Raw genomic sequence first — 64,885 nt, forward strand, 5'->3', positions numbered from 1 at the left:
CTTTTGGTTATTGGAACCAACTGGTCAGTTGCCTTACAAGGACAGCTATCAGAGTTCATTTCTCACCCAACATCTGCCTCAGTCTCTGTATGTAATTTGCTAAACGACAGCGCTTCAAAGGCCATGTGTATTGAGCAAGGTCTCCTGGCACACAACCCCAACGTGGTTCACATAACTCCTGCTACGGATGTCTCTCTGAGAAAACTGATACGCTCCAGTAACTTTAGTCTCTAAATCTTTTTTTTAATTTCCCTGGAGAACTGAATCCATGATATAAGGTTTGCAGCCTTCAAACAGGGCATTTGAGGACTGGAACTTTTCCTTCTACTGAAGGTACAGATTATATCAAAACGTTAGTATTAACTGTCAAAACATGACATAAACTATTTTCAATAAGAAAGTATTTGGCATCATATCAAGGAACAGTCTTGCTATTGATTTCACTATATATATATTTTAAAACACAAAGTTTTCTTCTAAAGAAATGACATTTAAATAATTAAATAAAACTACTACTAATTTGGGAATAAGTCTAGTCGTGTCTGACTCTGGGGGTTGGTGCTCATCTCCATTTCTAAGCCGAAGAGCCAGCGTTGTCCTTCAAGATCATGTGGCTGGCATGACTGCATGGAGTGCTGTTACCTTCCCGCCAAAGCAATACCTATTGATCTACTCACATTTGCATGTTTTCAAACTGCTAGATTGGCAGAAGCTCGGACTAACCCCATTCCCTGGATTCGAAACCCTGACCTTTAGGTCAGCAAGTTCAACATCTCAATTTTTGTACATATCCCACTGCGCCACTGGGAGCTCTCCCGATTTTGGATATGAATGCGATATCGAGCATTTAAGTAGTACTCCTATCAAGTCTTTTTAAAAGCCATTTAATTATATCTTCCCAAAGAAATGACGGAAATTTGCTAAAGTGCAACTACTTATATTTGCAAACAACTTTGATTGTGTTCAAAAGTCCTCCTTTAGGATGTCTGAAGAATAACGCCTCAAGTAATTTATTTATTTTTAAACAATTATTATGTTTATATTATACCCCATTTTTTTCTCTTCACAAGGAGGCTCAAAAATTGCAACAGCTAGTTCTTGTGTGCAACTAATTTCCTTGGATGGAGGTATTTATTCCTGTTAGATTCCAATGATGAACACAAAGTACATGCACATTTTATGTTTAGGATATTGCATGTATGAAATACCCACAGCCACTAATCTGTCTCTCTTTTGGAACCAGGGAGATCTGTTTACACATCCACACAGAAGTCTGTTATCTAAGAACTACAATCCAATTCCTCTTCTACAATGTAAAAATAATGGTATGATTCTCTGAATCAGGCATTTTCATGTATTTATTAGCCTACCCAAAACAGTATAATGAGTATAAATACAAACAACCTATTGTACTTTAGGTTAGGAACAATTCCATTAATAAATGTTCCCGTGTGTGGCTTGAGATGTAACAATGTCACAATTCAACCTTGTTTAATGGCGTAAAGCACCTTTAAGCAATGGTGAGACATGGTAAGACATGTAGTAGAGTGAAGGCAGTACTTTGGATAAACTGGGAAAGAGGATAATAAGTGTGGCTGCAGCATATAAAAGCAGATGTAAAAAAAATTCAGTGGCTTGATGGTTGAAGGCTAAAGATACATGGAACAGAAAGATTGCTTATCATATGTAAGTTCTGTTTTTAATCTATCACCAGTTTCTAGTATACCATCCTGATAAATGCTGATATGTAGGTCTTTCCTCTGTGTGTTTGCTCATCTCCTAGATCCAGCTGCTACTTGTGCTTCCTTTGCTTCCTCTGTTCATGTCTCTATGAGATGACATGAGTTTTGTAGCAACGTGATGTGGAACAACTCAGCAGAAGTGTCACTAGGGGGTGCAAAATGCACCAGGTGACCGCATTAGAGTAGGTGGCATCAAAATGATATTTTTTGTGTTGTATTTCAGCAGAAATGTATTTCTCTAGTAATATACAACTACAAAACCATTTCCCATAAGTCCAGGTTACATGTACTCTTATTAATATACCTATAGGACTAAAACTCTATGTAAACTTGCTTTCTGAACCAAATTTACTCTCTGAACCTTTTAATGAACATGTGCACCAGTCAAAGCTGTCATTAGATAAAAGTAAAGGTTTTTCCCTGACATTAAGTCTAGTTGTGTCTGACATTGGGGGTTGGTGCTTATCTCAATTTCTAAGCCAAAGAGCTAGCATTGTCTGTAGACGCCTCCAAGGTTATATGGCCGGCATGACTGCATGAAGCACCGTTACCTTCCCGCCAGAGTGGTACTTATTGATCTACTCACATTCACACGTTTTCAAACTGCTAGATTGAGAGAAACTGGGGCTAACAGCGAGAGCTCATCTCTCCCCGGATTCAAACCACCAACTTTTCGGTCAACAAGTTAAGCAACTCAGCGGTTTAACCCACTGCGCCACCAGGTCAATATACTTTATCAATATACTTACAGGACTATAACTCTATACAAATTTACTTTCTGATCCAAATTTACTCTTTGAATCTTTTAATGCACATGTGCACAAGTCAGAGCTGTCACTGTTACCCAAGCGCAATGATGCTTTGAATCATGTCATTTCAATCTGCACACGCTACAAGCATGTGTTGGTTTTTGGGGGGCTGTTGTGTGGTTTCTAGGCTGTATGGCTGTGTTTTAGCAGTATTTTCTCTAGATGTTTAATTGTCGATCTATCCTGACGTTTTGCCTGCATCTGTGGCTGGCATCTTCAGAGAGGTGCAGGTGAAATATCAGGAGAATAAACAGCTATAACACGGACATACAGCCTGGAAAACACACAACACTTCAGTAATACTGGCCGCGAAAGCCTTCAAGTACAATATCTTGGCTTTTTTGTTGCGTGATATCAACCCTAGCAATGCACTGCAACCCAGCAGGCAAGAGAGCAGATATGGGCAAAAACTCTTAGACTATATGAGAAATAGGCACCAGGACTAAAAAAAAGACTCATACAACTCATATATAATGTATCTGCTTTAAGCTTAAGGAATTTGTCTTCTTGGACCAAAAGCTTTGTGCATCTACGTGTGTCCCTTCTTATGGGATACCTAACCAAAAATGAATGTGAAAATCTGGACCAAACTATGGTTCTTTCACTGCAGAAAGCTCTAAGTAAACACACAAGGACTCAGCTGTTTAATATTATCTTCTGTTAGATTACAGTGGCAGGCATGGCGGCAATGTTTTTTGAAAACTCTTCCACATACATATATACACACACTAACATGGCCTCAAAGAAATATCCTTTCCCAACTTTTCCATCCTTCTTCCAATTTTTAAAAGAGCAATTATGCTGGATTCAGGCAGTTGCATTGTTGGTGTAAGCTGATAACGCTTGTATGTGCGCATACAGGTATTGGCACCTCCAAACAGTTAAGCCTTGGGATAAACCGTGACGGCTTCGTATCCCTCCGGAGGCCTCATGCGAGCCCTTGCGTGGGTTTCACAGTATAGCTGCCCCTCCACAAAGAAGTAGCCTTTCTGCTTCAGGTTCAGGTTGCAATCCGAGCACACGAAACATTCAGGATGCCTGTATTTATCTCGTGCTTTGACAACTGGGCCGCTGCATGTAAAAGAGAGCATCAATAAAAATAAATAAGCTACAATTTAATAAAATATCATAACTTTGATATCGGAATAAAAAAACACAGCTATATTCTTCTGGAACATCAGTATGCAAAGGGTTCTCAAAGCACCTTACAGACTACAAAAACAAAATTGGTAGTATACGCTTTCATAAGCTGAGACACATTTGAAGATGTCGACTATGAAAGCTCATTCTATTAGCTTTGTTCTTTTGACCCCTAATGGGGTCCCCTTAGCTCAATGCTGGGGTCACGAAAAGTTTGCCAATAATAGAAGATTTCTGAACACCACTTAGTAGCTATTTTAGACATTACTTGGATCTGTTAGCAATAATATGCATGGTTGACTGTGGACCTTGCAGCAAATGCTTGTTATCTATACACATAATAAAAGTGAAAATTTAGATTGTGTATGTGGCTGGGGTGCCCACTTTCACAGACAGGCTCCCGCCTCCACGGCTATAGTTCCCACTATGTAGGAGACACCAACGGCCCTCCCTTCAATGACATTGAAGGTTATAGTGAGTGCCACATCCCAGTGTTCATTACTCTCTCCACTGGTGTGGAATTTGCATGACCCTGGCCCCTGCCTCTCCCATAGCCCTTTCCTACCCTTTCCTATGGCGCGCAGCAAACAGGAATTGCATCAAGCCAATGATGGATCTAGACCAAACTTGGCACACAGACCCAACATAGCCAACTGAGAATACTGGCAGGGGTTTGGGGGATGACTGCCCTGGTGATCTGAGAGTTTTAATTCACCCTTAGCCAGAGAGCACTAAACCCAACAAAAGATGGATCTGGACCACACTTGGCCAATTTTGAATTCTGGCAGGGTTTGGGGAGGATTGGCCCATGGTTTTGAGAATTATAGCTTACCCACATCCTTATGCATTTTCTAATGGGGGCATTCATAAAAAACAACAGGAAAGACTGGCTTTTTTCTAAGAAACAGAGCTACAGATTACCAAACTGATATGACCTAACACCCCAAAACAAACAATGCCCTTTTCAAATAACACGGGCACCTCCGGGTCCCCAAGCTAGTACTTAATAAAAAGGAAAATCAGCCTGTTTAACAAGCCTTGGGAATGCTGATTTATTATCATCAGTGTTTGTTGTTATACCTATTTTCTATGCCTATATACCTGGGGTCACATGAAAATTTCTTGGGCGAAAGGAGCTACAAGTAGAAGAAGTTTAAGAAGCCCAGTCTTAGTCCCTACAGTGCTACAGGATCTTTTGCATTTGATCCAAGAAGTCATTTGTTCATTAATTAATGCACAACACTAAGTGAACTTCAGACTTGCTCACTTGATCCCATGCCATATCGCAGCCACTCTGGCACCCCACTGAGGCTAAACTTTAGCGGGAGCCAAGAGGGGAAAGCAAAACCAATAAACTTCACAATGCTACTTAAGAGTAGCACATGATATGCACATATTATTTACACTGCTTTCCCAAACCACCTGCTTCTAAATCTTTTATTTTTTTATGTACTTTTAAATGAAATCACTGGATTAAAATACGTAGTACAAACCAGTAATGTATGGTTTTTAAATGTTTAATTTGTAAAGTATCTCATAAGAATTAGTGCACGACTTTGCTTTCTACTTTTTCCCTCCTATTTTTGTTTTGTTTCTTATTGTAAATATATGGGAAGGAATGGTCTTGTTTTATTGATTGTGTGTTAGCCTTTTTGAAAAAAAGCAAAATAAAATGCATGACCAAAATGCATGACCACCATGCACCCTCCCAAAAATATGCTGCTTAACAAAGAAAGATGACTCTCACTTATTTTTTCACTAGCTTAATATGAGCTATTTTACATATTTAGGCTAAGACTTTATTTAACATAAATAAAATATCTTACACAATTCCATTTCCACACTTGTCACACAAAGGCACTTTGGGTACACTTCCCCCACCAGGAGACATCTTTGTTACTGGTGCTCTGACACTCCTTGTACCAACGGGCCTCCCATCTGAAAGAGAAGAAGAAGATATGCCACTCTTGTTTGCAAGACAATACAGTGTCTTAGAGTTTTAAATACATTCTGAGAAATAAAAGTATAGGAATCTGGCTAATATTTATGAAATCATAAACCGGTGTGGTGTAATGGATTGAGGATTGTGTAGTGCCAACGTGGAATAGTGGTTTGAGTTTTGGGTTCAAGGAGACCAGGGTTCAATTCCTCACTTGCCTATGGAAACCCACTGGATAACCTTCAGCAAGCCACACACTCTCAGGCCTTGAAAACCCTGAGATAGGTTTGCTTGAAGGTCTCCTAAGTCCAAAACAACTTCAATCATAGAGTTGGAAGAGATGGCATAGGCCATCTAATTCAACCCCCTGCCATGCAGGAAAAGCACGATCAAAGCACCTCCAACAGATGGCCATCTAGCCTGTTTAAAAGCCTCCAAAGAAGGAGCTTCCACCACGCTCCAAGGCAGAGAGTTCCACTGTCAAACAACATTAGGTCGTTCTTCCTAATGTTCAGGTAAGATCTCCTTTTCTGCAATTTGAACCCATTGCTATGAGTTATAGTTTCCAGGGCTATAGAAAACAACCCTGCTCCTTCTTCCTTATGACATCTTTTCAAATATTTAAACATGAAGGCATGCAGCTACAACAAGAAGCTGTACTTATGATCCTATTTTTTTTCATTTCAGGAACAACTGCAAGTTGCTTCTGGTGCGAGAGAATTGGCCGCCTGCAAGGACGTTGCCCAGGGGACACCCACATGTTTTGATGTTTTACCATCCTTGTGGGAGGCTTCTCTTATGTCCCCGCACAGGGAGCTAGAGCTGACAGAGGGAGCTCACCTGCTCTCCCCGGATTTGAACCTCCGACCTGTCAGTCAGCAGTCCTGCTGGCACTAAGTTTTAACCCATTGCACCTTTCTCATAACTTATAGGATTAATGTTTATGGTTATTCATGACCAAATATGGCCTCCAAACCTACCTTTTAAGCTAGGCAGCCCCAACCAAAGGATCTGCAGATCAGGAAGCTAGAAACCGACAGTGGCCGTGGTCTTGTGGTTGCAGAGTTCACTGAACCAAGCAGGAGCTATCCACCTTCTGGTGGAAGTTGACCATCAAATCATGTTGGAGGACCAGAGATAACACTTCTCTGGGCATCACTAGGTCCTCCAGCATAATTCCATAACATAAAAATCACTTTGTGTATAGATGAGACTGTTTTCAGCCTCCATAAAAGCAGGTCTACTGTATCTCATGCTTCTGCTGTTATGGATCTCAAGATGGTAGGTATGTAGTTACTGGTGCTCTCCTATCCTGGCCTTACCTAAATGTGTTCCATTTCAGAAAGATGCTCTTCTGGACATGTTATGCTTACAACCTATAGGTAGATAGGTAAGAAAACTGCAACTAACCAGACTCTTCAGAGACCATGTCTTGGAGCACTTTAAAGGAACCAGATTGGCGCGGCTGACTAGCTCCTTGCTGGTCGTCATGGAGCATCCTGTAAACATCAGACTGCGGCACTGCAGCTGGCACTGGGTCACTGCAAAGTCAGTAAAGGAGATGGTTACTCAATGTAAATGGAAAGAAGGGAACAACAAAATGTCAATTATTAATACAGAGCATACATTTATCCAGATGACCTTTATAGGTAAAGGTTTTTCCCTGACATGAAGTCTAGTTGTGACTGCATGGAGCGCCGTTACCTTACCGCTGGAGTGGTACCTATTGATCTGTTCACATCTGCATGTTTTCGAACTGCTAGGTTGGCAGAAGCTGAAGCTAACAGCTGGTGCTCATTCCGCTCCCTGGATTCGAACTGCCGACCTTTTGGTCAGCAAGTTCAGCAGCTCAGCGGTTTATAACCCGCTGCGCCTCCAAGGGCCTCGTATGATCTTTATACACCATAGTATTTTTTTCCCTTTGCAAAATAAGATCCAAAGACATATTGGAATGAATGGTTTGGTCTTTCTCGATGGAATTTCCAACTTCTTTTTGAATGGGGCATGAAAATGACAAGACTCTCCTCCCCGATAATACCTTATCACAAATACCTTTTGAAATGCTCCTTGAGGGGAAGTCATAGGGAGGAGGGAGCAAGCTTGTTTTCTGCTGCCCTGGAGACTAGTATGCAGAACAATGGCTTTAAACTACAGGAAAGGACATTCCACCTGAAGGTTAGGAAGAACTTCCTAACTGTGATGGCTGTTCGGCAGTGGAACTCTCTGCCACTTAGTGTGGTGGAGGCTCCTTCTTTCGAGGCTTTTAAAGCAGAGGCTGGTTGGCCATCTGTTGGGGGTGCTTTGAATACGATTTCCTGCTTCTTAGCAAGGGGTTAGAATGGATGGCCCATGAGGTCTTTTCAAACTCTATGATTCTATTAGTATGGACCAAACTGTGCTCAATTGGAGAAGGGAGCCATTGTTTAAGAAGCAGTAATCCAAATCTGTTTTGGAAAGACATAATTTTGGTGGGCACAGTCACAATGTACTCTGCTGTAGACATTTATAGAGCAAGTTCTGCAGCGACTGAAAACTGGAGTTCCAACTGTGTGAACTTTAGACAGCCTGACTTCCTATTGTCACATGTTTGGCATGTGCTGCGGTCGAGGATTAACCTTTTCCCTAGGATATTTCCTGAGCTGTTGAGACTAAACAGCATTGGAGTGACAACTATGGTCTGCCCAAGCCCCAAGATCATTCCATTAATGCTCTGTCTTTCCTCAGCTTTTGTTCAAACAAAATGTCTAACAAGTTCATTTTTAAGAAAATAAATATTAAACAAAAACAATAAGCACTCCCAAAGTCAAAAGCAGTAGCAGCAGCATATTTATTTATTTGCGGTATTTATATACCGCCTTTCTCAACCCCGAAGGGGACTCAGGGCGGATCACAGTGTTGGCAACAATTCAATGCCCTCAATAAAAAAAAGGATAAAACATCAAATTAAACACATCACATAAAATAACATCATATATCATACAAAGACATAGCTATTGTTTTTAAATGTATCTTACATTCCTTGAGTCAAAGATACTTGGGTTTTAATACTGTATTCCTATATAAGTTTACTCAGATTTAAGTCCCACTGAGTTCTTCAGTAGTAGTATGAGATGAGTCAACCAAGGGTCATTACTAAGGAGAGTATGTTAGAGATGGAGCACCAACCTAGAAGGCTTTGTCGCCAATTGCTATCTCCCTAACAAGGGTGGTTGCATCCAGAGCAGGTATCTCTTTCAAGGTAAATTTAAGTAACCAATAAAATAGCTTGGTTGCTGTGAGTTTTCTGGCCTGTATGGCCCCTTTCCAGAAGCATTCTCTCTGACATTTCACCCACATCTATGGCAGGCATCCTCAGAGGTTGTTGGAAACTAGTAAGTGGGGTTTATATATCTGTGGAATAATGTCCAGGGTGGGAGAAAGAACTCTTATCTGTTTAAGACAAGTGTGAATGCTGCAATTGGCCACCTTGATTAGCACTGAATGACCTTGTAGCTTCAAAGTCTGGCTTTTTCCTTTCTGGGGGGATCCAATTGCAACATTCACACTTGCCTCAAACATACATTTCTCTCTCCCACCCTGGACATTATTCCACAGATAAATAAACCCCACTTGCCTAGTTTCCTCTCAACAGATCTCTCAACCTCTGAGGATGCCTGTCATAGCTGTGGGCGAAAGTCAGGAGAGAATGCTTCTGAACATGACCATACAGCCCGGAAAATTCACAGCAATGCAGTGATTCCAGCCATGAAAGCCTTCAACAACACAAATAAAACAGCTTTTGAAAAGCGATTAGAGAATTTACTGTTGAGGGTCAGTCCCAAAAAGTAACTTTTCCAAGCCTTTTAAAATGTGTTTCATCTATAAATACAAATGGCAGATCTTTTAATTGCTTTCTAAAAAGAAACATGAGAAGCACTTCAGTTTGTATTTAATATAATGAATAGTCATGCTGAAGGCCATTGGGATGTCTCATAAGAGCATTAGGGGTGGTATTAGTTACTAGACACAAAATACTCCAGGGCAGTAAGACATCCAGTCCAAGCTTATGCCTGGTGAAAATGAACTCCATCAAGAGACATCTCAGTCCTCTTTTTTTTTTTTTAATTGGAATGGTTCCTAAAAGCATGTTTGCTCATACTTGTAATTTGATAAATGGGCGTTCATTCCAGGATTCCAGAATTGATTTTTTTTCCATGTTGGGAGCGACTTGAGAAACTTCAAGTCGCTTCTGTTGTGATAGAATTGCCAGTCTACAAGGACTTGCCCAGGGGATGCCCAGATGTTTTGATGTTTTTACCATCCTTGTGGGAGGCTTCTCTCATGTCCCTGCATGGAGCTGGAGCTGATAGAGGGAGCTCCCCGGGTTGGATTCGAATCGGCAACCTTCAGGTCAGCAACCCAACCTCCAAGTCATTTGTCCTGCTGGCACAAGGGTTTAACCCACTGTGCCACTGGGGACACTTACAGACACTTATCTCACAGAATCACATCCACAATTAAGCAAGTTTGTCAATGTACATTTTCTGATTTAAGATCTTAATTTTCCACTAAGTTAGAACAACATTGGCTTATCTACACTTTTGTTCCTAGTTCACATCCAGTGTGAATAATAATATCAGGTGGTTTTACCAGGTCCTTCTTCTGAAATGTAGCCTACAGCAACTGGTATTTGTTGGTGATTTCCCATCAATGGACTAACCCTACATGCTTCTGATATCTCCAGGGTTTAGAGGATGCCAAATGAGATGAGGTTCTTCTAATACAGTGCTTCTCAACCTGTGGGTCCCCAAATGTTTTGGCCTTCAACTCCCAGAAATCCTAACAGCTGTAAAGTGGCTGGGATTTCTGGGAGTTGTAAGCCAAAACACTTTGGAACCCACAGATCGAGAACCACTGTCCTAAAGGGTCTTTAGATGTTCTATTATTCACCATATGCTTTCATCACCTGTTGTGAACTATGTAAGATTTTTTTATACAAATATGAGCAAATGGGTAACTGAATAGAGTCAAGAGAAGTGAAAAATAGAATGCCCATAGCTTGTGTGTTTTTTGGGCTGTACGGCCATGTTCCAGGAGCATTCTCTCCTGATGTTTCGCCCACATCAAACATCAGGAGAGAATGCTTCTGGAACGTGCCATACAGCCCGGAAAACGCACAGCAATCCAGTGATTCGGCCATGAAAGTCTTTGACAACACAGTATGCCCATACTATGTCTTCTATTAAGCATTTGCACTGTAAATCATACTCGGTTGAAATCAACGACATGGACGGCATTGACTACGTTTTCAGGAATATGGTACTACTTAAAAGCCTTAATGACTCACGTCTTAATATTTAAAAGCCTTCATGACGAATGAACAAAGCACAGAGCGAATAACAGCAGCATTATCCATGCAATAGGAAACAGGACAAGCACAGAGAGTGGCCACAATTACCTTTGCGGGGTTCCTTCCCCCAATGCGGTCGAAACCTGCCCTTGCAGTGTTTCCATAATATTGTCATCTGAATACAATTGCATGGGAGTGTTAAACTGAGCATGTACAATCTTGACACCGGGAAGTTCCATTTCTAAGGGAATGTTGGGGGCCATCTTAGCTGCCGCTTTCAACTCAGTAGGACAAATAGTGCTAACAGTGCTAACTGACGAAGGGGTGCTACGTCCGCTGCCGCCATCAAAACCAGAAGGAGTACTGCATACACTGTGCCAAAAACCAGTACAGGAGAAACAGGTGATGCAAACCGGAGAGAAAACCAGAGATGAAGAACAAGAGTTGCAAGAGCAACAAAAGAGGATCAAACAAATGAACAAAATGCAAGAAAATTAAAATCAGAACCAACTATTAGCCTTTGTCAGTGCCTTCTGCATATAATTATGAATTGAATGAAATCATAATTATTGTATCTAACTTCCTATGTTTCCCATTGTGTCAAAATCTGGCACATAATTATTTTGAGGTACAACATATATTGCTGACTTGACTAGACTGAGATTCTCAATCAGCATCAGAAGGAAATTAAGAAGTTAAACTATTGCCATGTAGAAAACAACACAATAATTTGTAATGATATTGACACACTTCCACCCCAGATTATACATTCCACAGTGCCAGTGTATTTTTGATGCCATCATAACACTTTAGTAACTCCAGTGTAATTTGTTTTCTAACAATGCACTGTTTTAATGTTAGATACCAATCCATTTAAAGCACCGGCGAGCCATTAGAGCTGGATGGAAGTTAAGGATGCTTACGATTTTTATAATGCCACACTAACTATTCAGACATGTCTAAATGCATTTTCTTGCATTTCTTTCAAACTGACAAATAAAGCATGCTTTTACAAAGTCCAACTACAGGCTCTCCAAATTTAAATATTTAGTTATGAGAGTTATGAGTTATGAGAAAGACTGCAATATTTATGGTTGATACTGTCATTTTTTTGGTTGGGAACTCCTGGGTGGTATTATCTCATCCTGATGGAAAAACCTATGTCTTCACCTGATCACAAGTCCTTCAATGAATTAAGGTATCATTTAACTTTTATACTAAAAGGCTTATTTTCAGAATCATCAGTATTATCTCTGCTGCTGAATACTTAAAGGGAGAGAGGGCTTCGTTCATTCCTTGGCACAAGTTAGCTGGTTCTCCAGGTGTTTGGGACTCTAGCTCCCAGAAACTCTGGCCAGCTTGTCCAATGGTCTGGGTCTATTTATACAACAGAGATAAGGAGGCCTAGTTCTGCATAACATACTCTAGAATTACTGTGTAAAAATATTTTCTTATTTCTGAACGAGATTGCAATGGAATTGACTTTCGAAGTAAGAAGGAATAGCTGTGCTATTTTTCTACAATCCCACGCATGCTAATAGGTTTCAGTAGGGTTTACTCTTAGGGAAGTGTGCAGAAAATTATAATCTAAGCTAGGCTCTGATTTGTGATTTCTGCTTGCATAACTAGATACAGTAGAGTCTCACTTATCCAAGCTAAACGGGCCAGCAGAAGCTTGGATAAGTGAATATCTTGGATAATAAGGAGGGATTAAGGAAAAGTCTATTAAACATCAAATTAGGTTATGATTTTACAAATTAAGCACCAAAACTTCATGTTATACAACAAATTTGACAGAAAAAGTAGTTCAATACGCAGTAATGTTATGTTGTAATTACTGTATTTACGAATTTAGCACCAAAATATCATGATATATTGAAAACATTGACTACAAAAATGGCTTGGATTATCCAGAGGCTTGGATAAGCAAGGCTTGGATAAGTGAGACTCTACTGTAGTTATACTAGTTACACTAACTTATGTAAGTGCTCCTTACACAGTTCTATCCTCCCTGCACCCACCTGAACACCTTAGTTTCCTTGCAGTCTTATAGAGTTTTATTACCGTAGCATAATGCTATATCCATTCTCAGCAAGACCTTGACCTTTGATGGATGCCAAATTTTTGGACAACGTGAAACCAAATTTCTGTCTTATGGCTTTCAATGACTGCAGGTAATAATAATATCTGAAGTCTCAGACATCCACAAAACATGTCTTGTTATTACTGCAATTTAATGTGGATTTTCAAGTATGAAATTTCAAGTATTTACTACTGCTATATAGCCTAAATATTAGCCAGAAAAAGTTCAACGTAAGCTTTTTCTGGCGTCATATGAAATGTCATCCTCAAAACACAAAGTTACCTTCCCTCAGGGAAGAGACTATTTAAGAAATGCACATTCCTTACCATCAAAGGCAAGTCAAAGAATCCCAGAAGAGTCTCACATGCTCCAACACAACTATGCAGCCTGTTTTATAGTTGCCAGAACACTCAGCCAAATATCCCTACAAGGGGAGAGACATACAACCACACACACAGCAACTTTGGAATAAAACCATCTTCAGAAGCTGGTCAGTAAAGAGCAAAAGCTCAGGCACAAAGTTAAGCTATTTACAGGGATTGGTATGATCAATAGGGCACAATTGGTGTCAGAGAGAAAAGGCGGTGGAGGTGGGAAGTTCAGCTAGAAAGATTATTTCAAATGTCTATCAGCAGCAAATATGAGAAAAATATGAGTTTGTTATATACAGCAAACCATTGCTAATTTGGCCAACTTTCTCTTGAATTTGCAGTGCAGTATCAGTATCAGTCCTCAGGTCGCATATGATATAGAATCATACAAGTAAAGAATCTGAGACGGGCAGAAACAACCCTATCAGATTGCATCCTTTCTGTTTCTTACATTCCCCCAGAATGTTTTCTCTTCTTGTTTTTGTTAACTATTGGGGCAATTAAGTTCCTATCAGATAATGCGACATGTCGAGATGCTCTGCTTCCTGAGGCAGAGGAGAAATGGAGTAGATTGGCAGGTGAACATGTTTCAACAATACTAAAAGCTAAGTGCAGCTGATCCTTTTAGGGTTGGAAAGATAGGCTGGGTGACACACAAAGCTCTGTCCGGAAAATACAGGAACACGCCATATAGCTATTTGGGAAGGGAGCTGCTCCCAAGCTCTAGAGAGGCCAGGATCCATTCTTGTCATCAAGCAAGTATAAACTGGTGGGAGTTGGACTTTTAATGGTGGTGTGATTGGGATTTTAAGGCGGGAATAACTTTTAATACCATTTTAATATTTAATGGTTTAACATTATTATTTAGTATTCCATATTTTAATGTTTTTGGGTTAGGTAAAGGTTTTCCCCTCACATTAAGTCCAGTCATGTCCAACTCTGGAGGTTGGTGCTCATCTCAATTTCTAAGCCAAAGAGCTAGCATTGTCCATAGACACCTCCAAGGTAATGTGGTTGGCATGACTGCATGGAGCACTGTTACCTTCCCACTGGAAGGTACCTATTGATCTACTCACATTTGCATGTTTTTGAACTGCTGCAAGGTTGGCAGAAGCTGGGGCTAACAGTGGGAGCTGATCCTCTCCCTGGATTCGAACCACCGACCTTTCGGTCAGCAAATTCAGTAGCTCAGCGGTTTAACTCAATGTGCCTTAAGTCTCTATATCAGGAGAAGGGTAGGATAAAAGTAAAGTAAATAAATGAATACCCCTCAAGCATCTGCTGCATGCTCTGTTTTCTTCATTCTGCTCAATAGTGGAACCAACGATTCCAGTTAACCTTAAAAAGTCCAGTGTGCTTACTTGCTTCCTTGATTCCACCATTTCAGATCTATCATACGACTCAATATATCACCCATCAGAGGTATTAGCAAATGCTATGTTTGTGGACCAGAACACCCAGAATTTTTCATTAACAGAAGGATTCCAGGAGTTGTAACATTTTTTCCAGACTCTGCTACAAGTCATATGTCACAATATTGTTACACAGCCTTGGTGTAGGACCTTCCGCTTGTTCTGAGCCAAGAGAGGAACAGTGGGTTAATCCGCCAAGCTATTGAAAATTTGTTGACTGGAAAGTCGGCAGTACGAGCCGCGGGTCGGGATGAGCTCCCGCCATCAACCCTAGCTTCTGTTTACCTAGAAGTTCGAAAACCGCAATGTAAGTAGATAAATAGAAACAGCTTCAGCGGGGAGGTAAAAGGCACTCCTGAAAAACATGCCAGTTTACTCAATCAGGAAGGTGTCTATGGACATCAGCTTCCTTGGCGTGGAACATGGAACAACAGCACCTCCCCATGGCTGAGTTGAGCACAGCCTCCAGATGCTGGAGATGAAAAAGCAGGAAGCCTTATCTCTATCTAGTTATTGTCTGTCTGTGTTATTAATTATGATAGCATTGAATGTTTACCTTGTATATATTCTGTAATCCTCTCTGAGTCCCTCCAGGGAGATAGAGCAGAATATAAATAAGGTATATTATTATTATTATTATTATTATTATTATTATTATTATTATTATTATTATTATCATTGACATCTAAACATGTACAAATATAATTCCATTTTTTTAAACCTCCTTGTAAATCTGTCACCTTAATATGTTTTATAGTGTTCTATTTATTAAAATTAACTGGTTTTGGAGAATATTACTACTTGGCAAACTGCTGGGATCAAATCAGTATATTCAATGATGTAAGTACCATGTTTTGGAGATGATATTTCGATTTTAGATTTACATACGTTATGAAGCACACATTTTAGTCATTAGAAGGCTTTACAAGATACTAAAGTAGCCATGTTACTCTTTTGAGTTGAACTGTGAGTAGCCACTGAAAATGCCATGCATCCAGTTACAGAGAGAATTTATAACCTGCTTGGGCCTGAGACTATAAAAGGTTTGGGCCGAATATTATGCTTGTGTTCAAAGTAGCCCATATCCTGTAAAGAAAAGGAAAGGATTACAAAACAACTCTTTAACCTGTAGGTTGGTTCCCAGAAATTAGTTAACAAACAGATAACAAATTATTGAGTTGTAAGTTGTATAGTAGCAGGAGTAAAACAAAAGTTGTTATTGTGGGAAAGAGAGAATAAATAGAATCAAGCCAAACATAAGTACCGATATAGGAGAGAGTAAAAACCTAGTAGGACTTACATCTGAGTAATATACTTAGAATTAAATAAATTGCCCCATGATCCCATCTGTAGTCAGATGTGTGTCAAATTAACTCCAATGGAGCTCACTCCTGTGAGTTTGCACACATATATTTCAGTATGTAGTTTTAGTGGATTGTGCTCAGTAGTACATTAAAATGGGATTCACTGTAGCTAACCCTCTAGTAGAAAAACATTGACAATATCCGTCTTGCCTACAGGAATATGTACATGAAGGTAACTATGTTCCAGAGCATTTCTGAGGTTTTGGACATCAGAAAAAGAGGAAAACAGCAAGAGCTGGACTAGAAGAGCATGAACAGAAGCTATACAGCTGTTGCAACAACAAGTACAGCAAAAATCTTACAACATGGTACTTACCTTTCAGAGGCATTTGGGATTAGACCTCGCAGTTGTCCATGGAGAGCATCGTGTATATTGCCAGAGGAATACAGACCAATTGGAGAGTTATAGGCAGAACTCACCACCTGCCTTTTGTCATCCAGGTTTGCTGCCGCAACAAAAGGCTGCGCTTTCCGGTTGTGAGCTGTGCCAATAGGCTTGAATTCCTGTGCATAACAGGCAGACAAAATACACAAAGCTACAATGCACATTGAAGCCAATAACAAGCATTGCCTCTATTAATAAAATGCTATTTGCGGCAAACTGACAAAGGCTTTGATTTAGTACATCACCAAGCAAGCATCCTATGATTTGCCATGAATGCCATTTTTAATTATCCTAGAAAGACGTAGAGTTCTAGACATAAGAAGGAACCTTGAGAGTTTGGCTGTAACTAGCTGTTATACTTCAGATGTGGCCAATTTCTGAGTAAAGATGCATTGCTGAGTTATGACAGTCACAATAAAATTGTAAAAACAAAGATTACTGACATGAGACAGCAACACAGTTTGTGAAAAATGAAAACTGGTACTTTCACTCTGAGTATCAGTATTCTGATGCATCTCTGTGAAGCATAGCACAGCTATAAATTGCTTAGACCTAAAGCAAGTCATGAATGCATAAGAGACTTGCTAGCTACACATTTTAAGTAGTTTGCAAAAGAAAAACAAACAAACAAAACTAAATTGCAAGATACTCAGCGCATAAGTAACCCAAAGGCATTTTATTACTACATCCTTGCAATGTAAGTGTTGTGTTTAGAAAAGGATTACTGTAAAGAAAAAGATAGATGTAACAAAAACCTGTTATGTGTTCTGAACTCCAACCAACTTAAGATGCATTCATTTTAATTGTCTCTTAAATTGGAGAAAGCCATTTAGAATAAAATCTCTTGCTCATTCTTCTTTTGTTATGTTTGTTTTATAGGCAGAAGCACATACAGAAAAAGCATGAAATGCCATATTGGGTGCATTCTTTTACTTCCTTCAGTTACATTAAAAAAAAAAACCAACTAAGGAGTTACGCTCAGATAAAGTATCCAAAGCCATACAGGGTGTGTGTGTGAGGAAGTGCTCAATACGACTTATTTCTCTTTCTCTGGCAAAGGCAGAATTATCCTATACACTTATGTAAAAGGACCTTATCACACTCCTCCCGTGCTGTTTTGCCAGCAAGCGTGGTGAAACTGCAGGCGTGGGAGCGACTTCCCATGGGAGAAGCATCGCCCAACTGGAGTAGAAGTGTGCTGGCTTCATTGGAGTCTTCCCATGTTGACGAGGAAACATTTTAGGATGCTTCCATGCTGTTTGGGGGCAGGGCCTCTGCCAGAAGTTGAGGGATGTCGTGTGATGGGCTGCGTGCCCACCAGTCTCTCAGCTGACTAACAAGCGTCCTAGGACACTTAAATTGGTAAGTGTGATGAGGTCCTAGATTTAGCTATTTTAGTCAAAAAGGAAGCCCCTAATACTTAGATTGACATATTCACAGGTCAATGTAAATACTGTACTGAAACTCTTACAAAAAAAACGATCCATCGTCTTCTCCAAATAGTGTGAGAAGGGCTAAGAGCTTAGTGTGTCCTGGGGGCCCCTAAAAAAAAAAAGCACCGGTCCACTCTACTTTTTCTGTTGTGGCAACAGTTCTGTCCCTTCTGAATGCCTGGGTAGGGAAATGGTAGTAGCAGCCATGGGGAGGGAGCTGGTAGCCTGAGCCAGCATTGGTGCTTTCATCTCTTTGTGGAATGACTCTCAACTTATTCACAGGTCATATCAAAATCCCTAATTTTAGCCCCCCAACTGCTCCTTGACTAATACATGAAGGCAACTTGTGACCTCATCACACAAGGAAATTTCAGCATCTTAGGATGCTTCTGCCCCAGTTGAGCCACAGAGCCCCATGCTACCTATCACATGACATAGCCTCACTTCTGGTGGAACTCTGTGGTTCAACTGGGGAAGAAGTGTCTTATGACACTGTGCCACCAACATGGAAGCCTCCCCAAGTTCCATTAGGAACAACAGAGCTAGCGCAGGGGGAAGCTGCGTGGTAACACTTCCCCACAAAATAATGGGGCAGGGAATTGCTCTGTTGCCACCCGTTTTGTCACGGAGGCTGGCAAATCAATCCAGAGGACTTCATCAATGTGATGAGGTCCTTATACGTGAGTATACAGACAGTCCCTAAGTTACAAACATCTGACTTACAAATGACTCACAGTGAAGAACAGGGGTGAGGTAATAGGAAGTGAGAGAAATCTATTCCTTGGAAGTGAAATTCACTCCTGAAAGAGTCATCATGGGCAAAAGGTGTCTCCACTGAAGTTTTATCACCAATCCTTGTTTCCACAATAACCTAATTTTTTCAAAATCCAATTATCACAGGGACAGCAAGTGGAGTGAAAACTTCTGAACAGGGGCGTAGACAGCACAACAAACACCACAACAGTGTTAGCCCTTCCCTATGCTATCGAAAGCTATATATTTGGTTGGAGTTACATTTAAAACCTACAATTAATATCTACAGAATCCTGTTCATAACTTGGGGACTATCTGTATATTGTATACAAAATAAGAATAATTATGCATATTTGATTACTTTGCACAACTTCTGAGTATTCAACTCTTCTAGTGCCAGAAACTGGGCAAGATATCTTGGTGTAGGATCTTGACAGACAGGCCAGTCAATGGTTAGGATATGCAAAGCCAGAATTATATTCTGGAAGGTATAGGCTATCTGACAAGAATGGAGAGCCAGAGACCCTTCATAAACTAGCACAGGTAATGATCAAGGATGAAAACAGATGAAGTCCAACAACATTAGAGGAGGACAGGTTCCCTGTTTTTGAACCACATTTTGTGGAATTTGGTTACTATAAGAAGTCTATGGACTGCAAAATATTCACTCAGCTCCTACTCTGTGCAGTTTGTGTTTCAGACAACAGATCTTCATATTGTGAGACTGTCATCCTAGTCACATTGTACTTCAAAATGCAGGTGCGAGGTTACACATTTCAATTTTCTGAATTAAATTTTTACATGTATGTGGAAAATTGGCATGCTTAAGGAACGAAGATATCTCAGTCTTCCCTCTCATATGTTATTTCTTTATTCTGGGAAGGGTGTTTCACATGGGGGAAGTAATTCAGATTTCAGCCCACTACCTTGATTCACAAATTGTGTGTAGGCGGATTCATGTCAGGGAATGCATCATAATCCTACATCATTAGAAACCATGACAAACTTAAATACACTTTGAAAAGTGTACCATTAATAGGTTTTCAACAAGCAACGAACAAATTAATTGCTGAAACAGTGTGCATCGATCTTGGTGTATCCTGAATGTTGTTTCTTGAAATATTACTCAATGTGCAAACTCAAAATGGCCAAGCAAACAGCATTAGCGTAATTAAATTATACAGTCCAGCTCTTGTGTTTATGTTTATTACATGCAATAAAACTCTGAAATTTGGCTGATTTTCTGACAATTTAGAAAACCCAAGACTGATTTGAAACAGCATATTATTTAGGAAGGTGGGCTTAACTGTTAGGGGCAGAATCCGAGAGGTAGCTACATTTCCCCAATGTTCAGTATTAAAAAGCATGTTCTGAAAAGATTTTACACAAAATAACATGCAAAATGAATTCAACATTTTGAAGGCAAGTAACTCAGTTTGTTTAGAAACACTGCTAATTCTATTATGTGAATCTTAAGTTTAACTTTGTTGTTGTTAATTGTAACTTTGACTCAAAATGAGAGATTTCCAAGTCAGCCTATGTTAATTGGCTTTGCACAAAGTCTTGTAAATTTGCAAAGGTGATTTTTTAGGAACTCGGTACAATGAATCTGAAGAATAATAATTTGAATTCATTGAATCTGGTCCCTGAAAAATATAACCCCTGTTCCGGATTAATTAATTGAAAATATCTTCCACTTAGACCAGTGGTTCCCAAACTTTTTTTGACCAGGGACTACTTCGGCCAGGGACCATTCTCCAAAATTAGTACCAAAACGGTTACGAATCAGTTTTTGGTCAACTTTAGATTTGGTTTGGTTATTTAGGGTGCTGATTCAGAAAATTGCATTGCATAGACCACCATCAGCTCTAGTTTCTGATACAGAACATATGCCATCCAGTAGTCACCATCAGCTCGCCCACAGAAAACCATATTTAATAAGCCTCGGAACTATAAGAGAGTTTCATGAGACCAACCACTCTTGTTGCAATGGTGTGGTAACGGTGAGGCCACAGACCATATTTTAGTCCTCCTTGCAGACCAATGGTGGTCTACGGACCACAGGTTGGGAACCACTAATTTAGACTATTTCATTCCAGTCACTGGTGATATGTCTGCTTCTATTTTTGTAGCACATTGACAATACTTAGTTTAGAAAAAGCAAATTATCAGAAGCCCTATCTAATACTTTTATCCAGCTAGAACATAAAGATCTCTGCGTATATATCAAAATTGGACTCATTCTTGGTTTCTTTTTGTGACTGCAGCTTTTCTGATGGAACTCACCCAAAGATTTTGGATGACATTCGAATAGGACAGACTTGGCTGCCTGAGTACTTAATTAACAGGCATGTCAGGAAAGATTCCATTAATATTATTATAGAAGATTTACATCATGCCTTCTGTTAACATTACATAATTTTTATTATTATTTTGTGCCTTCAAGTTGTTTCTGACCTATGCCGATCCTAAGACAAACCCGTCACAGGGTTTTCTTGGCATGAGTTTGTTCTATTGTTTAACCTTTGTGCCTGGATATATTTTATTTCTGATTTAATAACTGAATTAGATTTTTTCGCGTAGGGAGCAACTTGAGAAACTGCAAATCTCTTCTGGTGTGAGAGAATTGGCTGTCTGCAAGGATGTTGCCCAGGGACACCCGGATGGTTTTGATGTTTTTATTATCCCTGTGGGAGGCTTCTCTCATGTCACCACATGGAGCTGGAGCTGATAGAGGGAGCTCATCCACGCTCTCCCCAGGTTGGAATTAAACCGGCAACTTTTCAGATCAGCAACCTAACCTTCAAGTCATCAGTCCTGCCAGCACAAGAGTTTAACTCACTGTACCACCAGGGGCTCCTGGTAAGTGAATTAGATTATGTGCTACCACACTGAACTCACACATAACTACACTTATTTGTTCAGACAGTAGGTCCTTAAAAGTCTGAGTACCAGATCTAGGGAGGGAATTTAGAGGTAAAAGGGAAAGGTAAGAAATGGAATCCTAAGGTTGGAACAGGGAAGCTGGCTTGGAGGGGACTCTGTTACACTAAAGCACATGTGTCAAACTCAAGGCCCATGGGCCAAATCCAGCCCATATCATTTTGTGTGGCCCTCCAGATTCTGGACTACAACTTCTACCTTTCTCATCATTAGACATCATGACTGGAGTTGATGGGAGTTGTGATATAGTAACATCTGGAAGGCTGCACTTTGTTCCGTTAAATCAGGATAGTGGGGTTTGAATTTCGATACAAGACATGTGGATGTGATGTCTGACTTTAAAATGTCCTCTAACCCTTCCCCAACTTCAGACCCACAAGTGCTGTTGACTTGCTATTCCCATTATCCCCAGGCCACATGACGGGCAATGAAAAATGATGGGAGTTGTCATTCAATAACATTCGGGGACATAATCTGGGTAAAGGCTAAACAGCGCCAACCACTACATAAAAGAATTGCGGCTGGCCCTCAGTATCCATGGATTCTCCATTCATAGATTCAACGGCCTTTTGAAGACAACCATAAGGATGATGAAAGGAAAATGAGCTTGACACCCTTGCACTAGGCCAGTGGTTCTCAACCTGTGGATCCTCAGGTGTTTTGGCCTACAACTCCCAGAAATCCCAGTTTACCAGCTGTTAGGCCAAAACATCTGGGGACCCTGTTGGAGAACCACTGTACTAGACTTTCATGAAATAACCGGCTCAGAGCTCTACCCTACATTTTCATTGCTTCTTTGATTATCCAAGCAAGCTCGCAAGCTTGGAGGCTGTCAAAACTTTTGCAGAATTTGTGGTTTGTCAAGTAAGATTCTGGTCTTCATCAAATATATCAGACTTGTAAACTGTGGAATCAGTTAATGGCTTTTTCATGTAGGGAATTGTGCAAGTCTGTATATCCAGTGTTGTTTTGTTAAATGCCAACGAGGCTTAAATAAATCAGTTTTGACTTATGATGACTATGAATGAGGCACCTCCAAGGTAACTTGTTAATAACAAAAAACTTAGGGCTGCCCCTTCCTTAATTGAATCACTCCACTCCTAATATGTTCTCTCTCTTTTCCTACTGCCTTCTACTTTAACATATTTTCGAACAACTTTTGCTTTTTCACAGGATGTGTCCAAAGCACAGTGGCCTCCATTTAGTTACTCTGGTTTCTAGGGAGAGGTCAGGTTTGATTTGCTGTCACACCTATTTGTTTGTTATTTTGGCAGAACACAGTATCTCTAGAATTCCTCTCTAGCGCTACATTTCAAATGAATTGATTTTCTCCATGTCGGCTTGTGCTCAAATCCTTGTCTTGTGGTTTTAGCTTTGTGTTAGTAAGGTGAATGCTTAGTTGTTAAGAGTTCGTTAGTTTCTAGTGGGCTTTAATCCAAAATATCTTGGAATTGCTGCATCTTGATAGTTGACGCAAATGATTTATTGTTACCTCAAACAGTCAGTACCAGACACTGATAAATACACAAGAAATACAATAAGCCAGTGATTTTAAGAACTTGCTACCTGTGGTTCGGCTTCCAGGTTTATTTTGAAAGGATGTGGCTTCCCATCTTCTGATATCTGTGGAGACCACAATTTTGTTTCTCCTCTGCAGATCAAGAATGAAAAATGTGTTAAGTATTTTTTGCAATCCTGGAATCAAAAATATTTTACATACTTTTAACAAAATATGATATATTTTTAAAGCAAAGATTTTAGAGATTTAAATTGAACTTCTATAACCATTTTACCTGGGCAAAACCTGCTATGACTCAATGACTTTACTTCTAAGCGTACGACTGCACTGTTAAATGGCATATTTAACTTAACCAATATATATAAAAGCCAAAGTATGTCTAGGTGAAGTGGCCCTCTGTTATGTCACTGAGAAAGAATGGTAACATGTGTACAAGGGGAAAGCAGGATGGAAGGAAAGAGCCACAAAGCAAGTCATGCTGCCATGGAGACATTGTATGTTAGGCCCTCTCAGAGCTGGAGAAAGGAGAAACGAGATCCATATTTAGAGAAAGGGAAAATAATCTAAACACTGTGTTAAATAAGAATGTGTGGAATGGACTAGCTCAAGCAGGTAAGGCCAGCATGAAGATAAAAGTACATGTTTCTTTCTTGCATTATTACGACAGAGGCAAACTGGGGGCCTTTCCTGAAGACGAGTCTAAGGTTACGATTAATAGCAAATTGCAACTGAATCTAAAATCTGTTGAAACTATACCAATGAAAAGTATCGGCCTACATTTTCATGAACAGTGAAATTGTAAACATCAACCTTTGCACGACTGACCACTTTCTACCACTATGCCACACACTCACCAAATTTGTACAATTCATGCCCTTATTATCTCCAGTGTCAAGCAATATATATTGTAGTGGTAGTTAATTTGAATAGAATGTTATATTATCTGCTATATTATCTGTATGACAGTGAACAGAAGTATATGATAATAGTTAATCTTAAGGATTTATGGGAAACACAAAATCTGTAATTGCGATTAAGGTACAGTAAGCCTCGTATAACCACGGATCCCATATCTGTGGTTTCACTTAACCACACTTGGGTTGCAGTGGTAAAATAGTATCTCAAGGAATTTGCTAGGTCCTCTAGATTATGATATACTTCCCCTAGAGTTGCTTTGAAGGGTTTAACAAATACCTAGACATGATTCCTTTCTAGGAATTTCTATGTCCTCCACTGAGCCTCTATGGTATTCTGGGTGTAGAAGAGGGATAATTTAGTGGCATTCAGTCATTCCAAAGTTCCATGTAACTGTGGTCCAGCCGGGAACATATCCTCCACGTTTACAGGCGTCTTACTGTATTGTGAATTCATACCTTTCAATCTTCAAACTCAACTGATGCGAAGCTGCTTTAATTCTCTCCTGTGCATCATTGTGAGTCATGTTCTCTGTGCTATAGCCATCGATAGCTATAATGATATCACCAGGACATAGGTTGGCTTGTGAAGCTTTGCTTCCTGGAGTAATCTGAAAGAAACACACACAAAAAATATCTTCAGCTATTTGATGCCGTATTCGTTCCCATTTCAAAATTTATTTATTTATTTATTGCACTTATATACCGCTTTTCTCACCCCTAGGGGGACTCAAAGCGGTTCCCAACATAATCAATGGCAAAATTCAATGTCTTACATGTATAAAACAACACATATTAAAACAACAATGACAATAAATTAAAACCATTAAATAAAGCAACAGTCACACACAATACATAACACATTTAGGCCTTGCACAATCCCTATGATCCTTAACTACTTCCATATTTCCATTGCTGTCATTCACTGAATGCCTTCTTAAATAACCTGGTCTTAAGTTGTTTCCTAAAAGCTAGGAGGGAGGGGGCCGATCTGATCTCCCTGGGGAGGGAGTTCCACAGCCAAGGGGCCACCACCAAGAAGGCCCTGTCCCTCGTCATACTTGCGAAGGCAGTGAGACTGAGAGCATGGCCTCTTCGGTAGATCTTAGTGATCTAGCTGGCTCATAAGGGGAGATGCATTCAAACAGGTAAGCTGGTCCGGAACCATTTAGGGATTTATAGGCCAAAGTTAGCACTTTGAATTCTGCTCGGTAGCAGACTGGCAACCTGGCTACCACCCATTGGACTACTTGAAACTTCCGAACAGTCTTCAAAGGCAAGATCACATTATTAATGATATCTGTGCTCTGTTACTGGGTCACATTTACTATAGACATGTGCAAAATGGCAGAGATCTATTCTGTTTTCCTTTTGTTTTAGTGTACCCCCTTTTTCTGTTTTCTGGAAAATTCCAGGAGATTAGGAGGGGGGCCGTTCAGATTCATAATTCGTAATTCAGGATCCGTAGTTCAGTTTTTGAAAATAATCTTCCTGAAAACAGAACCAGGGTGGGGGGGGGGCACCCAAAATATGAAATGAAAACAGAACAGATTTCTGCCGTTTTGCCCACCCCTACTAAGCAAATTTCAAATTTCAGACAGTGAAATATTTCTGAAAACAAACAATACCATGCTATTACAATTTCCTTTTATACACTGTATAATAGATTGCTAGTTAAAAAGTAATCAAAATAATATGCATTCAACAGAGAAGACGAAAAGATCATTCCATCGTAAGATTTCATGTTGGTCAAAAACCCAAAAACAGTTTCCAATCTCTCAAAAAATTCATTTGGTTTATTCTTCAAAATCCACATTAATCTGGCAAATTGGTACAACTCAGCAACCGTAATCCATTCTTCCATTGCCCAAGTTGGAATTAACAATAGTCGTGCTGCTGCTATATGCTGAAGAAGAAATCCATATTTACTATCTAGTTCTCTATCCACAATGCCCTTAATGTTAACATTACATTTTGGACTAACCTATAAATCTTAGCCCAGTAAACTATATGCCTTCTCACAAGAGACCATCTTCAATAAAATGTAGATTGTCACGGCAGACCTTGTCTGTGAAAAATGTCTGTAAAAGGTGATAAACACTTATATGTCTCTTGCATCCTTGAATTCACAGTGTACGAATAAGGTGGCGATATTTCATTCAGGAAAGTAATTTAAAATGTCATGCTGCACTTCCAGGTGTTGACGGGCCGCTGTCATATAATGAGAGCTTCACTTCCTGATGTCTATATTTCTTTGACACATCCAAGCTTCAGTGCAAAGGAAATGACAAGTCAACTGTGGTTACACTATATCACTTTTGGCCTTCAAAGGCTTCCTTCCTATTCAGCTGACACCAGCTTAACTGACCGTTGTACAATCAGAATGGCAAAGAAGACACACAACCCTACATTATGACTCACCATGGTTTCTGCCTACATTTCTTCCTATTGCACTACCTAGAATGTCATCAGTTTTACTGAAATCGACAACATTTAACAGTGCTTAAATAGGATGAATTCTAGCATTTTCCCCAATTAGATCAGTAGTGTAAATTATGCATCTCTACAAGTGTAATGGGGCTATAGTTCCCATTTCCCCCCATACTTAGCCATGTTGGTTCAGACTCATGAGAACTGGGTAGTCCACAAAGATCTCGAAAGCCACAAGTCGCCCATCCCATACTAATCAATGAGCAGCATGAACAAACAAGCTATGCAATAATAAATTGCATTTTTATATCCTTTTCATAAATATCACATACATAGTTGTTAGATGTGATACTTTGCACTACTGTTTTAAAAACTATGCAATCATATGTTGTCGAAGGCTTTCATGGCCAGAATCACTGGGTTGCTGTGAGTTTTCCAGGCTATATGGCCATGTTCCAGAAGCAATGTCTCCTGATGTTTCACCCACATCTAGGGCAGGCATCCTCAGAGGTTGTGAGGTCTGTTGGAAACTAGACAAGTGGGGTTTATATATCTCTGGAAAGTCCAGGGTGGGAGAAAGAACTCTTGTCTGTTTGAGGCAAGAGTGAATGTTGTAATTGACCATTTGGATTAGCATTAAATAGCCTTGCAGCTTCAAAGCCTGGCTGCTTCCTGCCTGGGGGAATCCTTTGTTAGGGGGTGTTAACTGGCCCTGATTGTTTCCTGACAGAAATTCCCCTGTTTTGTGAGTGTTGTTTTTTATATACTGTCCTGATTTTAGAGTTTTAAAATACTGGTAGCCAGATTTTGTTCATTTTCATGGTTTCCTCCTTTCTGTTGATTCCCCCAGGCAGGAAGCAGACAGGCTTTGAAACTGCAAGGCTATTGAATGCTAATCAAGGTGACGATTGCAAAAATCACGCTTGCCTCAAACAGACAAGAGTTCTTTCTCCCACCCTGGACATTCCAGAGATATATAAACCCCACTTCCCTAGTTTCCAACTGACCTCACAACCTCTGAGGATGCCAGCCTTAGATGTGGGCAAAATATCAGGAGAGATTGCTTCTGGAACATGGCCATACAGCCTGAAAAACTCACAGCAACCCTATACAGTCATAGGTTAAGTGTTTTTAACAGCATAAAGGATTATCATTCTGTTACCAGCTTAAACACACTTGCCAGAAATTAACCCATATTGAATCCAGTGGGACTTCCCTGTGGACTAGCTTTTTATCACAACTTATATTTCAGGAAATATCCTGCCATAAATCAATAATTATTCTTTTGACTGTGGGGTATCATCCTTTGTCCACTATGCAACTGGATTCTGACACAAATTATTCCTTCTGTTATTTTGATCTAGGGAAAGATAATATCTAAGTACTTAGATGCTAGATAATCCTTGTCAAGTATGCCTTCAGGAATTTCAGGAATCTCTCTGTTTTGGAACCAGACAGGCACCAACCCATCTCTGAAATACAGACTGATAGAAAAGTTTCACTGTGTAGTGAGTGATGAATTATTTTGGTTGTTTGTAAATGCATATCTGGACATCCTGAACATAAGTTGGCACAAAATACCTTGCACATTTCCATGAATTACAATGTTTTCCAAAATTTTGTGGCCCACCAAATGGACAGATCAAAGGTATATATTCATTAGGACCCATGTTTAAATTATACATTAAGAAATACTTCAACTGCCACAAGGAATCCTTATGGGAAAGCTTTGAAATACTGCAATTTACTGCACAACAGGTGACAACTGTATGGAGAAACCTTGTACGGTAAGTTATAGCCATTTTCATGATGTCTTACTTCAGACTATGTGCAGGAGCTTGATGTGGCAAGAGAACCAAAATGAGCAAAAATAGTTTGTATATGGAAAGCTTGTGTGTTAGGCTTAAACCTAATTTCTTTGTGATGTACTCACTCTGTTTGAAAAGCATTTAACATTCATTACATTAAACTGTCATGCAGTAAGGGTGGAAATCTTACTGATGTAAGGTTATGCTCCACATCCAGTTAGACCTCATTTTACTGTATCAGCATAGGAAACAACAAAAATTACAAATATTGCAATACAATAAGACAAAAGAGCATTTTCACAAAAAAAATAAAATACATGACACCTATATACAATCCATACACATAAGAAAAAGTGAAAATATGCATGTATGTGTGTGGCTGGGGTTACACAAACAAGTTCCCATTTCCACAAATAGCTATAGCTCCCACTACTCAGGAGACACCAATAGCTCTTCCTCCAATGACATTGCAGGTTATAGTGAGCACCGTGAACATGCTCAAAAGCCCTGCCAATATCCTCCACAAACACCATACTGCCCACCACTCAAGTGAAGACTTTCATACGAGGACAATTTCATCCTAGATTTTCTATTTTTCCTTCACCACAGACATCCCAGTGTTTCTTTCTCTCAATTGGTGTGCAATTTGCATGACCCCGCCCACTGCCTCTCCCATAACCCTTTCCAATTCTTTTCTACGGCACACAGCAGAGGAATTGATCAGCAACTGAACATACTAGAGAGGTTTGGGGAGAATTCACCATGATTTATAGGAGTTGTAGGTACTGGGACGTAAAGCTCACCTGCAATTTATGAGCACTCTGAACTCCACCAACGATGGAACTAGAACTAACTCGGCACACAGAACCCCCATGACAAGCAAAAACATATTGGAGGTCTTTGGAAGGATTTATAGGAGTTGTAGTTCACCTACATCCAGAGTTCACTATGAACCCAAACAATGATGGATGTGGACCAAATGTGGCATGCATACCCGATATGCTCAAATATGAATACTGGTGGATTTTGAGGGGAATTGGCCTGGACATTTTGGAGTTGTAAGTGCTGGGATGTATAGTTCACCTGCAATCAATGAGCACTCTGAACCACACCAAAGATGGAATTAGACTAAACTTGGCACACAGAACCCCCATAACCAGCAAAAAAAAATAAAAAAATTACTGGAGGTCTTTGGGGGAAATCCAACTTGATTTGGGGGAGTTGTAGTTCACCTACTTCCAGAGAACATTGTGAACCCAAACACGGATGGATCTTGACCAAACACGGCACATATACCTGATATCCAGAAATTTGATTACTGGAGGGTTTTGGGGAAAACTGACCTTCCTTTTTGGGAGTTGTAGTTCACTCACAACCAGAAAACCTCCGCCAATGATGGACCTAGACCAAATTTGGCACACAGAACCCACATGACTAACTGAACCTACTTGGAGGGGTTTGAGGGGACTGACTCAATATAGTGGGAGTTGTATTTTAACCTACAGCCAGAAAGCACACTGAACCTCACCAATGATGCATCCAGAGCAAACTTGCCCAACACAACAAACTTTAACTACTGATAGAGTTTCTCGGGGTTAACCTGGCATGATGTCAGTTGTAGTTAATCCATAACCTTATGCATTTTGTACAATTAAAAATGACTTTTTCAAATAACCTGGGCAACGCTGGGTACCCAAGCTAGTATACAATATATACAAAACATGGCAGGTGAGAACAGTGTATGTTCACATCCCATGTTACATTACTAATAGGAAAGTGACAGCATGATTGATTTTTATAACTGCATTATGTATTCATAGCATCTGGATGAAATTCTTCTTATCTCTCAAGGAGTCTGATCTGTTAGAGGGATAACATATATCTCAGTATGAAAGTACCTATTAAATCACCAAAAACAAATTTTGTTTGGTGAAAGATCATGTCATTGAGAAAATATATCACCACCATATCTGGGGAGCACAAAAGCTGTGAACTGATACATAAAGTACTAAGGATGTAAAGGAAGTACGGCAATAAAAAGGGATGAAGAAAGTAGGATGGAGAGAATGCAAATATTTGAAGGAAGGAGAGGCAGAGAGAGATAGAAAACAGTACAGATACAGATTGGAATGAGCATGGTCTCAGCCACTAGGTTTTAGAGTTCTTTTCTGCATTAGAGAGGAACTTTCACAGATATCCAGCAATACAAAAGAGAGCTCATTTGTATTTAGTAGGCCTTGTTAGACAGTTTCTCATTAGAATGGAAATTCAAGACTGAGAATACACTGGTGGATGGGAGTGGAGCGCACAAGTTAATTTGCTTGTCACCAACCTGCTTCTACAGTTCTCACAGTTAATAGGACAGTTGATGGATACGTGACACTTGCACATGTTCTTTCGCCTTCTTTGCTTCTGGATTACATTAAACCTTAGAAGCCCATCTTTCACCAGCCTTGTTGAGGTGGCTGGAGTTGCACTTGAGCCAGGGACCCTATTAGCCAGATTATTTGGAAATAATTAGTTACTTAGGGGTGCCCCTGGTGGCACAGCAAGTTAAACCAATGAGCTGCTGAACTTGCTGACCGAAAGGTCGATGGTTCGAATCCAGGGAGAGGGTGAGCTCCCGCTGTTAGCCCCAGCTTCTGCCAACCCAGCAGTTCAAAAACATGCAAATGTGATTAGATCAATAGGTACTGCTCCGGTGGGAAGGTAACAGCGCTCCATGCAGTCATGCCGGCCACATGACCTTGGAGGTGTCTACGGACAATGCTGGCTCTTTGGCTTAGAAATGGAGATGAGCACCAACCACCACAGTTGGACACGACTAGACTTAATGTCACGGGAAAACCTTTACCTTAGTTACTTAGGTGCCCAGTTGCACCAATCAACTAAAGCTGCACATCTCAAGATGTCTGATGTAGGATATCAGCATTTATTTGCCCATGCCAACTGGATAAGAGTTGTTTCTTTCCTGGAAACTCACTAGGGACCAGTAACCAATAGCTCAGACACCAGCATTACTCAATGGACCATGATTCTAAATAGTCATGAGCTAAAGGACTGTAATGACTCATATACTGTAAAGCTCCTGCTGTATCATTTACAACCAAAATAGGTTGCAGTACAACAGCGATGTGCATCAGGTGTCCGTACAAAAATCTTGAGGAGGCTTGGAACTATGGCCAATTCTAGTTGAAAATGCAAACTTGCAAGTACAAGAATTTGCTAGGTCATGAACACAGAGGAATAGAATGGGAAGAGACCACAAGAGATATTCAGTGCAATCCCATACAATCCAAGACATAGTAAGCAAGCAAAGTAAGTAAGTAAGCTCTATCTCCTTGAAAGGACTCAGGGTGGTTTCCAAGCATAAATACAACACCATACATTACATAAACAGTTCAATAGGCACATTGGGAACTAATTTGGAACAAAAAATTAAAATATACGTATGCGACTGAGCTGAAAGAGAACTGGCTCAAGGTATTCCATCGTTGGTATATAACTCCCAAAAAACTAGGCCAGATGTATAAATCTTATAACAATATCTGCTGGAAATGTAAGATGCATGAAGGTTCCTTCTATCATATTTGGTGGACTTGCCCTAAAACTAAAAATTATTGGAAAATAATACACGAAGAGACACAAACTATATTAAACAAGAGATTTCCAATCAAACCGGAATACTATTTGCTGGGAATAACAGACGCAGAAACACAGTTTGGAAAAGACGAAGATATTTTATTTATGTACATCTCTACAGCGGCAAGAATAGTATTCGCCAAGCAATGGAAGTTGGACGTAATACCAACAAAAGAACTTTGGTTACAGAAATTAGTGGACATACAAGAAATGGATAATTTGACATTTTTACTTAAAGAATCAAGAGGAAAATGTATTAGAGAAACAAACTGGGAAAAACTGAATATTTATCTGTCAAAGTAATACTCGTATCACCAAAAAGGACAAACTTACTTTATTATTCTCTATGAATTTTTGTTAGGTATATATTTTGTTTAGCACGTTTTTGTATCTTTGATTACACAATATTCTCCGAAAGGAAAGAGAATGGAAGATCTAAATACTTCCCCCTCTCCCTTCCCCCTCCCCAATCCCTCCTTCAAATTTTCCCTTATTCCTTTGTACTCACCCCCCTTCCTTGCCGTCTCCCCTCCCACCTCTATATTTCCCCCCCCCCCAACTTTTATTATATGCATTTGAAACCTTAATAAAAATTAAAAAAAAATAGGCACATTGTAAAAACAAGATAATACCTATACAGCTCAAAGGACAGTAAAACAATAAATAACAATCATAAGGTGATGTCAAAGGCTTTCATAGCCGGGATCACAGGGTTGTTGTATGTTTTCCAGGCTGTATGGCCATGTTCCAGAAGTATTCTCTCCTGACGTTTCGCCCACATCTATGGCAGGCATCCTCAGAGGTTGTGAGGTACCTCACAACCTCTGACGATGCCAGCCGTAGATGTGGGTGAAACGTCAGGAGAGAATACTTCTGGAACATGGCCATACAGCCCGGAAAACATACAACAACCCCAACAATCACAACATTTGATCGAGAGAACAAGAGTCATTAACCAAATAGGGGTCATTAACTTGTTGCTATCCAGAATATTCTGCTCGTATTACGCTTATGTAATATGACAATATCAACCATTTTATAAATCCAGCTTTTCACTATTATTATGCCCTCCCAGTGTCCTAAATTGCCAGGGATAGTCCCAATTAATTATAAAATTCCCCAATTTTTCAGCTGCTTTTAAATTGTTCCTGTTTCTCTCTCCTCCTCGCACTTCTTCCTTTGTCCTCTGCTTACTTTAACTGCTGAACACTGAGCTTGGAATACAAAATAGTTTGTGGACTCAGTTTGCTTAGTAATGGAGAGAGGAGAGATGGGGTGGTATCTTGTTCCTGTAGACTTAGGCCTTTTCTGCTTTGAACTAGATTATATGAGTCTACACTGCCATATAATCCAGTTCAAAGCAGATAATCTGGATTTTATATGGCAGTGTACAATGTCCACATACTCCAGGATCTTGTTAGGTATATAATGCACTGTTAGATAGCAATGCATTGTCTGTTAGCCCATTTTGCATTACTAGTTGGAAAATACAGTTCTAATGGACATGTGGTCACACACATCTACTGAAGAGTTAAAAAAGACTCTGCAATGTTTGTGTTGATGTTCATAGTTTGCCCTGAGACAATTAGTCCTTTGCCCAAAGTGGGGTGGGTCTTATAAAAGAAGGAGAAAACTATAAATCATGTACCTATCCCACCAGTTTTTTCCGACAGATTTGACCCCAGGTTACCTGCTTTGAACTGAATTGTATCAGTCTCCACTGCCATATAATCTGGGATAAGCAGATAATCTGTGACCAGATCCTGGGATATAACGACAGTGCAGAAAGGGCCTTAGGCAATAGCCGAGTTCTCTTCCTCATTTACAACATTCACCATCTGGACCACGTGCTCTGAGGTTTCTTTGCTATACATGTCCTGGTTATTTATGAAATGTTTGCTACTATGTTGAAATAATTCTTCGGGGACAAACTCCTTAAGAGTCTTAAAGCCGTTATCTCTTCTGGGGCTTTAATTGATCCACAATCTTTTTCCCTTGTGTTATCTGCATTTATTTCAGTGGCCTCAGAGCACAGCAGTATGTCGACCATTGCAATGTGGTTCAATCAACTTCTATACTTAGCATGTCTGGATTATCTCAGGTTTTACATTTACTCAAAGCCTTCCAGAAGGTTATTTTGCTGAGTTTGGCTTGGGGTAACCAGAGAAAGGACTTTGGTATGACATCAGTTCTCCTGATAAGTAGCAGGAGATTTCTTCAATGCCCTCCCTTATAAAATGCTTTACCTGCTTAAGAACATGATGTTTTATCAGTTATAAGAGAGTTGGGCTGGATCTACATTGCCTCTATATTTCAGGAACTGATCCCAGATTATCTGGCAGTGTAGACTCATATAGTCCAGTTCAAAGCAGATATAGGGCAATATAGATCCAGCCTTGGAGAATGTTTGACATTCCAGATAGTGCTGGACTTCAATTCCCAGCTTGCATGCCCTGCACTAAAAGAGACTGGAAAAGGACTGGTTGATATTTACTTCCCGCTGAGCTATATAGCATTAGCTTGAGGCTTAACACTTGCTTGAATATTAAGTACAAAGCAATCTTATATTGTTTTTGAAACAACATTTTCAGATTTGCTAGGGTCAGAAGTATGGCTATGTGAAGGTCCAAACTGAGGTCATTGCCAATAAAAGTTTCCTCATATTTCTAGCATTGCTGAGAATGAGGGAGTAAAAACAATGTTCACATCTCAAATTTTGATATTTGCTGCATTTCCATTCCCTTGTTAACTTTACCCCTTTTCTGTGAAAACTGAAACTGGAAAGTAGTTCCTCCACATTTGAGAGAGTTAGTGGCACAGAGTTCCAACAAAACTGGAAAAACCACAAATATAAATTAGAAACGTATTTTAAAATCTGTAATAACACTTCTTTAGATATCGGTGGGCCTTGTTGTAGCACAGTCTGAGGCTTGATGGGTTCACTGATGGTTTAGAGAGAATTATGGGATTTCCTGTGAGATTTCCTGGGGCACAAAGTGAGGAAGATTCAAGTCATAGAAATGATGGTTCTCTCAGAAAGTGCAGGGCTTCAAGGTCAGTTAGAGAAACCAGAAACTGCACCATTAGATAGTCGGACGAAGAGCAAGTGATACGGAAGGCACCCAGGGAAAAAGACCTGGAGCTTTAGAGGTTAACAAAAATCTTTGTTTACAGATTAGACCAGAAAATAGGCAGCTCCGTCCGGTCTGAGCGCCTGCGTGAGAAAGTTGAGGAGAGGATTTGTGGGAAACGAAATGACTTCATGGGTGTTTATTAATTGGTAAGTAGTTTACCTAAGAGTTAGTTCAGGCAACGTTCAAGGGAGAAGCTACGCCTGAATTCTCTGCTTCTTGTTTCAAGTCAAGCCTTGGCTTTGGAAGTTTTCTATGTTCTTGTTTTGTATTCTGGCTCAAGTTTTACTACATATTCCTGTGCTTGTAGACTTATGCTTGTGACTTTCTGGCTATTCCTGGACTATATTACCTTGGAATTTGCATGAGACATTTGGATTACTGTCTGGTTATCACTTATGGCTGACCCTTTCCTGGGTTATACATCTTCTATCCTTATTCCTGATTTTTCCTATATTTTATGTGTTTTTACAATAAACTGTTTGCTTATACTCTGGACTCTTGTGTGGTGCTGTGGTCATAGGGGTTTCCAGGCCTGGGGTACAACAGGTCCTTTGGTCCACGTCCACGAGAGGTTAACCACAAAATCACACAGGAGGACCTACAAATACCTTATTTGAAAGACTCCAATTGCACCAGATTATACTGATTTCTTTAAAAGAAACCTGAACAATCAGTTCAGTATCATAAATATCTTTCATTTGGAAAAATGCAATAAAGTCTATTGAAAACCTCTGAGTTGAAATGTTAAATATCACAATCCATTAACTGTTTGGCAGGAAGGGCTTCTCCTAAAGCAGTAGTTCTCAACCTGTGTAGGTCCCCAGATGTTTTGACTTTCAACTCCCAGAAATCCTAACAGCTGGTAAACTGGCTGGGATTTCTGGGAGTTGTAGGCCAAAACATCTGGGGACCCATAGGTTGAGAACCACTGTCCTAAAGGGTCTTTAGATGTTCCATTATTCACCTTAGTAAAGGACTGAGTATATGTATTTAGAACTGTTCACTCCATAGGTGCATAGGAAACTTCTTAGTGCACTAACTGATATGGACAGGTTAAAATCATATGCGAACTTGAATTCTTTTCAGGAAAGGTGATATGATATCACTGAAAAAAACAATTTTTAATTTTTTTTTAATAAATTAATACACTGATAACGCTATGTAACAAAATTTGAAAACCTTTCTATTCCTGGTTTGAAAGTGTTATTTCCTGTTTAACTGAGCGGTACTTATTTGGAAAGTAGTCATTATACTTCAGAAACTTTATTTTTGTGGTTGCCACAAACTATGTTGAATTAGTTGAGACTCTATGAGCTATTCACTGAAAAACTATAGCAAAATGTGCTGCAGGATGTCCTGCAAAAACAAAGTTTTTGCAGTTTAATAAACCTTTTCCATGGTTTTTTAATAGAACCAATTAGGAAATGACATTTAAAACACAGGGACAAAACTCTTGTTACATAGTGTAATCAAAACACATGTGAGATTTAGCACATTAGAAGCTTGACGTACTGTAATCTCCAGAAAGTCATCTTAATATTTGTGAATCAACGCCACTTAAATGCAACTGATATAAGTAGAATTTGGTCAGGCAAAAGTAAATCAAGCCACAATTACGTTTCCTGAAGTGGCCTAAAGTTCTCAACACATTTTTGATGACTTAATATTTGGTCTATAATACCAAACTGCAAGAGATATCTGTGAAAAAGGAATCCAAGTGATGTTACATAAAGCAAATGTTATCATCCAACAGATGTGCCCAATAAAGTACACGATATCCATCTTCACATTTGCTTGTATAAGCGAACATGTCTCGTAATGTCCACTGGATTATTAATGAATCTTCCCTTACAGCTTCCAGTGTTACTTGTCTCACAGTGACTCAAATAACCAGACCATTTACTTTCTGGCAATTAACCAAAAATGCAAGCCTTCCTTTGTTAATACAGCTTGAAACTGCACTGAGCGTACTGTAAACAAATGCAGGCTGAAGGCAGCCCTTGCGAAAATATTTTTCCTGAGAGATAATGGAAAGTCTTTCCCCACTTGTAATGCCATAAAAGGCAATAAGTGTCTAAAACATTGCTTATCTTCTATTGTGTTTTGCCATTCAACCATTGTTTTAACTTTCTCTCCACTACTCCCATGTTGGATACTGCACTGATGTTTCAGGCCAGTTTGAGCATGCATCGACACATTACCCCAACATATTGGCAGAAGAACAGCATACATATCCCTTTTACAGTGCTATTCTTTTTTTAAAACCAGTGTAACAGTGCAAGTGTTTCTTTACTGTGGGCCCTTCCACACAACCCAAAATATTAAGGCAGAAAATCCCACAATATCGGCTTTGAACTGGGTGATCTGAGTCCACACTGCCATATATTCCAGTTCAAAGCAGAAAATGTGGGATTTTATTCAGCTGTGTGGAAAGGGCCCGTGACTTTCTTCTTTCTGCAACTACTTGCAGTTTAAGGGCTTTTTACTAGAACTAACAGTTTTGAGGACTTCATTACAAGAATTTACATATAATGTGTAGTTTAGCTCTCAAAATGGCATTGAGCTGTATACCTATGTCACATATGTGGCTGAAAGAGCAGAATTAATTCAGATGAGAAAGTCTTTTCTAATCTAGAAATTGCACACATCAGGGTTTTATTTCCTTTGATAGTGGTCTGGAAAATAAACAACCCCCTCCCATTCGCATAAGGAAGTGATATAATAATAATAATAATAATAATAATAATCATCATCATCATCATCATCATCATCATCATCATCATCATTTTATTTCTTACCCACCTCTCCTCATGAGTGACCCCCTTGGCCATGCAAGTTTGAGGATGCCTTGCCATGACAAACAGATGCAAATTGTATGTTAAAGGGAAAACATTTTAAATAATCTAAATGGTCTCTGAATAACCTGTGCATTTCTGGGATTTACAGAATATGATAGCAGCTGAGTCAATATTGGAAAAAATAGTAGATAGATGAAAAACTTTTTGAATCTTTTTGAAAAACTTTTTGAATCATTGCACTACAACTTCCTGCATAACCAATGGTGAGAAATTATGCAGTAGTGCAGGTTAGCAACATCTGGAAATAACAACTTGCATAGTTCTGTAGTAGTGTGAATCATACACATTGTATAGAGCAGTGGTTTTCAACCTTCCTAATGCCACGACCTCTTAATGCAGTTCCTCATGTTGTGGTGACCCCCAACCATAAAATTATTTTCACTGCTACTTCATAACTGTAATTTTGCTACTGTTATGAATTGTAATGTAAATATCTGATATGCAGGATGTATTTTCATTCACTGGACCAAATTTGGCACAAATACCCGATGCACCCACATTTGAGTGCTGGTGGGTTTGGGGGTGAAGGAATAATTTTATCTTTTGGGAGTTGTAGTTGCTGGGATTTATAGTTCACCTACCATCAAAGAGCATTCTGAACTCCACCAACAATGAACTGAACCAAACTTGGCACACAAAACTCCCATGACCAACAGAAAATACTGGAAGGGTTTGGCAGGCGGAGAGATCTTCAGCCTTCTCTGCCAAAAGGGTTCCTATGACCATCTGAAATATGTGTTTTCTGATGGTTTTTGTGACCTCTCTGACACCCCACTTGCGACACCTCGAGGGGTCCTCACCCCCAGGTTGAGAGATGCTAGTACAGAAGTTGATTCTTTATAATATCCTACATTTGTTGGCTGAGTTCTCTAGATGTTATTGAATTTTGGGTCTGGCCATTCCTCTGGCTGTTTTGGATAGGAAAGATAGAAGCTGTCTTCTAAAACAACCCCTGAAGAAGTATTTCCCAAATACTGGCTTTCCATGTGTTTTCGATTTCAGCTCCCAGAATCCCTAATGATTGACCAAGTGTCTGATACTTCTGGGAGTTGAAAACATCTGGAGGACCAAAGTTTGAGGACCTCTGCTCTGGAGGGCCACAAATGGCCCATCCTTGGAGTGACTCACATTCATTGAATAGACATAGGATGTCTAGGGCCCCTTCTACACTGTCCTTATAGCCCAAGATCTGATGCCAGGTCATTTGCTTTGATCTGGATTATATGAATCTCCACTGTCAGATAATCTGGGATCAGATACTAGAATATAGGGCAGTGTAGAAGGGCCTATGTTCACAACACACAAAGAACTCTAATGTTTACTAATACCTTTTAGCTTGTGTATATATGTGAGAGTCAGAAAGGGAACAGGGAAACTCACAGATATGATAACATCTGGATGTATCTTGTTTTCTATAGGAATCTTCAATTTCTGCTTTGAGGACAGAGAAGAATCTTTTGGACGAGAGACAGTAAGCAACATAGAAATCTTAAACACCTATATCTTATGAAAAAGGAGATTAGCATTGGGTGAATGTATGTCAAGAGATAAAGAACCCCTTGTTCTGTGTTATCTAGGTATGCTTCAAGAAGGAAACAAATGTGTGTGTGTGTGTGGGGGGGGGGGGGAAGCACCTCACTCTCACAAGTTTAAACCATGACACACAAAGCAATGAAATATTTTTGCAGAGCTTGGAAGATGGATCGGAATCTAAACTATCTAGACGGATAAAATAACAGGAAGATTTGGGAGTATAAGGGAGGAAAAGAAAAATATGTTCCCACCCTCCAAAGCTTAAAATTACCATCTTCTTGGGTCCTTTGTACATTGCTATATAATCCAGATAATCAAAACGGATAATCCACTTTATCTGCTTTGAACTGGATTATATGTGTCTACACTGTCATATAATCCAGTTCAGAGCAGATAATCTGGATTTTTTTATAGCAGTGTAGAAGGAGACAGCCTGAGATGAAGGCAATGGCAAACCTCTTCTGAACAAACCTTGCTAAGAAAACCCTGTGATAGGGGTGCCATAGCTTGGAAGCAACTTGAAAGCACACAACAACAAAACTACTTTGGAAGGAATACCAATTTGGAGCAGAAAAGCAGAAGGAAGGGGATTCATAGTCTTGTCCCGGTTCTGAATTGCAGTTGTATGCCTTAAAGTCATTTCTGATTGATGGCAGCCACACTCCTGCTTTGTATTAATCCTCCTCCCGAAAGCTTGTTTGTCCCCATAGGGTAAATATGTATGTTTGCAAGGGCAGACATACTTCTGAGGTCATCTAATGCGGAAAAGAAACATTGGTTGCTGAGTAACCTACCTACCCATTCCTCTGCTTCAAACCTTCCCAACTTTTTCTTAGGAGGGGAAAGAAAGCATTGCAGCACTCTTAAGTGAATCCTGGTGTAAAATATATCAGCTAAAACTTTGTATCTACATCAACAACCCCACGTTTATCCAGAACTTGGAATAGTTGCTCTCTCACAAAGCCGGACCGTATATTTTATTATATGGAATCTGTACAAATCCAATCCCACAGCCTTTTGAGATTGCTTCTCCAGGGAAAACACACTTGGCATAAAGTGCTAGACTTTGGTATTGAAGTTGTTGTCTGAAGGTCCTTTCACTCTTATAGTAATTTAATTACCATTTAACTTTTCCAGACTTCTAGGTTTTCCATTGTGTTTATTCTACCTGTCATAAGATGCCTTGAGTCCCACACTTAGAAAAAAGGCAGGGTTGAAGTAGATATAAACACAACCCTGATGCTGACGGCCTTTTCCGTGCATCTATGTGTCTCATAAAATACAAGTCATTATCTGATCATAGTATTGTTATTTGTATTTCATGTATTTTAAATAGACTGAATTTTAAAAACAATACCAGCACAGTTTGACTATTGGGTGCAGCTACATTGAAGAATAAATGCAGTTTGACACCACTTTAACTGCCATGGATCAATGCTATGGAAACCGGAGGGTTGTAGTTTGGTGAGACGCCAGCACTCTTTGGCAGAGAAGGCAAAATACCTTGCAGAACTAGAACTCCCAGGATTCCATAGCATTGAGCTGTGGTAGTGAAAGTGGTGTCAAACTGCATTAATATACAATCCAGATTATCTCCCTTGAACTGGATTATGTGGGACTCCTTCTACACTGCCATACAAAATCCAGATTATCTGCCTTGAACTGGATTATGTGGGGCCCCATCTACACTGCCATATAAAATCCAGATTATCTGCTTTTAACAGGATTGTAGGGCAGTGTAGATTGATATAATTCAGTTCAAGGCAGATAATTTGGAGAATCTTTTTAGATAATCTGGATTATATGGCAGTGTAGAAGAGGCCTGAGACTACACTGCCAGATAATCTGGGATAAATAAATAATTTGGTATCATATCCTGTTATATAGGGCTGTATAGATTCAGCTTCAATCCACTGGATGACTTTAGGCGAGTCACACTGTCTCAGCTTCAGAAACCCTATGATAAACCAAAGTCTGGTCTCCAGAGTCCTAGGATGCATCTAACTTTATGACTTGGGGTTGTTATAAATCAGAAATGACTGGAAGGCTCATAGCAAGGAAGATCTATTTGTCATTTATTGTACTTTGATACAATTCCACTTTTATATCGCACTTATTTACTTTGTATGCAATTGTTCTGTGGTCTTAACAGCATTTATAAACACCTCTTACAAGCCTTTAACAATGGATTGTTGTGAGGTTTCCGGACTGTATGGCCAGGTTCCACAAGCATTCTCTTCTGATATTTCACCCACATCTATGGCAGGCCTCCTGAGAGGTTGAAAGGTACATATATTGGAAACTTGCCTAGTGAAGTTTACATATCTGTGGAAGGTCCAGGGTGGGAGAAAGAACTCTTGTCTGCTGGAGGAAAATGTGAATGTTGTAATTAATCACCCTGATTAGAATTTAGTGGCCTTGCAGCTTTAAGACCTGACTGATTCCTGCTTGGGAAATCCTTTATTAGGATGTGTTAGCTGGCCCTGATTGTTTCCTGTCTGGAATTCCCTTGTTTTCAGAATGTTGTTCTTTACTTACTGTCCTGATTTTAGAGGGTTTTTTAAAAAAAAATACCGGAAGCCAGATTTTGTTCATTTTCATGGTTTCCTCCTTTCTGTTGAAATTGTCCACACGCTTGTGGATTTCAATGGCTTCTCTGTGTAGTCTGACATGGTGGTTGTTAGAGTGGTCCAGTATTCTGTGTTCTCAAATAATATGCTGTGCCCAGGTTGGTTCTTCAAATCTGGCTACCAGTATTAAAAAACTCTAAAATCAGGACAATAAATAAAGAACAACACTCTGAAAACAGTGGAATTCCAGACAGGAAACAATCAGGGCCAGCTAACGCCTCCCAACAAAAGATTCCCCTGGGCAGAAAGTGGCCAGGCTTTGAGGCTGAAAGGCTTTCATGTCTGGAATTACTGGGTTGCTGTGAGTTTTCTGGGCTGTATGGCCATGTTCCAGAAGCATTCTCTCCTGATGTTTCACCCACATCTATGGCAGGCATCCTCAGATGTTGGGAGGTCTGTTGGAAACTAGGCAAGTGGGGTTTATATATCTGTGGATGTTTTATCAGTTTTAAAGTAATTTAGGCAACGCTTTTGATATGAAATTAATAAATATTTGTAGAATGCCCAGGGTGAGAGAAATAACTCTTGTCTATTGGAGGCAAGATGCAATTAATCACCTTGATTAGCATTGAATAGCCTTGCACGTTCAAAGCCTGGCTGCTTCCTGCCTAGGGGAATCAACAGAAAGGAGCAAGCCATGAAAATGAACAAAATCTGGCTACCAGTATTGATTTAAAAAAATCAGAACAGTACATAAAAAACAACCTTTGGAAAACTGGGGAATTCCAGACAAGAAACAATCAAGGCCAGCTAACACCTCCCAACAAAGCATTCCCCCAGGCAGGAAGCAGCCAGGCATTGTCTAGCCCAATGGTCTGCAATTATGATACAGCACAGCACTTTCATCCCATTCCCTTGTTCCTTAGCTACAACTTGCACTATCCCTTTCCTTTCTTGTTTTTATGACTTTAGGTTACTGGCGCTGTTCTGAGTTCAAATTGTTGTTTTATATACCAGTGTTTTTTGTATTGTACTGTGTGTTTTTTTTATGTGTTGTTTTAGGCACCTTGTGCCATATGCAAGCTGCCCTGAGTCCCTTTGGGGAGATGGAGGCGGGGTGCAAAAAGAAAGTTGTTGTTGTTGTTGTTATTATATAGTCAGTCAGTCAGTAGCCTTTATTTTGGTCAACAAACCATTGGCTAGGATCAAGTTACAGTACAATGATGGAATACAACATAATCATTACTATTATTATTATTATTATTATTATTATTATTATTATGACACAGCAAACAAGATAGATATGCTGGATTTCATATCACAAAATCACAAGTCGAACACTTCCCAGGTGTCTAGGACTGTGTGATGTATTTTCGGATGATGCGCGCAGATCCCAGCAGGGTGGCCTTTTGCAGTTGGCAGATCGTAATTTTGTCAATGTCTATTATTTCCAAATGCCGGCTGAGATCTTTTGGCATGGCACCCAATGTGCCCATCACCACCGGGACCACCTGCACTGGTTTCTGCCAGAGTCTTTGAAGTTATTATTATTATTATTATCGAAGCTGCAAGGCCATTCAATGCTAATCAAGGTGGCCAATGGCAACTCTCACACTTGCCTCCAACAGACAAAAGTTATTTCCCCCACCCTGGACATCATTCCACAGATATATAAACCCCACTTGCCCAGTTTCTAATATACAGTAGAGTCTCACTTATCCAACATTCTGGATTATCCAACGCATTTTTGTAGTCAGTGTTGTCAATACATCGTGATATTTTGATGCCAAATTCATAAATACAGTAATTACTACATAGCATTACTGTGTACTGAACTACTTTTTCTGTCAAATTTGTTGTATAACATAATGTTTTGGTTCTTAATTTGTAATATCATAACCTAATATGATGTTTAATAGGCTTTTCCTTAATCTCTCCTTATTATCCAACATATTCGCTTATCCAACGTTCTGCCGGCCCGTTTACGTTGGATAAGTGAGACTCTACTTCTGAGGATGCCTGCCATAGATGCGGGCGAAACGTCAGGAGGGAATGCTTCTGAAACATGGCCACACAGCCCGGAAAACTCACAGCAACCCAGTGATAACGGCCATGAAAGCCTTCAACAACACAAGTACCAAGGGCAAACCCCCCCCCCCCCTCAAGATCCAAGACAATCCATTGTCTTGCCATAAGTGGAAAAATATAACCAAAGCAAGTGAAGAGGACTTACCCTGGAGATGAGCAATGGCTGGTTAAAGTCGATGCCTCCAGTCAGCCTGAAACCCCAAGGCGCAGGTCCTGGCAGGACCACGTTTTGGGGCATTTTCCCAGCAGTTTTCAAGCCTTTTTCTCCCTCTTTCTCGCTCTCCCCTCAAAGCAGCAGAGGGAGCCGAAGCCAACCTGAGACTCCACGGGGCTGCTCCCAAAGCAGAGCTCGGATCCAGTCAGGATTCCTTTTTATCTCCTCTCCTGGGTGCCGTCACTGACTTGACCACTCGCTCCCCCTCCCTTTCTTTTCCCGGGGGGCGGGGCCAGAGAAGCACCAACTTTGGGCAACTCACACCCGTCACTCTTTGCCAAGTCCCTGGAGTCTCCCCAGGCTAGGGATCGGGTTACAGCCCTCTTAAAGCGCCCTGTGCCCTTTCTAGTGGGTATGGTGTGCCTTTTAAGGGTTCTCTTGGCAAGATTGGTTCAGAAAGGGCTTTCCCTTGACTCCCACTGAGGCTGAGAGTGTGTGACTTTCCCCAAAATCACCCATCCTAGCCAAGTGGGGAGTTGAACTAGAGAGCACGGCGGGCCTCTCTTCACCACACACCTCTATTTATAATATTTAATTCTATTTTGAGGTTTGTATTTTGTAGGATTTTCGATCGCATACTGCAGTGGTTCTCAACCTTCCTAATGCTGCGACCCCTTAATGCAGTTCCTCATGTTGTGGTGACCCCCAATCATAACATTATTTTCGTTGCTACTTCATAACCGTCATTTTGCTGCTGTTATGATTCGTAATGTAACTATCTGATATGCAGGATGCCTTTAAATTAAAAAAAAGTTTTTATAATATCATATAGTAAAACTGTGTTGCATTAAGATCGGAAGATCGGTGGTTTGAATCTGCAGATGGGATGGGCTCCCGTTGTTAGCCCCATCTTCTGCCAACCTAGCAGTTCAAAAACATGCAAATGTGAGCGGATCAATAGATGTAGCAGATTGACAATGAAAAATTGAAGCTTTTACGTGTGCCCATGATCCAGAGTCACCTGCAGAACAATAACATGCCACTCAGGTTTGCAGAACAAAAATGCAGGAACTTTACAGTAGTATTTACAATGGTCCCTCTGATCATTTACAGAAGTCCACAGTCATAAACAGTCCTTTCTCAGTCCACAAATCTGTTTCAGAGAAGAATACAGTCCTGGTTCTTCTCCTGCTATTCTCAGCAGCAAACAGGCTTCAAAATAGCAAGGCCTCTCAGAGTACATTGCTCTCTTCACCAGCAGTACTCAGTCAGCACTGAAACACTTGTCCAAACTGGTTCTGCAGCAGCAGAACAGAAACAGTATCAAATTAATTCCCAGATCTTTGCAGGCTCAGCCAATCGGCTTCATGCACTTCATTTTCCAGTTAACACACACAGTGCCTTTGCAAGCCATGATATCATATAGGTGCCAAGATAGACGTGCCAAAAGAGGAGAGCCTCTTTTAGCACGGCACCCAGTGTGCCCATCACCACCGGGACCACCTGCACTGGTTTCTGCCAGAATCTTTGCAGTTCAATCTTGAGGTCCTGATAGTGGCTGAGTTTTTCCTGTTGTTTTTCGTCAATGCAACTGTCACCTGGGATGGCGACATCAATGATCCAAACCTTTTTCTTTTCCACAACTGTGATGTCTGGTGTGTTGTGTTCCAGAACTACTACTACTACTACTTCTTCTTCTTCTTCTTCTTCTTCTTCTTCTTCTTCTTCTTCTTCTTCTTCTTCTTCTTCTTCTTCTTCTTCTTCCTCCTCCTCTTCTTCTTCTTCTTCTTCTTCTTCTTCTTCTTCTTCTTCTTCTTCTTCTTATGTTTATTTATACCCGCTTTTTCTCTCCACAAAGGAGCTTCCTTCTGCTGGGGAAGATTGTCATTATATAATAGTGTGTACACTGTATTGTTGGTGTTGTTTGGTTACATATCACAGATACGTTAATCCAAACTTACCCACTTGGTGCCTTCCAGCTGACTGTAGGATGGTTGAGTTGTGAGCCAGGACATCTGAAGGTTGTCAGGTTAAGAGAGGCTATAATGCATGAGAACCCATCAGTGTTTGAGTTCTTAAAGATTTGGGAAACCATTTTGTCATAGACTCATATAATGGTATAATTGGAAGAGATCACAGAACTCATGTAGTCCAACCTCCACCATACAGGAATTCACAGATAAAGCATATCCGAAAGGTGGCCGCCCAACCTTTGTCTGAAGGCCTGCAATGAAGGAGAATCCTCACCCCAATGTAGTCTATTCCATTGGGAACAGCTCTTACCATCAGGGGGCTCTTCTTAATGTTTAGGTGAGATCTTTATTTTCTTCTCATTTGAACCATTGGTTAGTGGCTATGTCACTAAGTCTATGAAGCAGAAATAGCCTTACTTCTGCTTCTTGGTGGAGGGTTGGACTGGATGGCTCATTAGGTCACTTCCAACTCTATAATTCTATGATTCTATCTTCTTCATGTTATTGTTGTATGATTTCAAATCATTTTTGGCTTATGAAAATCCCAAGATGAATCTATCACAGGGTTTTCTGTTCAAGAGAGTTGTCTTTGTCTTCTAAAGTTACCCAGTGGATTTCCATGGCCAAGGAGAGATTTGAATCCTGGTCCCCAGAGTCATAGTCTGATGCTCAAACCACTTTGGCATGCTGGCTCTTCTTCTATATGACATCCCTGCAACTGTTCATAACAAATATGCCTGTCCTATCACATCTCAATTTGCTTTTCTCCAAACTAAGCATAGCAGATTCCCTAAGCTGTTCTCCATAGGTTTCCAGGTTTGTTGCCATCTTGGTTACACCTTTCTGTGCTTGATATTATCTTTAGGCTGCCATGTTGAGAAATGAACATGTCATCTATGTAGCGTGAAGATATCATCTATGAACATGTCATCTATCTATTTATTTATTTATTTATTTATTTACAGTATTTATATTCCGCCCTTCTCACCCCGAAGGGGACTCAGGGCGGATTACAATGAACACATATATGGCAAACATTCAATGCCAACAGACAAACAACATTCAGTTTTAGACAGACACAGAGGCATTTTTAACATCTTTCCAGCTTCACGATTCCGGCCACAGGGGGAGCTTCACCGTCCATTGGTGGCTGTTCTTCCTCTTCTTTTCCTCGTGAGCAGTTTTATGGTGTTGTAGATTAGTTAAATTAGCCTCCCGCATAAAGCGTACCTACATTTTCCCTACTTGACAGATGCAACTGTCTTTCGGGGCTGCTGGGTCAACAGCAAGCCGGGGCTATTTTTTTTTTTTAATGGTCGGAGGCTTAACCCGACCCGGGCTTCGAACTCATGACATCTCGGTCAGTAGTGATTTATAGCAGCTGGTTACTAGCCAGCTGCGCCACAGCCCGGCCCCTTGTCATCTTGTCATCTTGCCACTCTGAGTCCCCTTCGCGGTGAAAGGAGCAGGATATAAATATGGCAAATAAATAAATAAATAGTTAGCTGAATGGATAATAATCAGTAGAAGTCATGCGTGTTTATGTCTGGTTTCTTTGTAACATCAACATTTCTTAAATGCACCTTATGGATTGTCCCTCCGTGGCATAAAATGCAAAAATCCCTTTGAAAAAAAACTCACACACATTTGCTGTGCTCCTCAAAGACCTGATTCCTATAAATTACAATAAGACCTGTTTAATAAGTTAATAATTAGTGAATCAAAATGCTAGTAAATCTGTTGATTCAATGACTCAATATGACAGTCTAGGCTGTAGCGTATTTTGTAGTTTCTGATATAAGCCAAAATGAATTGGTTGATAGCTTATGAGGCCATTCATGGTTTTGCTTTGTTCACTGCTCAGCAATGATGTCAGATTAGTTTCCTCAAAGGAAGATAGTTTTGGGTTGCTGTGAGTTTTCCGGGCTGTATGACCATGTTCCAGAAGCATTCCCTCCTGATGTTTCATCCACATCTATGCCTGCCATAGATGTGGGTGAATTGTCAGGAGAGAATGCTTCTGGAACATGGCCATACAGCCTGGAAAACTCACAGCAACCTAGTGAAAGCCTTTGACAACACGGAGATAGTTTTCTTTTACAACAAGAAGACAGAAAAACCATACATTTTATAAAACTGTAAAAATCAGATATTTGAAAGTTAATATTGGCACAGGAACCTCCCACCAGAGCCGTCCTTTTGTATTCTCACTTCCATGGCAACTATTTTGCCACAGTGATGGACATGACTGTATTTCTTTCTGAAACATTTGCAGCTGGCATTTCCACAGCTTGGATTGGGCTTTAGTAGATTTTGACTGAATTCCCAGTTGGGTGATGTTCAAGCCTCTATTAAGGTTTTCCCCGCTTGCATTGGAAGGGTGGCTTAACGCTTCAACCATTGTCACAGTGGAAAGGTTGCCCAAGTTTATTGGTCTGTTACAAACAGCGGCAGCTGCGACACAAATATGGTGGCATGTTTTCAGTCTACGGATGGGATGCAAGCCAGCAGTTTGGCAGCTATGGGATCTAGTTAGTCATGCTCAAGCCTTCCGGCGAGTTGATACATATGTAGTCATTGGTATGTAGTCACTGACATTGCTATGTGTAAGGTGAATTGTCCACCCCCACCCCCCCCATTCTTGTAACTCGGCACAGCCAAACAGCATTGGAAGACTCTCAGGGGATCTTTATCTTCAATCATGTCTTCCCATGCTCTGTTGATTTTTTCTCTCCTTTCTTTGATCCCATCCACTTCATATAGTTTCTGTGCATAGACCAGTAGATGATGATGATGATAATAATAATAATAATAATAATAATACACTTTATTTATATTCCGCCCTTCTTCCCCAGGGGACTCAGAACAGATTACAGCGTTTACATACATAGGGAAACATTCAATAACATGAGGCACACAAACACGAACAAAGGCAAGGCTTCTACTTTCATTTCCGGCTTCTGTAGGTGGTGTTTATTTCTGGGAGGTGCTTTTCTTCATTTTCAAGATGAGCCTGCGTTGTCACCTCCTGGTCATGTGGCCATCAAGCTTGCTCGAAACATCTCTGCCTTTTTCCCGCTGAAGCAGTACCTATTTATCTACTTACATTTGCATGTTTTTAAACTGCTAGGTTGGCAGGAACTTGAGCTAACAGGTGGGAGCTCACTCTGTCTTATGGATTTGAACTGCCAACCTTCAGGTCAGCAGTTCAGCAGCACATGGGTTTAACCCATTGCGCCACCATGGCTCCAATATATATTTTCAACTGCGATATGTTTTGAATGTCAACTCCCAGAACCTACGACCATTAGCCAAGTTAGCAGGGATCTTGAAAGTTGAAGTCCAGATCTAAAAGACCAAATTTTGAACCCTTGACTCATAAATATATGCATAAATCAATTATAGGGCTGAAATAGGGATGATACCACTCGCCAACATGCATGTTGATGCCTCAAGTGTTAGCCCTGTTTCTGAGCACACTTGACCTGTTAATTCCAAAAATGGCTAAAAATAAAATGCATTCCCAAAATCACAAAAAAACCCACAAGCAGTATTAAAATAATCACAGAAGTAAATATTTTTGCAACTTATATACAACATATAAGTTCAAAAAATATTAACTTCTGTGATTGTTCTAATTCCAAAAATGGCACCAGTTTCTCCCTATCAGCTCTTGTTTTTTGGGATGATGATGATGATGGTGATAAAAAAACCTTTATTTATATACTGCTCCATGTCCTCGAGAGGACTCAAGGTGGTTTCCAGCATGTACAAAACAGCCAGTTGTCAAAATAACATACAACGGCATGAACAAACAAACATAATAAAAACAATATAGAACATATGGCATCTACCAGTCATCTGCTCACTATAGAAAATCATTATAACCATACCTAACTAGAGCTTTTTTTTTTTTCGTGTCAGGAGCAGCCGGAGTTGCTTCTGGAGTGAGAGAATTGGCCGTCTGCAAGGACGTTGCCCAGGGGATGCCCGGATGTTTTGATGTTTTTACCATCCTTTTGGGAGGCTTCTCTCATGTCCCCGCATGGAGCTGGAGCTGATAGAGGGAGCTCATCCACACTCTCCCCAGGTGGGATTCGAACCTGGCAGCTTTCAGGTCAGCAACCCAACCTTCAAGTCACTTAGTCCACTACGCCATCTGGGGGCTCCTAACTAGAGCTGATGTGGTCTATCAAATGGTTTTTGACCTGGAAATGAATAGTTGTGAATATTCCTTCCATAGCTATTAGCTACTGTGAAGAATGGCAAATTCCTACTCCAATCTTCCCTGTCTTGAAAAGGCATGTGAGTAAATAGGAATAGATACTCCAGTACATCTCACAATACAAATTTATCATGCTTGAGCTTAAAGAAATAATTGACCCGATTACTGTTGTTTTTAAAATGCTCCGTTCAATTGTTCAAGTCTCATAAATTGAATAGTATTATTAACTGAAGTTGCCAAGTTGCTGTGGATTATTCTTTTGTGAAGACAAAACAGCAAATAGGGAGGAACTGTACAAATGAACGGCTTTGAAGACATAGGAAGAATTAAGGAAGAACTATACCATTTGTTCACAAAGCAGGAGAGCAACACAAATGGAGATTTCTTAAGGTGAATTAAGTATAGTTTTTTTTTTATATTCACAGTTCATTCTTTAGTGGCTACGGAGGCTGCTGGCTGAGACAGTTATTGCAAAACTTCAGAAAATTGCTGCAAGATATAAGGAGGAATGCACACTGTTTGAACTTGTCTGTGTGATATTCTGTTGGAAAACATTTAGGGAACAATCCAGATAAACTGAAGTAGCTTTAAATAGAAGAGATTGCCTAACACTTGTCTTGAAAGCTATGATGCAACAACATTACTTCATTCGTTCTCCAGGAATCCTCCAGGAATGCAACATTTTCGGAGCAGTTTCTGATCCTGCATAGTTGTTAAGATACATGCAGTTTATGATATCCTCATCCATCGAGGGGGGGATGGAATCCCCCTCGATGGATTGTCACCTTGCCGTGGTGAGGGGGCTTGCGTGTTCCGATGATCCTGTGGGCACTGGAGTGATGCACTCCCAGGAGTGGCCGCAGGGGAGGTTCCAGACCAAGCACAATCCGAAGACCCAAAGACCTCAACGGCGGAGCAGGCGGAGGATAACATGGTACATGTTACAACGGCTGTGAAGGCGGAAGAAGGCTGCAACAGACTGAGAAGCCACTGTCGTTGTGTTAACCACACCACTGCTGGAACCTCACTCTGTGAAGACTGTGTGTTGACCGGCCGTGCACCGACCTCCACACATTAAAAAAAATCACGCACAGGCGTCTTCCAACAAAAATAAAAACAAACCTACAAAAGTCCCATGGCGATCAGCGAGTGGCGACGGGGGCAGGACTGTGAAATCTGGAAGCCCCTAGTCACAGACTGGCACATGGGCGGTGGATATGGACTCAGTCGTTCTACCTCAAGGACCGAGGCAGTTGAGTAGTCCGGCAGCTGTATCCATGACTGAGCAGCCCTTTTTAGGATCCGCTCTGCTCACCCCACACGGGGAAGGGGCTAGAAAAGGTGCCCTAAACATAGTCTGCCTCTCCTACCCTGACTGGACTGCCGCGTCCAGAGGGGTCACCACTCTGCGGCCAAAAAAGAAAAATGAACTTTGGAACATGGAACGTACGGACATTGTTAGATAACACTGACAGCGAGCGCCCCGAACGCAGGACTGCTCTCATTGCAAGAGAGCTGGGACGCTTCAAGATCGACATAGCAGCCCTTCAGGAGACCCGGAGAGCAGGAGAGGGGCAGCTGAAGGAAGAAAAGGGAGGCTACACCTTCTTCTGGAAGGGACTACCTGAAGAAGAGCGAAGAAGAATACACGGAGTTGGCTTTGCTATCAGAAACGACCTGGTGAAGCACCTGACTGAAGCACCCACTGGCATCAACGAACGACTTTCAACCCTCCGAATTAACCTTGCCAAAAACCAACAGGCAACCATCATATGCGCCTATGCACCAACTCTAGATGCTGACGAAGACATCAAGGAAAAATTTTACTGTCAGCTGGATACCATCCTATCGGAGATACCTAAGGAGGACAAAATCATCCTCCTGGGGGACTTTAACGCAAGAGTCGGAAGGGACTCTGACCTGTGGCCAGGGATCATAGGAAAAGACGGGGTCGGAAACAGCAACTCGAATGGCATCTTGCTTCTCACCAAATGCGGAGAGCACAACCTTGTCATCACCAACACGCTCTTCCGCCAGAAAAACAAGCTCAAGACATCATGGAAGCACCCTCGGTCAAAGCATTGGCACCTCCTGGACTATGTTATCACACGTGCCAGAGACCGCCGCGATGTGCTTCTCACAAGAGCCATGACAGGTACTGATGACTGCTGGACAGACCACAGGCTAATCCGATCCACGATGGCTATCAAGATCGTCCCCAAACGCAGACTCCAAGGAAGAAAAACAAGGCGAAAAATGAACACCCAAGCCCTTCAGGAGCCCTCCAAACGAGCCCTTCTCCAAACAACACTCAAAGATCATCTACCCACAGAACACCCCGAAAATGTTGAGGAACATTGGAACAAACTGAAGACCTCCATCATCACAGCCTGCGAAGAAAGCATTGGATACCTAACTAAGAAACATCAAGACTGGTTTGATGATAACGACAAAGAGATCCAACAGCTGATTGATAACAAAAGGAAAGCCTTCCAAACATGGCAGAGAGACACCAACTGTGCTGCCAAGAAAAAGATCTATGCCAGTGCAAAAGCTGAGGTCCAAAGAAGGACCAGAGAACTCAAGAACATCTGGTGGACAAAGAAGGCTGAAGAAATCCAACACCTTGCAGATACCCATGACGCTCAGGGATTTTTCAAAGCCACAAAGATCATTTATGGACCAAGAAACCATGGCATACAGCCCCTACGCTCATCAGATGGAACCAAAATTCTGAAGGACAAAACATCAATTGCACTACGTTGGAAAGAGCACTACCAGAACCTGCTGAATCGCAGCTCCAATGTGGCCGAAGAGACCCTCTCACAAATCCCGCAACAACAAACCAGGGATGAGCTTGCAGCACTGCCTAGTTTGGAAGAAGTCAGCAATGCCATCAGCCAACAAAAAAACAACAAAGCTAGCGGACCTGATGGGATTCCCGCTGAAATCTTCAAAGAGGGTGGACCTGAGCTGATGCAACAACTCCACCAGCTCATTGAAAAGGTGTGGATGACCGAGAAAATCCCAGCAGACTTCAAGGATGCCACCATCATCACCCTTTTCAAGAAAGGGGACAGAACAGACTGCGGGAACTATCGTGGTATCTCCCTTCTAACCTCCGCCGGGAAAATCCTCGCAAGAATCCTTGCAAACCGCCTTCTCCCTGTCTCAGAAGACACCCTCCCAGAATCCCAGAATGGCTTCCGCCCCTCCAGAGGAACAGTGGACATGATCTTCACTGCTCGACAGCTCCAAGAAAAATGCAGGGAACAAAACCAACCTCTGTACATGGCATTCATTGACCTTGCAAAGGCATTCGACACAGTGAATCGCAGCGCTCTCTGGACCATCCTCCAAAAAATCGGGTGCCCTGACAAATTTGTGAACATCCTGCGGCTCCTCCATGATGACATGATGGCAACAGTCTTGGACAGCAACGGCTCCCAAAGTGACCCATTTAAGGTTGAATCAGGTGTCAAGCAGGGATGTGTTATTGCCCCCACCTTATTTTCCATCTTCATCGCTATGATACTTCACCTTGTTGATGGGAAGCTTCCCACCGGAGTGGAAATCATCTATCGGACAGATGGCAAGCTATTTAACCTCAGCAGACTGAGAGCCAAAACCAAGGTCACCACAACATCTGTTATAGAACTCCAATATGCTGATGACAACGTAGTCTGTGCGCGTTCAGAAGAAGACCTACAAGCCACTCTAAACACCTTCGCAGAAGCATACGAGAAGCTCGGCCTCTCACTGAACATCGAGAAAACCAAAGTGCTCTTCCAACAGGCACCAGCTAATCCCTCTGCAAAGCCAGGAATACAGCTTAACGGTGCAACATTAGAAAATGTTGACCATTTCCGCTACCTTGGTAGCCACCTCTCCACAAAAGTCAACATCGACACTGAAATACAACACCGCCTGAGCTCTGCGAGTGCAGCATTTTTCCGTATGAAGCAGAGAGTGTTCGATGACCGGGACATCCGTAGAGAGACCAAGGTGCTTGTTTATAAAGCCATTGTCCTCCCAACCCTGCTCTATGCCTGCGAAACGTGGACTGTGTACAGACGTCACACCAAACTCCTGGAGCGTTTCCATCAGCGTTGTCTCAGGAAAATCCTGCAAATCTCTTGGGAAGACAGGCGGACAAATGTCAGCGTGCTTGAGGAAGCAAAGACCACCAGCATTGAAGCGATGCTCTTACGCCATCAACTCCGTTGGACTGGCCACGTTGTCCGAATGCCCGATCACCGTCTCCCAAAGCAGCTCCTCTACTCTGAACTCAAGAATGGGAAACGGAATGTTGGAGGGCAGGAAAAGAGATTTAAAGATGGGCTCAAAGCCAACCTTAAAAACTGTGGCATAGACACTGAGAACTGGGAAGCCCTGGCCCTTGAGCGCTCTAATTGGAGGTCAGCTGTGACCAGCAGTGCTGCGGAGTTTGAAGAGGCACGAACGGAGGGCTTAAGGGAGAAACGTGCCAAGAGGAAGGAGCGTCAAGCTAACCCCGACCGGGACCGCCTTCCACCTGGAAACCGATGTCCTCACTGCGGGAGAATATGCGGGTCAAGAATCGGTCTCTTCAGTCACCTAAGAACACACGCCCAAGATACCAAGGTTGGAAGACCATCATCCTCGAACGACGAGGGATCGCCTAAGACGAAGAGAAGATATCCTCACTAGAGAATTAAAACTAGTCATATAATCTTTGAGTCAAATATATAGTCACTGGGAAAATGCATGAACACCTTTAAAAATCCTTAGCAGCAAAGTTAGTTTCTCATGTCTCCATATCACACAAAACAGCATTCTTCAAAGACCCAGAGCTTGGAACTCTGGGCTTGTTTATATGGGGCTAAAAGGCACAGTGTGTTAGTCCAAGGTTGGAGAATGTAATGGATTTTGCCTGCCTTGCAGGGTTGGTAGGTGGCCTGCCTTACAAGGCTGGTGTGCAGCCATTTGCAGGCCTTGTTTGCAAAAACTAAGCAGAGCCAGGGGGAGGAGCGATCAGGCAGCCATTGCTGGTAGTGCAGTCTGATTGACCGATGCAAATGGGAGAATTGCTTAGCAACTGGAGACAGGCAGAGCCAAAGTGACAGTTGGAGCTATGCAGCCAAAGAATTATTAGTCAGTTCAGTTCAGTTTGGAAGTCAGTCGGTTAGTTTAGTATTTAGAGTTGGAAGATAGAAATAGTCCTTGTGTTTTTTAAAAAAGAAACCTCTTTGAGGAATATAGTTAAAAGCCTTCAGGGGCGTAAGGCTGAGAACTATATTGAGACTCTATATTTTAGATTGCTGGCGTTAAATCCCAGAAGTGGATTTAAAAGGTTAAAATTGTCCTGTTTTTATTTCCTGTGTAAAGGAACATATTTCCACAGAATTCAAGTTATAAAAAAAAACTTTGTAAGAGAAAAGCCTAACTGGTTTTTGAAACCGCTATGCATCTTTAATGTTCAAGAACGAACAAACACCAACTTCTTGTTTTCCTCTAAAAATCCTAACACAGAAGAGACTCCTGAATATAACATTGGTGGCAGCATTAGTAGAGGTAGCAAGTTCGAATCCTCCATATTTTTGGTGGCAGCTGAAACCAAAAGCCTCTGCAATTTTTTGCAGTTTTGAAAATCTTCTATAGAGAGCATAGGATTGCTGTCCGAGGTTCTTATGGAACCCATTGTCCATTATTTGCACAAGTGAGCTGGCTCTACACCAGTGGTTCTCAACCTATGGGTCCCTAGATGTTTCGGCCTACAACTCCCAGAAATCTCAGCCAGTTTACTAGTTGTTAGGATTTCTGGGAGTTGAAGGCCAAAACATCTGGGGAATCATAGGTTGAGAACCACTGCTCTACATCAAAGTGGACTAAGTATGATCTCCTATGCTCTCATGATGATACATAGCCAATGAAGAGGAATATTGGCAGCAATCGGTCAACATCTGGATGGCTATGCATTGCCCATACCACTCTACATCTTAGAGAACCAGTTTGGAGTAATAGTTTGAGCATTGTACAGCACCTCTGGAAACCAAGGTTCAGCCAAAAAAACCACTGGTTTTCTCATACTCTTACAGCTGCAGAGGAAAGCAATGGCAAACCTGGGAGTTGTAGTTTCTGGGATGTAGAATTCACCTACAAACAAAGAGCATTCGAAACTCTATCAATGATGGATTGAACCAAACTTGGCACAAAGAACTTCCATGACCCAAAGGAATTACCGGAAGGGTTTGGTGGGCATTGACCTTGAGGTTGAGAGTTGTAGTTCATCTACATCCAGAGAGCACTGTGGTCTCAAATAATGATGGAACTGGACCAAACTTGGCACAAATACTCAATATGCCCAAATTTGAAGTTTGGGGAAAATAGACCTTGACATTTAGGTGTTATAATTGCTGGGATTTATAGTTCACCTACAATTAAAGAGCCCCTTGAACCCCACCAATGATCAAATTGGGTCAAACTTCCCACACAGAACCCCCACAACCAACAGAAAATAGTCTTTAGCGACCCCTCTGAACCCCCCTCGCGACCTCCTCAGGGGTCCTGACCCCCAGGTTGAGAAATGCTATTTTAATTGCTTCTTCTTATTTCCATGTGGACTGGAAATCATCCTTCATAGTTACTGGGGCAAGACTTAGGAGAGAGTGGGGATACACATACACACACATACATACATACATCTGAAGCATACTGTTGTTTTAATTTACGTCAACCCTGGAGTGGAATTCACATACACAAATGGTATGGAGGTGCATCTCCATCTATTTCCTGAAGTCATTTGTTTCATGCAACATCTTCTATGGCCTCATCACAAAGATCTAACATAGGTGACATGCATTGATTTTAGCCCAGCCAGATGGCTCCCATTAGACAATGCTGGCGTGGCTCCATGAGTGAAGGTGGACGGAAGGTGGACGGAACCAGCGCATACTACCACTAAGGTAACATGGGAGGGTTCCCGTGTTGCTGTAGAATCCATGGGGGGAAACTGAGGGCTCGGGCTGTGGTGCAGGCTGGAGAGCAGCTGCAATGAATCACTGCAATGAATCACTCTGACCAGGAGGTCATGAGTTCGAGGCCCGCTCAGAGCCTATGTTTGTCTTGTCTTTGTTCTATGTTAAAAGGCATTGAATGTTTGCCTATATGTGTAATGTGATCCGCCCTGAGTCCCCTTCGAGGTGAGAAGGGCGGAATATAAATGCTGTAAATAAATAAAATAAATAAACTGAGTGCACTACTCACACTTACACTTTCACTCATCTAACCATCCTCCACTGGATTCCCCACACCCCTATATGAAGTGAAGTAACGCTGTCAGCCATCTGACAAGGTCTCTAATGTCAAATTGGAATCAGTGGCTGTTAATTTTTAACCTTTTATATCTAGCTACTAACTTAAGAGTAGGCTTTCCATTTGTCTAGAAGCATTCGATTTCTTGGTTAGGCACAAAATATCTTAACCTGAATTGATATTAACAAGCCTTATCTTTAAGCACGGCGCTCCATGCAGTCATGCCGGCCACATGACCTTGGAGGTGTCTACGGACAACGCCGGTTCTTCGGCTTAGAAATGGAGATGAGCACCAACCCCCAGAGTCAGACATAACTGGACTTAACGTCAGGGGAAACCTTTACCTTTACCTATCTTTAAGCACATACAATATGCTGAAAGACTTCTTAAATAAGAGAAAATGAAAGATGCATTAAGTCTTCTGAGGTCTTGAAGAGATGCTGTTCATTTCCTTCTCGTGACCTTTAAAAGAGGTGTGAGAAAGAGGGAAGAGGATAATACACTCACCAGTTCAAATATATCATGCAAGTGTTAAAAAGAAATCATAACCCACTGATGAATCAGAGACAACCTGATAGTGAAGTAGTGGGTCATCTTTAGCAAGTCTTATACCAGATGGAGTTGTGAAGCATTTGCAGCACTAAGGATGCCTGTCTTCATCCTTGTTTCACATTACAGTCCCTTATGCTAGGACATAGGCCTTCCCTGGCAGGAAACGCAGGTCTAAATGATGGAATTGCTTTTGCTGGACTCGGTGAGTCATAGTTTCTGAAAATGGAAAGGTATGTCCAGCTGTAAAGGCAGCCTGTCAAAATATGCTCCCTCAGGTAAACAGGAGGACGAAGGACTGGGAACCAAATAAACTAGATTTCGTCTTACTTCTGCCTGGCCAATGCTTAGCCAGCTATCGAGTGCTAGCATCTCAGAAACAAAAAGCCTCTGCAAATGAAGTTAATGATTCAAAAGGGTTGTAAATGTCCAAGTGGGATGAAAATAATAATAATAATAATAATAATAATAGTACAGTATTATAATTGTATATTTATATTACATGCAATATTACTAATAATATTGCAATATAGTCATATAGTACAATATCTATATATATAAAAGGGTAATGAAATTTTGGCCTAGGACAAAACAACAAAACTACTCATTCCAGAAACACTAAACTTGCCAGCACAACCCCTCATCCATGCCTCTATGTTCATACAACAAAAGGAAAAGAAAAATAAAGTCCTAATTAGAGGGAGAAGAATAATTGTTTTTATCCCATTGCTGCCAGTTAGAAGGCTAAGTTCCGCCCACTTGGTCTCCTAGCAACCCATTCAGCCCAGGGGACAGGCAGAGTTAGGCCTCACTTAGGCCTCTTCCACACTGCCTATAAGATACAGATTATCTGATTTTAACTGGATTATATGGCAGTGTAGACTCAAGGCCCTTCCACACAGCTATATAACCCATTTATAATGGACTTAATGTCAGGGGAAAACCTTTACCTTTTACCTTAACTACCACCAATTCCTCAATACTTTATTTCCCATACCACCATACTTCACCACAGCAACGCGTGGCCGGCCACAGCTAGTAATAATATATAATTCTTATATAGTGCTTATATTGAGCTTTGTATTGGGGATTATGGCGTTAGTATATGCTATATGGTCATTCTATTGCACAGACTATATTGTGTTTGTTTGCATCCATTCTACATAACTGCGCTTTTGAATAACCTAGTCCCTATGATCTAAAGTCAAAAAAATTAATATACTATTTTTTTCATACTGTCCCACTTTCCCCTATATTGAACTGGTCATCCTTCCTCACTTCAACTCTTGAGAAATGCTCGCATTTTGTCCTTTTGCCCTGAAACACCTTATAACTACATTGCTGCAATTTAGTTTTAATGGCCCCTCTATGCTATCCCCTTCCTTCAACCCAGTAGTCCATTTTATCTTATTCATTTTATGCTCTAAATTAGTTTTTATTGTTGCTGCATTGCTCCTATACTATGTCGATTTTATGGCGTTTTACTTATTGGATTATGTTTTTATCTGTTGTAGTTTGTTTTATTGCTTCAGGCTTTTGCCCTGTGTTAGCTGCCCCGAGTCCCTACGAGGAGATGGAGGCGGGATAGAAAAATAACGTTATAATAATATTATTATTATAACCAATCAGAATGAGAGCAAGAATAGAGAGGAGAGAAGAAATAGATACAGTAGAGTCTCACTTATCCAACATAAACGGGCCGGCAGAATGTTGGGTAAGCAAATTTGTTGGATAATAAGGAGGCATTAAGGAAAAGCCTATTAAACATCAAATTAGGTTATGATTTTACAAATGAAGCACCAAAACATCATGTTAAACAACAAATTTGGCAGAAAAAGTAGTTCAATATGCAGTAATGCTATGTAGTAATTACTGTATTTATGAATTTAGCACCAAAATATCACGATATATTGAAAACATTGACTACAAAAATGTGTTGGATAATCCAGAACGTTGGATAAGCGAGTCTCTACTGTACATTCCAATTGTCATTCAGGAAACAGGGGGAAGGGAACCCTCAGCCTATTGGGGCCGGGCTGTGGCACAGCTGGCTAGTAACCAGCTGCTATAAATCACTACTGACCGAAAGGTCATGAGTTCGAAGCCCGGGTCGGGTTAAGCCTCCGACCATTAATAGCTGTTGCTGTTGACCTATGCAGCCCCGAAAGACAGTTGCACCTGTCAATTAGGGAAATTTAGGGACGCTTTATGTGGGAGGCTAATTTACAACACCATAAAACTGCCAGCAAAACACGAGGAAAGGAATGCGGAAGTACAGCCACTACTGGACGGTGAAGCAACAGCTCCCCCTGTGGCCGGAATCGTGAAGCTGGAAAAATGTTAAAAAAAATGCCTCTGAGTCTGTCTAATGTATATTGTTTGTCTGTTGGCATTGAATGTTTGCCATATATGTGTTCATTGTAATCTGCCCTGAGTCCCCTTCGGGGTGAGAAGGGCGGAATATAAATACTGTAAATAAATAAATAAATAAATAAATATTCTAAACTAACTACTCCTCATTGAGGACTGCAGACTTGGGCAGTTTGGAATTGAACTTCAACACCACCAACTATAAATCCGTAACATTGAGCCAAGTGGTGTCAAACTACCTTAATTCTGCAGTAAAAATGCATCCTCAGTAGCCTATCTTGTTGTCTCTATCTTGGAGATGGTTAACAAAAGGCAAAAAAAGAGGAGATGTTGCTTAAGCATAGCTTAAGATTGAAAGCAGGTGCCCTGAGCCACGGGCATAGCAACAACTCTTTTGTGTTTGCTCATGTTCACAAAAATAAAAATTTGCCAGCCGGCGGGGTCTTGTATCCGAGAAAGGAACCCAATGGTTGGCCTTGGCATCTGGGTCACCGTGTAGCCATCCTGGGACAAAATGTGCTGCTGACCATCTCCTGGGATGCAAAGTAGAAAGAAACATAACACGTCCCAAGCTGTCTATCAGCAACTGTTCTTCAGTACTATTCCAGCAAGCGAGAGGTGTTCTTTTGCCCTGGGGGAAACCTCTATGCACCAGCGCCTAGATTAGATATGACATTGCTCTCCTGTGGATCATCACAGATGGCATTCCCAGCATTCCTCGTGGCGCACTGGATCCGGGCATCAGCACTTGCCACACAGCTTGTGCGGAAGTGCTGGGTATAGATAGCCCTTACCTTAGCTCTCCGCACTTTGGCACAGCAGGTCCAGTACTGTAGTTGCTCTGAGCTGAAACAGCCATTCGGTTCAGGTATTACTCCTGCCCACATACATATAGTCACAGAAGTAGAAATGACTTTTTTTTTTTTTGAAACTAGATTGGGAACCCGGCATTGCTTGGGTTATTTGGAAAAGTCAATATTTTAATTTTAATTGTAGGTGACCTACAACTCGTATCATGCCAGGCTAATCCTGAAAAACTCAATCAAAATTTGTTATGTTAGGCAAGTATGCTCAAGATGCATTATCGGTGGGGTTCATTGTGTTCTCTGGCTGTAGGGTAAACTACAAATCCCACTATGGGGAGTCATTCCCTCAAACCCCTCCAGTAGATTGAGTTATTCATGTGGGTTCTGCGTGCCAAATTTGGTCCAGGTCAATCATTGATGGATGTCACAGTTTCTCTGCTTGTCGGTGAACCCCCAAAACTTTCTAATAGTCAAATTTCGGCGCATCAGGTATGTGGGCCAAGTTTGGCCCATATCTATCAGTGTTTGTGTTCACAGTGCTCTCTGGATGTAGGTGAACTGCAACTCCCCCAAATCAAGGTGAATTTTCCCCAAAGACCTCCAGTATTTTTTGCTGGTCATGGGGGCTCTTTATGCCAAGTTAGTTCCAAGTTCATCTTTGGTGGGGTTCAGAGCACTCATTGATTGCAGGTGAACTATAAATCCCAGTAGCTACAATTTCAAAATGCCCAGGTCCATTCCCCTCAAAAATCAACCCGTATTCAAATTTGAGCATAGCAGGTATGCATGCCAAGTTTGGTCCAGATTCATCATTGTTTGGGTTCATAGTGTGCTCTGGATGTAGGTGAACTACAACTCCTATAAATCCCTCCAAAGACCTCCAATTTTTTTGTTGGTCATGGGGTTCTGTGTGCTTTGGCTTTGGGAGCAGGCCTTCGATAAATAGCACAGTGCAATAATTTTATCTGGAAATTGCACAATGGATTATGGAATGGCTTTAGACTTTGTCTTTGGATTACGTATCTCATATTGGAATGTATTTTAATTATGTTTTTATGTCTGTTTTAATTTTAATAATTTTATTGACGTCTGTGTTTTATGCCCAAGGCGCTGCACAGGTGCCATCTGTAAGCCGTCTTGAGTCCCCCTCGGGATAAAGAAAGGCAGGATATAAATATTGTAAAATAAATAAATAAATAAATAAATATGTATGTATGCATATGTATATGTGGGGAGTAGAAATCTGGTCTCTAGAGACATAGCTGAATGATCAAATCATCAGACTATACTGGCTCTCACTGTTAGATATACATAAGAAAAAAAAATCATAAGAAAAAATATGGGAAAAGCTGGACATTCATAATAAATTCATTACTCCTCTGATTAGGAAAGGTGCACACATAAAAGTAGATTATAATCTATCGGTAGACCTGAGTGAAAAACTCAGGTCTATAGATAGATTCTAGTCTACCTTTCCTAACCAGAGGAGTAATGGATTGCTGTGAGTTTTTTGGGCTGCATGGCCATGTTCCAGTAGCATTCTCTCCTGATGTTTCTCCTGCATTTATGGCAGGCATCTACAGAGGTTGTAAAATCTGTTGGAAATTAGGCAAAGTGGGGTCTATATATCTGTGGAATGTCTAGGGTGGGAGAAAGAACTCTTGTCTGTTGGAGGCAAGTGTGAATGTTACAATTGGCCAGCTTGATTAACATTGAAAAGCCTTGCAGCTTCAAAGCCTGGCTGTTGCTGCCTGGGGGCATCCTTTGTTGGGGGTTGTTAACTGGCACTTGATTAGTAGCTATCTAGAATTCCCCTGTTTCTGAGTGGTGTTCTTTATTTGCTGTCTTGATTCTGGTGTTTTTAAAATAGTGGTAGCCAGTTTTTGTTTATTTTCATGGTCTCCTCCTTTCTGTTGAAATTGTCCACATGCTTGTGGATTTCATTGGCTTCTCTTTGCGGTCTGACATGGTCGTTGTCAAAGTGGTCTAGCTTTTCTGTGTTCTCAAATACAGAAAATCTAGAATACAGATTTTCTGCATTCTCAAATCTGTATGGTGGAGAATTCTTCTTTGGAGGCTTTTAAACAGAGGCTGGATGGCCATCTATCAGGGTGTTTTGAGTGCGATTTTCCTGCTTCTTGGCAGGGGGTTGGACAGATGGCCCGCAAAGTCTCTTCCAACTCTACGATTCTATGATTCTAATATGCTGTGTCCAGGTTGGTTCATCAAGTGCTCTGCTATGGCTGACTTCTCTGGTTGGATTAGTCTGCAGTGCATTTCACATGTCTTGATTTGTGTCTGGGCAATGCTGCGTTTGGTGGTCCCTATGTAGACTTGTCCACCGCTGCATGGTATACGGTAGACTCCTGCAGAAGGGAGAGGATCCTCATCAATGATATATGCCAGTGGTTCCCAACCTTCCTAATGCTGAGACCCCTTCATAAAGTTCCTCATGTCGTGGTGACCCCCAACCATAAAATTATTTTTGTTGCTACTTCATAACTGTCATTTTGCTACTGCTATGAATCATAATGTACATATCTGATATGCAGGATGTATTTTCATTCACTGAACCAAATTTGGCACATTACCCGATATGACCAAATTTGAATAATGGTGAGGTTGGGGGAGGGATTGATTTTGTCATTTGGGAGTTGTAGTTGCTCGGATTTATAGTTCATCTACAATCAAAGAGCATTCTTAACACCAAAGATGGAATTGAACCAAACTTGGCACACAGGACTCCCATGACCAACAGAAAATACTGGAAGGGTTTGGTGGGCAGTTAACTTGAGTTTGGGAGTTGTAGTTCACCTACATCCAGAGAGTACTGTGGAGTCAAACAATGATGGTTCTGGACCAAACTTGGCATGAATACTCAATATACCCAAATGTGAACACTGGTGGAGTTTGAGGAAAATAGACCTTGACATTTGGGAGTTGTAGTTACTGGGATTTGTAGTTCACCTACAATTAAAGAGCCCCTTGAACCCCACCAACGATAGAATTGGGCCAAACTTCCCACACAGCACCCCCATGGCCAACAGAAAATCCTGGTCTTTGGCGACCCCTCTGAATCCCCCTCATGACCCCCCCCCCCAGGGGTCCGACCCCAGGTTGAGAAACGCTGATATATGCAGATGAATCAGATGTATTTCTGGAGAAAATGAAATTACAAAGCAGCAAGATACTACAGGTGTCATGCCCTTTTGTGATGATATGGTATGTTACCTTTTGGTACTTTTTCACTGGGGAGGTGCATCCAATTTCACAATCCAAAGTCCAAACTGCTTCCAACTGGCTTGGGTCAGTGCAA

At 40.9% G+C, this 64,885-nt stretch overlaps 1 protein-coding gene across 2 annotated transcripts; it reads right to left on the reverse strand.

Annotated features, from left to right (window-relative positions):
- Window positions 1-1,340: 1,340 nt before the first annotated feature.
- On the reverse strand, window positions 1,341-44,610 carry pdlim3 (PDZ and LIM domain 3). 2 transcript variants are annotated; one of them, XM_003221617.4, is made up of 8 exons: window positions 44,345-44,610; window positions 24,596-24,747; window positions 23,270-23,354; window positions 15,844-15,911; window positions 11,068-11,331; window positions 7,041-7,171; window positions 5,518-5,629; window positions 1,341-3,622 (listed from the first exon to the last, which is right to left on the reverse strand). In XM_003221617.4, exons 1-8 carry the CDS (start codon window positions 44,435-44,437, stop codon window positions 3,433-3,435), a joined length of 1,095 nt encoding a protein of 364 aa, XP_003221665.1. In that variant the 5' UTR covers window positions 44,438-44,610; the 3' UTR covers window positions 1,341-3,432. The 2 variants fall into 2 exon arrangements, with proteins under 2 accessions (XP_003221665.1, XP_003221666.1); XM_003221618.4 differs by lacking the exons at window positions 11,068-11,331; window positions 15,844-15,911 and adding an exon at window positions 16,506-16,693 and having other exon boundaries at window positions 44,345-44,604.
- Between the last annotated feature and the right edge of the window lie 20,275 nt (window positions 44,611-64,885).

Source organism: Anolis carolinensis, chromosome 5 (genome assembly GCF_035594765.1).
Source record: "Anolis carolinensis isolate JA03-04 chromosome 5, rAnoCar3.1.pri, whole genome shotgun sequence".
NCBI lineage: Eukaryota > Metazoa > Chordata > Lepidosauria > Squamata > Dactyloidae > Anolis > Anolis carolinensis.

What these genes read in the sequence shown, in the direction of transcription:
- pdlim3 (XM_003221617.4), bottom strand. Translation starts at nt 44,437, where the DNA reads ATGCCCCAAAACGTGGTCCTGCCAGGACCTGCGCCTTGGGGTTTCAGG. An exon ending in AGCCATTGCTCATCTCCAGG is followed by an intron (nt 24,748 to 44,344) that starts GTAAGTCCTCTT and finishes TGTTTCTTTCAG; the next exon opens with ATTACTCCAGGAAGCAAAGC. An exon ending in CATGGTCTCTGAAGAGTCTG is followed by an intron (nt 5,630 to 7,040) that starts GTTAGTTGCAGT and finishes CTTCTCTTTCAG; the next exon opens with ATGGGAGGCCCGTTGGTACA.